The following is a 72089-nucleotide window of genomic DNA, read 5'->3' as shown; positions in this document are numbered from 1 at the left end:
ATACGCCATGCCTGCCTGCTTCCCCTTTGTCTTCCTGGGGGAGTTTGTGGTACATGCTTAGGGCTCCTATGTCTCGAAATAAAACGAAATGCTCTAGTCCAGGGGCCCCGAATTCAAATAGTCACATGATATGAGAGCAGCAGGCTGGGGTGGGACTCTCAGCCCCGGAAGTTAGGTTTCTTGCAGAGGCTGCAGCTATCACCCATCTGCCAACATCTGACATCTGGGGCTGCGGAGACCCAGCATGGCTGCCTTTCCCAGTTTTTGCAAAGGATTCCTCAAATGTAGGAATTATCATCAAATCGCTTCATTTTTAAAAGTTGGAAATCATTTACTATTATTTTGTTTTATTTTTACGTTCATGTGGGCCGAACCAAACATATTGATGAGTCTGAAGTGGCCCATGGGTTGCCAGTTGATCATCTTGGGGCTGCTCCTCTGGTCTTCTCACTTGTCAGATGAAGAAAATGGGGAACAGAGACGGAAGGGGAGACGCCAAAGGCCATGCAGCTTGGGGGCTCTGGGAGCCAGGACCGGACTCTGCTTCTATAGCATGATTGGGGTGATGAGCGCTTTTTTTCCCAGGAGCAGGGATGCAGGGCCACAGCCCAGAGTGTCCACGGGCTTCCTCCCTGCTCTGGCTCCAGCACCGGCTGGGAGGCCAGGAGCAGGCAAACGGAGCCGAGCTTCCTAATCCCTCCGCTGCCACCTTCTGCTTCGATATCTTGATGTTCTGGTTCCAGCAGCCCGAGAGGCAGCGGCAGCAGACTGCCGGCCCCAGCAGCCGCCTCACACCAAAACAGCTCTTGGCAGGGCTGGCTGGGGACTTCAAAGGTGGAAAATTGCCCTGGGATAGCTTCTCGAAGGCGCCTTCCCAGTGTGAACAGCACGAGCAGAGAAGCAGATCAAAGTGGGTCCAACCTTTGGTTACACGGAAAGGGACGTGCAGGGTCTGCTCTGTGCTGAGTGGACCTTGGGTTGAGCCTGTCCTTGAGGGCTGTCCAAAGTCCAGAATCAGAGGGCGGTCTTCCTCTTCTCACCTGTCCCCGTCTCGGTGGAACCGGGAACCTCTGTGTCTTACTGGCAGGGATGCTGCTGAGTCAGTGTTTCTCACTGTGTCTCCTGAGCTCTTGGCCTTTTCTTTGGTTTTTCTTGGGCCTCATCAGGCACAGCCCTGCGTCTGAGGAAGAGGAACCACTCGGTTTGATCTGCCCGGAGACTGAGATTGCATGAGGGCAGGGCAGCCAGCCAAGCGCTGATAAATCTCTTCCTCTTGGGAAGCGCCAGGCAGCACCCCAAAAGGAGAAGTGATCTGTGGCCCGATCTGCTCATGATTTATTGCTGGGTTCTTTGGCCTGGCACCCGTGGCACCAGCTGCAGCTGGGCTGTCTGGAGAATCTTCCCAGCAGGCACCAGGGAGCACAAGGTAGGAAATCAAACTCCCAGCTGCCAGCTGCCAGCCACTGCCACAGCCAGCCCCTGCCCTCCCTGCCCAGAAAGGGCTGCTTTTGTTTGTTTGTTTTGTTTTTCAAAGCAGCCACAGGCTGTGAAGCAGTGGCCTGGTGAAGGTGCGGGGAATGGACCGGGACTGGGATGTGTGTGTTGAGTGATGTGTTGGCACTAGACTCTGGGCCTATGCATTGCTGTCAGTGTGACCTGAAGGCTCAGCCCTGAGCATCTAGACCGAGAGGAGCCCTGCGCTGCCTCTGCTCACTGACTGCTCGCCACCAGGTTTCCAGCATTAAAGAAATAACTACTTACTAAAGGAATAAGTGCCCATGGTAAACATTTCAAACAGGCTTAAGAAAAAAACTAAATCTCTCTTTATTTCCAATCTCATCCCCAAGAAATAAACAACCTCAAAAGTTTCCTATTCTAGAAAGCAGGTATTTTTTTTTTAAATGAGCGCTTACTAGGTATACTCTTCTTCAACTTCATTTCCCTTTAATGTCTCTTTCCCTCATGAGGAGCTACATTATTTAAAGCAACTTCATAGTACTCTAGTGTATGGGTGTGCTGCGATTCACTAATCAGTTCTCTGTGGATGATTTTTTGACTGTTTCTAATTTTTCACTTTTACAGTCGAGAGACAATAGGCCTTTGTGTACTCTACAGGGGTGTACTTTTGTGAGTATGTCTCTGGATGTCTGTTAAAACTTGAACTGAGTATATGCATTACAGTTTTCTCACTGACACTCTGAGGGAGGCATGATGGTACCCATTTTACAGATGAGGAAAATAAAAGCTCAAACAAGTAACGCTTTACTTTTGCTCTGGATCACATTTCTGGCATTTAGAACAATCATTCATTCAACAGATGTTTATTAAATATTACCACTGTCCTTTCCAGGCATAGCGCTACACACTGGAGAAGCAAACGGATACAGTCCTGCCCTCTTGGTGCTTACAATCTAGTGGGGGAGTTATATATATGTGTGTATATATATATATATATATATATATGAATTCGGGGGGGGGGAATTCTGGCACATAGCATTCACTCTATGACAACATCTCAGATTAAATGTCTTCTCTGACTGCACAATCCATATTCAGTCCACTAGTCATTCTCTTTTTTTTTTTTTTGCAGTACGCGGGCCTCTCACTGTTGCGGCCTCTCCCATTGCGGAGCACAGGCTCCGGACGCGCAGGCTCAGCGGCCACGGCTCACGGGCCCAGTCGCTCCGCGGCATGTGGGATCTTCCCGGACCGGGGCACGAACCCGTGTCCCCTGCATCGGCAGGCGGACTCACAACCACTGTGCCACCAGGGAAGCCCTCTTCTACTTCTTTACCCCCTCTTTGGGCTTCCTTCCTTCCTCTCCACCACACAAGGGACTGGAGTATCATGTCCCCAAATGGGAATCGCCTGAAGGAAGTCCAGAGGGAGCTTAGATCTTGTTTCTTTCTATGCCTGGTTATCTTTGATGGCATGTTGTTCATTGCTTTTTCTTTTTTTTTTTTGGTGGTACGCGGGCCTCTCACTGTTGTGGCCTCTCCCGTGCGGAGCACAGGCTCCGGACGTGCAGGCTCAGCGGCCACGGCTCACAGACCTAGCCGCTCCGCGGCATGTGGGATCTTCCCGGACCGGGGCACGAACCCGTGTCCCCTGCATCGGCAGGCGGACTCTCAACCACTGCGCCACCAGGGAAGCCCGTCATTCTCTTTTATAACATCATAGTTTGTGTTTCAAAGCAGTTAGCACAATTTGTATACATATATTTGTATATTGTGTCAATTGCTTTGAAACACAAACCGTGATGTTATTAAAGAGAATGACTAGTGGACTGAATATGGATTGTGCAGTCAGAGAAGACCACATTTAACCTGAGATGTTGTCATAGAGTGAACGCTATGTGCCCAAATTCCCCTCTCCCCCATATGTTGAAACCTAGTGCCCAATGTGATGGTATTTGGACGTGAGGGCTTTGGGAGGTGATTAGGTCATGAAGGTGGAGCACACATGAATGGGATTAGTGTCCTTTTAAAAGATCCCCCAGAGAGCTCCCTTGTCCCTTTTGCCATTTGAGGATGCCATGTGAACACGGCCATCTATGGGTCAGGAAGTGGGCCCTCATCAGACATCAAATCTGCCAGTGCTTTGATCTTGGCCGTCCAGCCTCCAGAACTGTATGAAATAAATTGCTGCTGTTTATAAGCCCCTCGGTCTATGGTATCTTGTTATAGCAGCCCAAGTGGACTAAGACAGATGTGAAGGAGGAGCAGGAGTTGGCAATAAGAATGTGAGAGTGAGAAGGTCCCAGGTAGAGGGAGCAGCATGTGCAAAGGCCTAGAGTGGGAACGTTTCTGCTTATGGCGTTCAAGGCCTCCATAGAAGATCAATATGGCTGGTGAGTGGTGAGCATGCGGGGGAGTGGAGGAGAGGCTGTCAGTGAGACAGGGAGAAGCAGGAGCGCAGAGACTCATGGAGAGGGATTCTGCATTTGTTCAGATGCAGTGGGAAGACACTGGGGCCAGAGGAGCTATTTTACTGGGGAACCCGAAGGACACCCTGGCAGAGCCCAGAATAAAACCAAACCAGCCTTTGGTAGGGTTTTGATCTTTTGAATAAGAACAGTAATATTAGTAATGCGTTAATGTCGAGTGTGCTCTATATGCCAGCCACTGTGCTTAGTACTTTTCATATATTACCTATTTTAACTCTCATAACAACCATTTGAGGTAAACACTATTGTTATCATCCCATTTTTATAGATGAGGAAACTGAGGCCAGAGAGATTAAGTAATCATCCAGCTAGTTAAGTACCCATGGTACATTTGTCAAGATTGACCATATCCTGGGCCATAAAACAAGTCTCAATAAATTTAAGAATTGAAATCATAAAAAGTGCGTTTTCTGACCACAATATAATTAAATGAGAAACCAATAAGAAGAAGATGTCTGGGAAAACCCCAAATATCTGAAAATTAAATGATACATTCCTAAGTAATTCATGGTCTGAAGACAAAATCACAAGGGAGATTAGAAAATATTTTTAACTAAAAAACAACAAAAATGTGACATGTCAAAATTTGTGGATGAAGCTAAAGCAGTGTTTAGAGGGAAAGGTATAGCTTTAAATGCTTATCTTAGACAAGAGGAAATATCTAAAGTCAATGACTAAAGTTTTCTCCTTAAGAATATAGGAAAGAAGAGCAAGTAGACAAAAAGTAAATATAAAGAAAGCGCTAATGATAATAAGAGCAGAAACTGATGAAATACAAGACATAGAGACAATACAGAAAATTAGTGAAGTCCAAATTTGATTCTTTAAAAATAATCAGCAAAACTGACAAATTTTTAACTAGATTAATCCAAGGGGAAAAAAAGAATATCAATTAGCAAAATCAGAAATGAAAAAGGGATTGTCACCACAGATCCCTTAGATATTAAGAGGATAATAAGAAAATATTATGAATACCTTTATGCCAGCAAACTTGATAAATTAGATGAAATGGATGAACATTTTGAAAAATAGAACTAACCAAAATTGACACAAGAAATATAAAATCTAAATAGTCCTATACCTATTAAAGAAATTAAATTTGTTATTAAATTTTTTTAAAACTTTAAAAAGGTAAACGTCAGGCCCAAATGGTTTCACTGGTGAATTCTATCAAACATTCGAGAAAGAAATAACACCAATATTACATAAATATTTTCAAAATATAGAGAAGAAAGAATTACTTCCCAACTGTTTTCTGAGTGCAATACATCTTTAATAACAAAACCTGACATAGGCATTATTAAAAATATAATAAAATTACAGACCAATATTCTCCATAAATACAGGCACAAAAATCCTTGACAAAATAGCAAATTGAATCCAACAATATGTAAAAATGATAATACACCATGACCAAGTGGGGGTAACCCCCAAATGAAAGTTAGTTTAATATTTGAAAATCAATCTTTAAATATAATTCAACAAAGTAAATGAAAAATCAATTCATTGCATTGAATGAAATCGATTATTTCAACAGCTGCAGGAAAAGCATTTGAAAAACAAAAAATTCTACTCATTCAAAGTAAAAACTCATAGCAAACGAGAAATAGTAGAGAAATTTTTTCAAAATGTTAAAAAGCATCTGTAAAAATAATCTGTAGATAACATCATACTTAATGACAAAAGATTGAATTATTTTCCCTTGAGATCTATTACAAGGCAAGGATGCTTGGTTCACCACTTCTATTCAACCTTCTTGTATCTTACTGCTGCATAAGGCAAGAAAAAGAAATAAAAGGCATAAAACTTAAAAAGAAAGTAACAACTCTTTATCTGCCTGCAGGTACAATAATAATTTGTGTAGAAATCCAAAGAAGATTAAAAAACAACTATTAGAACAAATAAGTGAATTTAGCAGTGTTGTAAGATACAAGGTTAAAATACAAAAACTCATTGTATCCTTATATACTAACAACAAACAATTGATGAAATTAAGGAAACAATCCCATGTATGGTAGCACCAAATAACACTGGATACCTAGGAAGAAATCTAACATAAGACATTCCAACAGCACATTAAAAGGATCATACAGGACTTCCCTGGTGGCGCAGTGGTTGAGAGTCCGCCTGCCGATGCAGGGGATGCAGGTTCGTGCCCTGGTTCGGGAAGATCCCACATGCTGCGGAGCGACTGGGCTCGTGAGCCGTGGCCACTGAACCTGTGCTCCGCAATGGGAGAGGCCACAACAGTGAGAGGCCCACGTACCGCAAAAAAAAAAAAAAAAAAAAAAGGATCATACACCATGATCAAGTGGGGTTTATTCCAGGAATGCAAGGATTCTTCAATATACGCAAATCAATCAACGTGATACACCATATTAACAAACTGAAGGAGAAAAAACATACGATCATCTCAATAGATGCAGAGAAAGCTTTCGACAAAATTCAACACCCATTCATGATAAAAACCCTGCAGAAAGTAGGCATAGAGGGAACTTTCCTCAACATAGTAAAGGCCATATATGACAAACCCACAGCCAACATCATCCTCAATGGTGAAAAACTGAAAGCATTTCCACTAAGATCAGGAACAAGACAAGGCTGCCCACTCTCACCACTATTATTCAACATAGTTTTGGAAGTTTTAGCCACAGCAGTCAGAGAAGAAAAAGAAATAAAAGGAATCTAAATTGGAAAAGAAGAAGTAAAGCTGTCACTGTTTGCAGATAACATGATACTATACATAGAGAATCCTGAAGATGTTACCAGAAAACTACTAGAGCTAATCAATGAATTTCGTAGAGTAGCAGGATACAAAATTAATGCACAGAAATCTCTGGCATTCCTATACACTAATGATGAAAAATCTGAAAGTGAAATTAAGAAAACACTCCCATTTACCATTGCAACAAAAAGCATAAAATATCTAGGAATAAACCTACCTAAGGAGACAAAAGACCTGTATGCAGAAAATTATAAGACACTGATGAAAGAAATTAAAGATGATACTAATAGATAGAGAGATATACCATGTTCTTGGATTGGAAGAATCAACATTGTGAAAATGACTCTACTACCCAAAGCAATCTACAGATTCAATGCAATCCCTATCAAACTACCACTGGCATTTTTCACGGAACTAGAACAAAAAATTTCACAATTTGTATGGAAACACAAAAGACCCCGAATAGCCAAAGCAATCTTGAGAACGAAAATTGGAGCTAGAGGAATTACGCTCCCAGGCCTCAGACTATATTACAAAGGTACAGTAACCAAGACAGTATGGTACTGGCACAAAAACAGAAATATAGATCAATGGAACAGGATAGAAAGCCCAGAGATAAACCCATGCACGTATGGTCACCTTATCTTTGATAAAGGAGGCAATAATATATAGTGGAGAAAAGACAGCCTCTTCAATAAGTGGTGCTGGGAAAATTGGACAGGTACATATAAAAGTATGAGATTAGAACACTCCCTAACACCATACACAAAAATAAGCTCAAAGTGGATTAAAGACCTAAATGTAAGGCCAGACACTATCAAACTCTTAGAGGAAAACATAGGCAGAACACTCTATGACATAAATCACAGCAAGATCCTTTTTGATCCACCTCCTAGAGAAATGGAAATAAAAACAAAAATAAAGAAATGGGACCTAATGAAACTTTAAAGCTTTTGCACAGCAAAGGAAATCATAAACAAGACCAAAAGACTAACCCTCAGAATGGGAGAAAATATTTGCAAATGAAGCAACAGACAAAGGATTAATCTCCAAAATATACAAGCAGCTCATGCAGCTCAATAACAAAAAAACAAACAACCCAATCCAAAAATGGGCAGAAGACCTAAATAGACATTTCTCCAAAGAAGATATACAGACTGCCAACAAACACCTGAAAGAATGCTCAACATCATTAATCATTAGAGAAATGCAAATTAAAACTACAGTGAGATATCATCTCACACAGGTCAGAATGGCCATCATCAAAAAATCTAGAAGCAATAAATGCTGGAGAGGGTGCAGAGAAAAGGGAACACTCTTCTACTGCTGGTGGGAATGTAAATTGATACAGCCACTATGGAGAACAGTATGGAGGTTCCTTAAAAAACTACAAATAGAACTACCATACAACCCAGCAATCCCACTACTGGGCATATACCCTGAAAAAACCATAATTCAAAAAGATACATGCACCACAATGTTCATTGCAGCTCTATTTACAATAGCCAGGAGATGGAAGCAACCTAAGTGTCTACTGACAGATGAATGGATAAAGAAGATGTGGCACAGATATACAATGGAATATTACTCAGCCATAAAAAGAAACGAAATTGAGTTATTTGTATTGAGGTGGATGGACCTAGAGTCTGTCATACAGAGTGAAGTAAGTCAGAAAGAGAAAAACAAATACCATATGCTAACACATATACATAGAATCTAAGAAAACAAACAAACAAACAAACAAAAATGGTCATGAAGAACCTAGGGGTAAGATGGGAATAAAGACACAGACCTACTAGAGAATGGACTTGAGGATATGGGGAGGGGGAAGGGTAAGCTAGGACGAAGTGAGAGTGTGGCATGGACATATATACACTACCAAACGTAAAATAGATAGCTAGTGGGAAGCAGCCGCATAGCACAGGGAGATCAGCTCGGTGCTTTGTGACCCCCTGGAGCGGGGGGATAGGGAGGGTGGGAGGGAGGGAGACGCAAGAGGGAAGAGTTTTAGGAACATATGTATATGTATAACTGATTCACTTTGTTATAAAGCAGAAGCTAACACACCATTGTAAAGCAATTATACTCCAATAAAGATGTTACAAAAAAAATAAATAAAAGACATTCAGGATTTCTACAGTGAAAACTACAAAGTATTGATGAGAGAAATTAAGAAAGACTTAAACAAATGGAAAAATGTCATGTTTATGGTTTCCAAGACACAGTATGATTAATATGACTCTTTTCCCTAAATTGAACTACGTTCAATGCAATCCTAATAAAATTCTGAAATTTTTTAGTGGAAACTGACAACTGGATTCTAATATTTATGTGGAAATACAAAGAGTGTAGAATAACAAAAGCAATTTTTAAAAGGGAGTTGGAGAACTTAACCAGCTTGTGTTCAAGACTTACTATAAAGTTACAGTGATCAAGATAGTTTGGGTATTAGTGAAAATATAAACATATAGATCAGTGGAACAGATTAGAGAGTCCATAAATAGACCCACATGTATTTGGTCAATTGTTTTGACACAGGTGCCAAGGCAATTTTGTGAGAAAAGAAGAGTCTTTTCAACAAATGGTACAAGATGTTCATGTGAGGAAAAAGTGAATATTGATGGTTAACCCATACCATACACAAAAAATTGATTCTAAATGGATTATAGACCCAAATGTAAAACTTAAAAGAACTGTAAAACTTCTAAAAGAAACCATAAGAGAATATTTTTGCAAATCTGGGGTAGGCAAAGTTTTATTAGATAACACACAGAAAGCACAAACCATAAAAGAAGAAAATAATAAATTAGACTTCAATTAAAATAAGAGCCTTTTGTTCTTTGAAGGACATCATTAAGAAAGTACAAAGGCAAGCCACAGATTGGGAGGAAATGTTTGCAACATATATGTCAGAAAAAGGCTCTGTATTCAGGATAAAAAGAACACTGACAGCCCAATAATAAAAAGACAGTGAGAAAATGGGCAAAAGATTTGAAGAGATACTTCTCAAAAGAAGATATGAGAAAGGTGCTCAACACCATTAGTCATCAATGAAATGCAAATTGAATGACAATGAGATACCACTACATGCTGGCTAGAATGGCTAAAATCAGTGGTGTTCTGGTAAATGTTTAAGAGCTAGGTCTGGGTGGGGTAGGAGTAGAGGAAGCCTGACTAGCAGTGTTTGCTGATTTCTATGGTGTAAATACTCTCACTATGATCAATTTCAAGCTACCAACAAGATGTCAATGAACCCAGAGTTGGGAAGAGATGCATACAATTGGCTCCCACAAACTGGTGCAAGCTAGCTCCAGCACACTACTAAAATGTTTAAAACTGACTGGCCCTCTTCTACTGGTAGAGATATGGGGCAGCTGGAACTCTCTTACACTGCTGTTGAGGATGTAAGATGATAAAACCACTGGGCAAGAAGAGTTTTGCCGTTAAACATCATATGCTATATAACTCAGTCATTGAACATCTGGGCATACTCAAGTTCACAGCAGCTTCATTTGTAATAGCCCCAAATTGGAAACAACCCAAATGTTCACCAGCAGACGACATACTGTGGCATATTCATACAATGGAATATTAATCAGCAATAGAAAGGAATGAGCTGTTGGTACACAAACCATATGGACGAATCTCAAAATTATTATGCTGAGTGAAAGAAGACAGAAAAGAAAAAGAATACATGATGTCTGCTTCAATATACAAGGTTTGGGCTTTCCTGGTGGTACAGTGGTTTAAAAATCTGCCTGCCAATGCCTGGGACACGGTTTCGAGCCCTGGTCCGGGAAGATCTCACGTGCCACGGAGCAACTAAGCCCGTGCACCTCAAGTACTGAGCCTGCGTTCTAGAGCCTGCGAGCCACGACTACTGAGCCCACATGTTACAACTACTGAAGCCCACGCGCCTAGAGCCCATGCTCTGCAACAAGAGAAGCCACTGCAATGAGAAGCCCACACACTGCAACAAAGAGTAGCCCCCACTCGCTGCAACTAGAGAAAGCCCGTGCGCAGCAATGAAGACCCAATGCAGCCAAAAATAAATAAATAAATTAAAAATATATATATATATATATATATACACACAAGGTTTTTTTTTTTTTTAATGGAATCTATAGTGACAAAAACATCGGTGTTTGCCTAGTGAGGGGGTGGAAGGATGGATTACAATGGGCACAAGGTAATCTTTGATGGTCGGGAAATGTTTGTAATCCTGATTATGGAGATGGACTCATGGGTGTATACATATGTCAAAACTGATCAAGCCATACATTTTAAATATGTGCCGCTTCATGTACTTCAATTATATCTCGATGAAAGTGAAAAAATATTTTAAAAAGTGCAAACTCCTGGGCTTGACCCCAAGCTCGGAGATGGGAGAACTGAGAGAGGAGCTGGACTTGAAGTTTAATAAACTCCTCAGATGATTCTTAGAAACTGGGAGACCTACTGAAGAGGAACACCCCAAATTTAATCAGGTGTGACAAGTTTGATTTTCAAGGTGGATAAAGGAAGGTGTGTTTATACTTCAAAGTAGAGCCTGTGTTTTGATAGCCCAGCAGTAGCATTTGCATGGTCTAACTGTCGTAGCTTGTGCTAGGTGCTCCCCCATGCATGTAGGTTTGTCTGACTTTGCCCCCACTAGGTGGCAAAGATGGAAGAGTTGACTGTCGGGGCAGCTGAGAATTACAAGGGTAGGTTCAAGTCTCCTTTCTACCACTTCCTAGCTGAGTGACCTCTTGGCCACACCTCTCTGTCTCAATTACCTACTGCTGTGGAACCAAGCCAGTCCAAGACATTGCAGCTTAAAACAAATGCTCATCACCCAGTGATCTGGGTAGGGCTTAGTGGGGCCAGTTAGTCTCTACTTCATGTAGGGAGGGTCAGCTGGGGTGCTTCTCCGAGGCTGAAGGATCCACTTCCAATCCACCTGGGTGCTGACTACCTCCTGGGCGCTCTGGCACAATTGTAGACTGAGCCTCTGTCCCTCTCCAGATAGATCTTTCCATGAGCTGCTCTTTATAGTTTCCTTTATAGCATCACGGCTGGGCTCTAAGAGAGAGTGTTAAAGAGGATGAGGCAGAAGTTGTATCCCCTTGTACGATCTAGCCTCAGAAGTCACACAGTGTCACCTTGCCCGGCTGATCATCCTTTAACACCTTCCCTCTTGTTCATCCTCTTGCAGCCACGCCGGTCTTTCTGTTCCTCTAAAGCTCTAAGTCTGTTCCTGTTCCAGTGTGTTGGCACCTGCTCTTCCCTCGGCCTGAAGCACTTCCCCTTGCCCCGCAGATCTGCACAAGACAGACCCCTTCTCATGGTTTAGGTCTCAGACAAATGTCATCACCTCAGAGAAACTTTCCCTTCTGATCTTCCCTTCCCACCCCCACAAATCTTGCCAGCACTATTCAATAGAACTTTCTGGCATCATGGAAATATGCTTTACCTGCGCTGTTGCATATGATAGCCACTATCCACAAAATTTTCAGAACTGGAGTTCAACTTTTCCTTGATTTTAATAAGCTTCCAATTAAATTTAAATAGCTGCATAGAGCTAGTTGCTACCACATTGGTGAGCTCAGCTCTATTCCATCATTTCATCCTATTTTCTTCATAGCCGCTATCACCATTCAAAATTATTTACTATTTCTTTTTATGTTTTCAACTTTTTTATTATGACAAATTCAACTCTATAGAAAATTGCAAGAATACTAGAATGAACCCTTCACCTAGATTAATGGAGTGACTGTCTTCCCAAGTGTGCTTTATCTTCTATTGGGTGATATATAATTTTTGGCAGGAGGTGGCTGAACTCTTTGACAGTTAGTTGCAGATATCATAGCATTTCACCCCTAAACACCCCTAAGAACAAGGACATTCATGCTATCATCATGCTGAAGGAATTTAACACGAACACAATACTATTATCTAATATTGATATCATACCATTGTCTGATATGTCACCTGTATTCAGCTTCACAAATTGTCCCTCAAATGTCTTCTGTGGCATTTTTTTCTTCTGATCTGGGATGCAATACAGAATCACGTGTGGTGTTTGTCTTATCTTCTTATTCTCCTTTAATCTGAAACAGTTCTTAGCCTTTCCTGGTCTTTCATGACCTTGGCATTTTTGAAGAGCAGAAGCCAGTTGTATTGAGAAATGCCCTTGGACTTGTTTCCTTGTTTCCTCATAATTGCATCCAGGTTATGCACTTTGGCTGGAGAGCCACTTAGGGACGTGTTCTCAGTGCATCAAATCAGGAGGCACCTGACGTTAATTTGTTCTATTACTGGGGACACTTATTTTGATCACTTGGTAAAGGTGGTATTCACCAGAGCTCTCCATTGTCAAGGAACTGTTTTATTTTTTTCCCTTGGCAGTTTATAACTAGTCTATAGGGAGATCCTTTGGGACTATGTGACTATCCTGTTTCTCGTCAAATTTTCATTCAATGGTTTTGACATTCATTGATAATTAAGCCTGAATCAATTATTGCTATGGAGTTGCAAAATGGTTCTTTTCCTCTTTATTTCCTCCTCTATCTATGAGGTGGCCTTCTACTGTAAAGAAGATCTTTCCTTTCCCCTTTTATATTTATGTATTTATATGTTTGTCTGAATCAGAATAAACTCATGGATTTCATTTGATGTACTATAATCCATTACTGTCATTATTCATTTTGATATTAAAATTGATCCAGTCTAGGCCAGTGGGAGCTCCTGTAAGCTGGTGTCTATGTTCTTCTGACATACCCCCTTCAATCCTTGAGATTTCCTTTCTGGCATAATAAGATATTCCAGGTTTACCTTAATTAATTAATTAACTAATTAAAATGTGTATTATGTTTCTCTCCCATCAGAAGATAAGCTCTTCTCTCTCCTAAGATTCTTCACACTTAAATGCTTAGGTATAAATTGGACAAGAGCAGTCTTAGAAATCTATTTCTGGAACTAACAAGGGCCATTCTGCATGAAAAGGAAAGAAGGTTCAAATTCCATGCAGTTCTTAACTGTTTGATCATAACAGCAGCATGTAGAGTCAGTGAGGCTGCATAAGTGATGAACACCATGGCCCATAGGGCTAGGCCTTCCCAGGTTCCTCTCTGCACTTCATTACTTCTAAACTGTTAACTTTGGATAAGTCACATTGCTCTAAGCCTCAGTTTCACTATCTCATTATCATCAAAATGGGACACCACTAACAGTACCTCGTCACACGGTTGTTATAAGGACTAACGAAGACAATATACATAAAGTGGTTAGCACAGTGCCTGGCACATGTAGACGGCTGATAAACAGTAGGTATTATTATTGTTTACATTTTCTCATCTAGTGTTTCCAGGAGCTCTGTGAAATATCTTCATTTGTAGATGAGGAAACTGAGGTTCAGAGTAGTTAACTAAATTACCCAAGGTCACACAGCTAGATGGTGAGGAAGTCCAGGTAGGAACCTGTGGAGAGGCTTTTCCAATTACCCTGGAGGGTGAGAACAGACCTAGGTGAAGCAGAGCCCTTTATACCTGGCCTGGCCATGCACACCTCCCCGCAACGCCCTGAAGAGTGTAGGCAGAGGGGGTCACTGCTCGTGGCGAAGTGACCAGGGCCTGCAAAGGAGTGACAGTCCTTTTTACTACCAGAGGTTTATCAGTGATACTGCAGACCATATGTGGCAGCAGAATAGTGGGTAAGATCATGAACTTGAGTTAGACCTGGGTTTTCATCCTGAATGGGAGATCTCGAGTAGGTTACCTAGCCTCTCTGGGTCTTAGTTTCCTTACCTGTAGAAGGGTGGGAAGGGGGTGAGGAGGGATAAATTAGGAGATTGGGATTGACATATACACACTACATATATAAAATAGATATCCAATAAGGACCTACTGTATAGCACAGGGAACTCTACTCAATACTCTGTAATGGCCTATATGGGAATAGAATCTAAAAAAAAGTGTATACATGTATATGTATAACTGATTTACTTTGCTGTACACCTGAAACTAACACAACATTGTAAATCAACTATACGCCAATAAAATTTTTTTTAAAAAATTAAAAAAAACTTCAGGGCTTTTGCACTGGCTGTTCTCTCTGCCTACAATGCTCTTCCCCCTACACTCACATAGTTAACCCCTTTATATCCCTTATATCTTTATTAAAATCACTGAGCCCTACCTCGATCACCTTACTTAAAAATAACATTCACCCTCTCCACTCCATCGCCTTCTCCTGGCTCTATTCCTACCCTCCTCCCCACCCCTCCCCTCCACCCCATGCACTTCTTACCACTAACGATACATCATTCACTTATTTATTATTTTCTTTGCTCATTGTATTTCTCACCACAGTAGAATGTCATCTCCACCAGAGCAAGGACTTTGGTCTCTCTGGGTCTCTGAGAAAAGTGCCTGGACATAATAATAGTTCAATAAATATTCCTGGTTGTTGTCACCATAAACAAACCACACCACAGTGCTAAATTTTTAGGAAATGCTCAAAACAAGCAACGTTATCAAATCATGTTGATGTTTCAGTCCCTCTGGAATGTGATCGTGGTTTTAATGCCAAATTCCTGTCATTTTTAGTTATGGCCTAAGGCCTCCAAATAAGTCTGGGACTTCCTCTTTCTCTACCTTACATCCCCCTTTCCACTGTGACCTGCAGTGTATCCTTACCTGGAGCTTGCAGAAATGCAGACTCTTGGGCCCCACCTCAGCCTGACGCAGTCAGAACATGCATTGGAACAAGACCGCCGGGTGACTTGTGTCAGGTCAAGTTGCTAGCGTCCATCACTTTCTTCTTTCCTGGAATCTCTCTTTTCCTGCTCCCCAAATCTTTCATCCATGCTGCCGTAGTTTTCTAATTTGACTTAAAGCTTCTTTCCTATGCACATTAGCTCTCTGGTGCTCCAAGGGGACTTTTCATGTTCCTCTGCCTACACATCTTGTCTCCTCGAGGTGCCCCTTCATCAGATGGGGAGCTGTTTGAAGCCAGAGGCTCTCCCTACCTACCTCCACCTCCCACTGCCTCCGCCTGCCTTAACTTACTAGGATCTGTCCCGAGAGCAGATGAATCATTTCACATCTTTGTTTCCTTTGTTTACTCCAAGGATCTAAAGATGTTTAACACAGCATTGCTTTCATGGATTCTTAGGTCTCCATGCTTCCTAAAAAGGCGGGACCACTCTGTCTTCCCTGGTATGCAAATTCACTTTTGTTTTAGCCAGTGAACATTGGGAACAGCCTGAGTGCCAGTCCCTAGATAAAGTGGCTGCCAGGGAAATAAATATGCTTGAGACACAATTCCTGGAAATAAGCTCACAGCCTTGTGGATGCCCCACGTGGACACCCCATGTGGACACACTAACAGGAGTCTTCATTGTCATATCATCCGATTCAGTGGCAAACATCTAAATGCACACCTGCAGGAATAAAAAAAAAAATCTATGGCACAATCATACTGTAAAATTCTATGTAGCAGTGTATTTATTTATTTATACTTATTTTTGGCTGCATTGGGTCTTCGTTGCTGCACGCAGGCTTTCTCTAGTTGCGGCGAGCGGGGGCTACTCTTCATTGCAGTGTGCAGGCTTCTCATTGCAGTGGCTTCTCTTGTGGCAGAGCATGAGCTCTAGGCACACAGGCTTCAGCAGTTGTGGCTCACGGGCTCTAGAGCACAGGCTCAGTAGTTGTGGCACACGGGTTTAGTTGCTCCGCGGCATGTGGGATCCTCCCGGTCCACGGCTCGAACCCACGTCCCCTGCATTGGCAGGCGATTCTTAACCGCTGTGCCACCAGGGGAGTTCCTATGTAGCAGTTTTTAAAGAAAGGGAGATAAATATAGAATTACTGCCAGAGAAAGATCTCCAGGACAGGATGAGTGAAAGAAAACATCTTGCAGAATATGTGCCTTTTGATGCTGATTAGAGCTTAAATATAAACATTTATATTTAATGTGTACAGAAAGGATTGAATGGACACACAAACTAATGACAGTGATCAAGGGAGACTTTAGCCTTATCTGTCATTTTTTTTTTTAACATGGAGAACATTTGTGTATTATTTGGGCAATTATAGAATTCATGATAATTTTAAAACATAACACTATTCAATTCAAATTAAAGATATAGGGCAAGAGCAACCAATGTGACCAGAACTGGGGGGTGGAGAGATATCATAGGCTTTGGAAACAACTTTATGTGGCCAAGGTACAATCGTTCCGATTATATGGATGACTTGACTGAGACCAGCAGTGGTTAAGTGACTTGCTTAGAGTCCCATAGCTACTAGATAAGATAGGTCGAATGGAGAACAGGTACTTTGTGCTAAATGCAGAGTGGTCCCTGAGTGAAGGATGAGAAAAGCAAGCACCCTCCTCCACCACTAGGTTAGATGTGGCCATCCCCACCTATCCCAATAGGCCTGAGTCTGATCTGCATTTATCCATTTTTTGGCCTCCATCCCAAGACTCCCTTCCTTAAGATGATGGAGACATGACAGTTTCCTCTTTCCCTGAGGGCATCCACCTCCCCCTCTCCCTTTTATCTGCTTCCTACAAACTTAGATCTTTGGTCCTGACATCTGCTACAACTTTGCAAGAGGAACTTGACAAATTACTGCTCCTCTTGCAATATTCTGAGCTATAGGCCAGAAATCTGGATTCCCAGCTTCTTCTCCCAAGTTCTCAGCTTCACCATCAACCCTAGCCCAGGCACCACACAGGTAGGCAAGACCAATTTCCTGGACACAGGTCTGATCGGGCATTACCTCTGGGGAGCAAGGGTCTTCTATTTTTATGATTCTTGCACACTCTAAAAATAAGTTGCAGAGGCAAGCAGAGCACATAAAATCAAACAACATTAACAATAAAAGACTTGACTTCAAAAGTGTCTATACTCATTTCAGAAAACCATAGAGCTGAAAATTATTTCCCAGGCAAAAAACATCCAGCAGTAATCAAGCTAGAACAAGATCATGAGTAAGACACACCTTGCTAAGTGTTCGGTACACAGTGAATGTTAGGAAGGGGGGTTTGAAACAACTGAAGCATTGTTCTCAAAGGTGCCCTGTATATATGCTGAAATGAACAAAAGGAGGTTTTAGTGTTTCTCAAAACAAAGACAGCTAGCTCTGGAACCAATAGTAAAACACCAGAACATCATAAAAGGCTGAACATGGGAATCAACTCTACCAAGAGTGAGAGCAGTAGGCCTGAAAGAACCAGATTTGGAAACAACATCTCCAATTTTGTTTGCCCAAATTTGCCAAGCACAATAGATTAGGAGCCCTTATGGCTGTACCCAACTAATTGCACTTAATTATTTGTACACTTCAGATGACCTTTCAGCAATGAGCCCAATTAATTAAATGCAGACACACAAGTCAGATTTGGAAGGAAGGGGGAGGGCTGGGTTCATTTCAAAATCAAACCTGTGTTATTTTTTTTATTTTGAAAAGTCACCGAGAGGACACATGTAAAAACAGTAGTTCATATGGAACACTCCTTCAGGATATGGTAGAGAATATTTACTAGGACTTCCTGGGACCTGTCAAAGCCCTGAGGTTCATAATGCCAGAGAAGGAGGGAAAGGGGAGAAGATTGTCTTAGCAGGAGTAGGGCTGATCTTCATAGCCTAGGAGAGGGAAGGCAGGTAGAAAATAGGCCTAGGGTGATTTGAAAATCAGGTTCAATGCATTGCTAGAGTCTTCATCTAGTCTTTATCAAGGAAACCTCAAATCCAATTAGGCAGGACAGAAGGAATGGATAATTTCTAGAGACAATGTTTCTCACATTTCCATCACTCATGAACACCTTCACAATTTTTACAATATTCAAGTGATTTGTCCTACTGTTTCCATTTTTCTTATAAATCGGTAAAATGATTTCCCAAAGGGTTGCGCCATCTGTCACTGCCACCACTGTGTCTTATCTAGTCTTTTCACCACACCAGCATCATCTACCAGATCCACCTGCCCACTCAGTGAGGCCCCTTGGGGACGGGTTCCCTTTATTTTGAACAAACCACAGAAAATGCCCCAATTTCTCATTTGCCAGTTTTAAAACATCCCCTTCCCTCTTCAGCCCATGCAGCCTGACTCCCTTAATGATATTCCAGAATGACTGCTCACGAAGTCCTTCATTCTACAAACATTTCTCTTTTAGAGTCCTCTTCATTCATAGCTGAAATTCAGCTAGCTCTCCCATCAGAGGCAGAGGGGAGATTGCTAACAAGGAAGGGGCCAGAGGTATGTGCTTCAAAATACATACATTTTGGTTGCCCCAGCAGGTTTCCAGGTAGATTGATTCAAGCTTTCTTGGTTAAGTCAGGTCAACCATCCTTTGCTGTGAAGGCTTAGCCCTGGAATTTTTTTAGAGGCCACGCTGATTCCCTCTGATCTTTCACTCAGACTGCAGAAGGTCCCTACCCCAGTCCAGCCTCAGAAGTGGTTCTAAAGCTGCTTGACTCAGAGGTCTACCTGTGCATTAGCGATGGGTATGCATGGAGAGCTCGAGAGCTGATGGGGATTTTGATAGCCAATGAGAGCCATGGAGATTTCTGAGATACGGACCCAATGTCTCTACTGACAGAAAAAAAGGCAGCCCCCTCAGAGCGGATGGAGGTGAGAAGAAGCTGAAAGGAATGGGAGCAGGGGGTGAAATATTGTCAAGGACCACACAGGGGGGAAAGACCCCTCTTGACACCCATTTCCTCTGCTCCCTCTACACCCAACCCTACAACTTCTCCCCTAGGTCTACAAAGAGTCTAGCCCTAGAGCCTTCTGTCTCAGGCACCAAAGGAAGGGATGGTGAAGCTATGACCAAAATAAAAGGGATTAATTAAGTCTCAGCGCCAGGTACAAAAGGCAGTTTTGCGACTCAAGCCCAAATGATGACACAACAGTATCTGAGAGTTCTTGAAACCTTAATTGCTGCTTAATTGTTTGAACAAGAGTTTCTTTTCAAAACCAGTGTCTCTTGTTTATCCGGGCTGGAATCTGCCTGAGGCAGGGCAGAAGGGCAGCTACTGCTACTTCCCACTCAAGATGGGGGCCAATTATTGAGCACCTGGAATGAGCCAGGCTGTGTATCCATGCCCTCAGATGGCTCTGAATTTAACCTTGCCCAGTCTTTTGGGGGGCTGGTACTACACCCACCATCTTCAGCGTTATGGAGACCCGAAGGTGATCAGCGTTTCCTTTACAAGTTTGTTCCTTTCAAGACCTAGAGGTTAGGTCTATTTGCTCATGGGCAAAGATGACAGTAGCCATGCGCTGCTTCTAACCACAGGGCATCTCTCGACAAACCACTGTTCTTAGAAGATCTTGGCCATTCAATTCAGTGCATAAGTATGCGTAGTGCATAATGCATAAACACGTGTAACGTAAAAGGAGAATAAATAGAAGACTTGGAGAAAGTTCTCATTCCGAAACTTTACTTCTGCCACTAACCAGTTTATGGCTTTGAACACATACTACTAATAATAACTATTAAATGTTTTGAGCATTTGCTTTTTTTTTTTTTAGGCCTTTTTTTTTTTTTTTTTTTTTTGCAGTACGCGGGCCTCTCACTGTTGTGCCCTCTCCCGTTGCAGAGCACAGGCTCCGGACGCGCAGGCTCCGGACGCGCAAGCTCAGCCACTCCGCGGCATGTGGGATCTTCCCGGACCGGGGCACGAACCCGTGTCCCCTGCATCGGCAGGCGGACTCTCAACCACTGCGCCACCAGGGAAGCCCTGAGCATTTGCTTTATACGAGATACTTTCCGGGCATTATCTCAGTTTATCCTCACAAGAACCTATGAAGTGGGAACAATTATAAGCCCCAATCAATAAGAAACCTAAGGCAAGAGCCCAAGGTGATATAGCTATAAGTAGTAGAGCCAAAATTACTTTCAACAAGGTCAATTATTTTTAGGATAACCAATCATCCTGGTTTGCCTGGGACTGAGGGGTTTCCTTGGACACAGGACTTTTAGTGCTAAAGCCAGGAATGTTCCAAGCAAACTGGGATGAATTGGTCACTTTAATTATTTTCTGAGTATATTTTACAATAAACACTTGGTTCATCTATAGGTATTTTGTTTCTATCATTTCATTAACCATAGCTTTGAGTTTTCTTTTTTGAATCCAATTCGTTTCCTTATACAGGCATACCTCAGAGATACGTTCCATCCCAGACCACTGCAGAAAAGCGAAAATTGCAATAAAGTGAGATGTATGGATTTTTTTGTTTCCCAGTGCATATGAAAGTTATGTTTACACTATACTGTGGTCTGTTAAGTGTGCAATAGCATTATGTTTTAAAAAAATGTACATACCTTAATTAAAAAATACTTTATTGTGAAAAAATGTCAAAACAATTGCAATAGTAACAGAAAAGATTACCGATCACGGATCACCACAATAGATATAATACTAATGAAAAAGTTGGAAATATTGCAAGAATTACCAAAATGTGATACAGAGACATGAAGTGAGCAAAGGCTGTTAGAAAAATGGTGTCGATAGACTTACTGGATGTGGAATTGCCACACATCTTTAATTTGTATAAAACGTAGTATCTGAGAAGCACAATAAAGCAAAGCACAGTAAAATGAGGAATGCCTATATTTTGTAAGTCTCACCTTTGCTGAGTGTAGATTGTGTTAGCTTTAATTTGCATAGATATTTTTCTACTGGTAATATTCATCATAAATTAGATGAAAAAAACGGTTTATAATTACTCCTTGGCTAACGCATGATACAACCATGTGCAATTCTCACCAGTGACTCCGGGATTTTATGGCTCATCACATTACTAACCTGATTGTTCTATAAACTTGTTGTGACTTTGCCTACTAACTGGTCACATACTTGACAGTGCAAAGAGCACGTAGCACAGTCAAAACACTATACACTAGTGAAAAAAATAGTGGGAATAAAGAGTCTGGCTTTGTGGAGAGAAAACTTTCACATATTTAAAATGTTTTATTTTTATTCGACAAATTGTATGAATTTCCTACTCTGTGCCTTGTACTCTCCAAGAGGCTGGGATCCAGTGGTTATCAAGAACTGGTCCTTGCTCTCATAGTCCAAGCAGAGTAGATTTTAACAACTAATTATATAATTAATTATCTGATTTTAGTGATGATCCAGACTACACAGGAGAAGCATGGGGACCACAAGAGCATGTGGATGGGAGCGCTCGGCATAGCCAGGTGACAACTCCAGAAAACTGCAAAGATGAAATCAGAGCTCAGAAATGCCCGAGTCAGGGGTGGGGTCTTCAACTACAATATTCTGGGGGCCACTGGTCTTGGTCGGGGTGAGGACAGAAGGGGGCACTTCCGGCCTGCATGTATTTCCTCTAAGGATTGTGATAAGGGTGGGAGTAAATCTAGATAGAGTTGGCAGGAAGGGAGTTGTGGCGCCGGGGAGGACTCAGGCACAGCATGGCTGAGAACCCATTGCCACCTGATATTATCACTAATTGGGACAGTGCAGCTTCTCCGGAGGCCCCTGGGAAATGATTCATACGCTACCATCTCTGGGGCAGTAAACCCTCACCCAAGTGAAGATATGTATTTGTGTATATCTAGGCACTGAGCATTCTGATTTTATCTTCACTACTTCCAGGTAGCATGATTACCACCATTTTGCATATGAAGAAACTGAGGTTCAGGGAGCGGAAGCAAGAAAGTCACCCTGCTAGAAAATAATAAAGCCACGTACTAGAAAAGAGCATGGATGTTGGATCATTCATCCTGGACCGCCTCCAACAGTGTGAGCTTCAATCTTTTTAAAATGTGAATAATAATCCCGTTACATTGGGGTCGTTCCAATGGAAACAGAACGGTGTCACATATGTTCATTACCTAATCAGTAGTAAAGCTCATAGTAGGTGGCTCAAGATGGAGCAGTTTCCTGTCTCTCCTAACCTCAGTTGCCTCACTAACATACTCTAATCTTGCAAGTGGCTTGTCTTGGAGTCGCAGATGGATACAAAATAGAAGGGAGACTCTGGATCTTTGATGGAGTGGAAGAAATTGTAACCTGGCTGGGTCACCCAGGGAGCCATAGAAAATGAGTATCTCCCAGAAGCTCTTTCTCAGTGCTCACCGATGGACTAAGCCTTAAAGGACTCAGGAATCAGGAGGGAACATCTACTGGGGCTGTGGGATCAGGAAAGGTTTCCCAAGGAGGTGAGAGAGCTCAGGACAATAACATCATTTCCTGATCAACATGCTCTAACAGGAGCTAACAAGGGTTTTAAAGCATGCCAGAAAAACATACACCTATGACATCTTGGATGGGAGAAAAATCTGTCCTTCCTTGGTTCATTTTTTCAGAGCTGAACAGCAACAATGTGAGAAAATAGTTCTTAATATTAAAGCATTGTATACACACACACACACACAGAGAGAGAGAGAGAGAGAGAGTCACATACCTAAAACCCAATTCAAAACAAAAACTAGCCTTTGGAGTTAGACCAGTCCAGATTTGGATCCTGTCTTCTTCATTTCCAAAGCGTGGGACTTGAAACAAGTCTCCTAGCCTCAGTTTCCTTCTTCATAGAATGAAAATAATAATACCTACTTTGCAGGGCTCCTAGGACTGAGTTAGCTGACACACGTAAAGCACGCAGTTCAGAATGTGGCACGTGGTAAACATTCATTATCTGGGCTTATTGTCCCTGGCACAAGAACACTAGTTCAGGATTCTCTGGGTGAAAGCCCTTCCCAAACCCAAAAGTTATTTTTTCAGCTTTATTATGGAAATTTTTACACTGTAAAGAATGAGAGAAAATAGTGTAATGAATTCCCCTGTGACCACCTCCCAGCTCCAACATGTATCAACTCATTGGCTAATCTTGCTTCATTTTTATCCCTTCCCTACTCCCTATCCTTGGTACATATATTTTTAATTAATTAAAAAAATTGAGATCAAATTGATATATAACATTATATTAGTTTTAGGAGTACAACATAATGATTTGATACATGTACATATTGCAAAATGATCATCACAATAAGTGTAGTTAACATCCACCACAAACTTGGGATATTCTGAAGCATATTTCAGATGTTTTATCTACAGCTTATTGGAAGTTATTCCAATAAGATGAATAGATGAATAAGTAAACAAAGTTTTTTTTTTTTTTTTGCAGTACGCGGGCCTCTCACTGTTGTGGCCTCTCCTGTTGCGGAGCACAGGCTCTGGACACGCAGGCCCAGCGGCCATGGCTCACGGGCCCAGCCGCTCCGCGGCATGTGGGATCTTCCCGGACCGGGGCACGAACCCGCGTCCCCTGCATCGGCAGGCGGACTCTCGACCACTGCGCCACCCGGGAAGCCTCACAAAGTTTTTTACTGTCTATATTGACCTTAACATAGAAGAAGAGGAAATAGCCTCTTTCAGTGGTCTCCTTAATCATAGTTTATTATGCCTTGGAAACCTAACATGGTTGATTGGTTAGAATATAACCCAGGAATAGATTTATTAGCATCAAGTATTGTTTAGAGCAACTGAGTTTATATTGATGCATTCGTTCCAAATGGCCATAATAAAAGGTTTCTAAGAAGCTCGATTACATTAATAACAAACCTTCAGCATGCCCCTATTGGGACTGTGTTCAAGCCAAATAAAAATAACTTTGTTAATTAAAAAGAGATGTTCCTTTGGTAGCTGCTATACGTTCAACAACACAGAAACAAAGGACCAAACGAAAAACAAGTGTAGACGCCAGGAATAATACTACTTCCTTCTTCCTGGATCCTAGCAGACAGTCTGAGACTACATACCAGCAAGGCTGCCATCTGTTGTTTCCCAGTTACTTTGCATTCTCTTAGTCTCCAGTTTTGCAAGATGGTACAGTTCCCGGGTCACTAGAACCTCTGTGGGCCACTTCATAGTTTGGGTGAGTATAGGAGTAGTTAAAAGGACAACCTTGTGCTTACAGCAGCATTTGCCTGTAGGAGCGGTCAAAACTGAACGCTGTGTTTCATTACAACTAGCTGTCAACAGCTGAAACTGTTAAAGAACCATGAACTTGGAGTAAGCCAGTACCCTAGACAATTACATGACCTAACCAGAAACTCTTTCCTAACCACTCAACAGAATTTATCTAACCATGTATAGACCTAGGTTCTAGCCTATCTAGAGGGCTACTTTTCAATGCTTAATTAGCACAGCAATGAATAGCTCCCCTCTTTCAGTGCTTAAAAGACACTGACTTTTTCCTCTTTGGAGAACTACTTAGAAAATTTCTTCCACGGCATGGGTTCCCTTGTCTGGCAAGTTAACAGACCCATTTTTGTTTGTTTGTTCATTAGTTATTGTTTTGTTTCATGTTAGTTTGCATCTCTGGTGGTCTTTGTTCTACTCTTAGGCATAAAGAATGGAGGTTTCACCAAGATTGCCTCCACCAGCCTCTCTCCTGTATGTCCCTGATTTCTGAACTTGAACATACAGGCCCTTTTGTGCTTCGGTTTGGTCTTGCAGTGGGTGGCTCCTTCGGTCCTGCAGCAGTGATCGATCTCTGATGCGTGATTTGCTTGCTACATCCTGGCAGAGTTTACTTTGTTTAACTCGGTTGTCATACTCTTGACGCCTTTTATATTTCCGGCTAGCAATCTCCTGCAAGACCTGTTTTTTTATTTTTATTTTTTGCGGTACACGGGCCTCTCACTGTTGTGGCCTCTCCCGTTGCAGAGCACTGGCTCCGGATGCCCAGGCTCAGCGGCCATGGCTCACGGGCCCAGCCGCTCCGCGGCATGTGGGATCTTCCCGGACCAGGGCACGAACCCGTGTCCCCTGCATCGGCAGGCGGACTCTCAACCACTGCGCCACCAGGGAAGCCCAAGGCCTGGTTTTAACTTGAGGGTTTTTTCAGCAGCACTTCAGTCTTGGTTTGTTGTGTTTATTTGTTTATGGTTTGTCTGAAGAAGGGAAGCAAATACTGTCTTTCCTTGAGCTTACTTAAGTCTGTCTCTTGGCTAAGGAAGGAATCCCTTCTGTGTCTGTTTTTTGTTTGTTTGTTTGTTTTGTTAAACATAGCGACTGCCAAGTTCAAAAACAGCTAATAACACCCTTCTTCACCCCAGTGTAAATGATTTCACTTCTACAATAGTCAGTCTTTTAATTGGCTGTAAACTCTGTTCTTATGCCATGCTCTAGGATATCTGGTCCAGATAGGAGAAAACTAATGAATCAGATTATAAATTCTCAAATTTGATATTATGTATAAAATAGATAACTAATGAGAACCTACTGTATAGCATAGGGAACTCTACTCAATGCTCTGTGGTGACCTAAATGGGAAGGAAATCCAGGAAAGAGGGGATATATGTATACGTATAGCTGATTCACTTTGCGGTACAGAAGAAACTAACACAACATTGTTAAGCAACTATACTCCAATAAAAATTAAAAAAAAAAAGAAATACAAAAAAAAAGTCTCAAATTCTATGGGAGCCCTTAAGTTAACTGGTTTATAGAGACTTAAAAGCAGTTATATAAATTTAAAATAAAAGAACTCAAGAACTTCCGAATGGCAAAACCACTTAACTACTAATGCTTTAAATATTTAAATTCTTTCAGAAGATATTTTCCTGTTGAGGCTGCAGCTCTGAAAAAGAAAGGTTTAGCTGTGAGCTGGTGGTGTTGGTTACTAGGTTACACACTGAGATGGAATGTAGTTCATCTAGTGCTTTTAAACAATTTAAAGTGTTCATTGCTGTTACATAATATAAAATAAGAGAAATGTTTATAATCAAGGTGAATCTTTAAAAATTAGCCTATTTTGATAATGGCTTCTCTCTGATTTTACCACAGTATGAAGATGTTAGCGTAACATTCTAGATTAGGCTAGAAAGATTATTTAATCTGAATTTTCTAAATTTTCTATACTTGTCTTAAGCTAACATTACTTTCATAAATGTTTAAAATTACAAACTTGTAAGTATATGTGTTCAATTAGATTGAATTTTAATAGCCGATGTCTTCATAAAAAGGGTTGGTATTTGTAACTTCAGTCATGTCATAAATTCCATGAGTCTACAGTGCCTCTTGACTATAATTGTCAATGTAAATTCTAACATAGTGTTTTCTATGTCTAATATCATTAGTGATTGAGTTATTTTTGAAGGATGACTTAAAGTTAATTTCTAAGATCTCCAATGCACTTTGAAACTTTGAGAGTCAGCAGTGAATAATTTTTATTTCAAATTCCTAAAGGAGAGAGGAAAATATGTGCAAAGTTATAATTTGTATTAGTTTCATATTGTTGCTGTAACAAATTACCACAGACTTAGTGGCTTGAGAAAACAAATTTATTCTCTTACAGTTCTGGAAGTCCGAAGTCTACAATCAAGGTGTTGGCAAGTCTTCATTCGTTCTGAAGTCTTTAGGGGAGAATATGTTTTGTTGCCTTTTCCAGCTCCCAGAGGCCACCTGCATTTTCAGGCTTCTTCCTTCAATCTTCAAAGCTAGCATCTTTTCTTCCCTCTGACCTCTTACCTCCCTGTGATTACATCAGATCCACCCAAATAATACAGGATCATCTCAAGATCCTCATCTTCATTACATTTGTAAAATCCCTATTGCCAAGTAAAGTAACATAGTCACAGGCTCTGGGGGGGTCATCAATCAACCCATCACACATGAAATCATTTCAACTTTAATTCTTGCCTATACATAAACTCATTTGCTCTTTTACAACGTCTGAATCCAAATGGTAAAATCAATGTGACATGTACATTGTTTTATGTTAATAAGACTAATGACGTAAAAGACTGTATACTGTGCTTATTTATGTATGTTTTAATATATAAACCAATGACTCAATAAGCAAAAATCTTAAATCAGATAGAAATGAGAGGTCCGATAAAGGAAGTACCCTTTACAAGGAAGTATTCTTGTCTGATGTAGAGTCAGTTCTTAAGAGTTTCAGTTTTTAATTTTTACTCCCTCTTACCATGCTTCTAGGTTATTTTAAATGATCAGTAAGAATTCTTCGTTGACATCCTGAATGATTATTACATTAACTTCTGTTCATTTGTTGCTCTGTTTAATGAGGCAGCCAAGACTTTCCTTTGTTCTCATGACCAGCCTATTCTGATGACTTTTTTTTGATATTGCTTTCCCCAAAATGAAACCACAAATTTAGAATCATAAAATTCTAAGGATTTTTTTTTTTTTTTTTTTTTTTGTGATACGCGGGCCTCTCACTCTTGTGGCCTCTTCCGTTGCGGAGCACAGGCTCCGGACGCGCAGGCTCAGCGGCCATGGCTCACGGGCCCAGCCGCTCCGCGGCATGTGGGATCCTCCCGGACCGGGGCACGAACCCGTGTCCCCCGCATCGGCAGGCAGACTCTCAACCACTGCGCCACCAGGGAAACCCTAAGGATATTTTTTAAACGTAACATATCTTTGGGTTTTCCTGGATAGCCAGTGAGTAAACACAAAGCTTTTCTCTCTCACCTTATAAAAAGAAATTAAAAATACTTAGATTTGTCTGGCATTCTCCAGATTTTAAGTAACTCAAAACCAACAGTGAATTAAAGTTAGAGTTTGAGTTTGTTATCCTTCTCATGGAATTTCATGGCAGCCCCTTCTATTAAAGTGCTATGCTGAAAAGGTTATTAGCTGCAATGATAATACATCCATGGCAATTAATTTGTTTCTATTTGGTCTACAATTGATACCTTTACCTGAAAGAACGACATCTTCCCAGTTAGCATTCCGCAACGAACTTTTGGGAACAACAATACTAGTTAAAAATTTTTCTGAGTGGCACACTGTAAACTTTTGCTGATGGTAAATTATTATTTCATAGGAAGTAATTAACGAAGCTCTTTTTACATACTTCTTTTTGAGACATCAAAGAAAATGGCCTGTGCTTGCTGAACTCGCTACACTAATTTTGGTTAAACTTTAGGTATATTTGGTTAAAACGGCACTTTGGTGCCTAAGAGAGGTCTACTTACAATACTTAGCAAAATGTCAGCCCCCTGTGGTTTTGTGTATTTCTACCAAGATAATATCACCACCCAACATGGGCCGTGGAGAGGGAAAGCAGTTTACCATCTTGATAGGCTCGGTTGTACCCATGTACAACATGTACCCATTTTGGGGTTCTACCAAAGGACCTGCCTCGCAAAAGCAGATGTCCCAGAGGAGGGAGAGGTGGTGTTCCATCACTTTGTGCATGGACTTCTCCCTCAGCTTGGGGTTCCTGATCAGAACACTGCTTTAGAAACCGTCCTTAGCAATGGCAATCATACCAATGAAATTGTCTAGAAGATGTCTGCTGGTCAAGCTCAACGGTGAGAGTCTCACTCACTTGCTCGCTTGCAATGACGTTGGGCAATCGCATCACTTTAGGTTATTTACTGCCCAAACAAGGTAGCTTTTGTGCACTGGCTAACACCTCCTGTGGCATTTGGAGTAATGTTTCAGAATAAGTCAAGAGGTTCCTATATCAAATTCAAGAACAAGGAATTCCTTGTCCAAGGTGGGACGAACTGACCAATGGAATCTCTCCTCATGACTTGTCTACATAAGGGCCTGATTAAGGGGCATTTTAATGTTAGTTATACTGTTGTGTTAATTGTAGCTGTTGTCAAGTATATTGTTAACAAGGTCTTAAATGCTGTTGCACTGCTACCCTCTTGTCGGTTCATACGTCAGGTGATTCTATTTCCAAGGAGACTTAACTAAGCACAATGGGATCTGTGAAAAGGACACTGAAACAAGATGGTGGTGTGGCCCTGAACATCTGATAATTTACTTATGCTTTATGCGCTCGTCCGTCGTCTTGAGAAGAAGGAGAACTGATTTGTGGGAAATTTCCACTTACAGCACCATTTGCCTAGGCGATAGCAAACTGAATGTTTTGTGTCATTACAATTGGTTCTAAACGGTTAAAGTGGATGAATTTACAATGGCCTTGGGTCTCAGATTCTCAGTGGACATCACTGAAGACGTTCCTGACCAATAACAATAGGACTTGCTTTAAACAACTGTGTTCAGAGCTGTGGCCTAAGTCTGTCCTATCCAGAGGACCTGTCTTCAGTGCTAAATTAGACCAACCACCAGGAACTTGCCCCTGCCAGAGCTTTCAAAGCCCTGAGTTTTTCCTGCGCTCAGGACTACTCAGTGAGTTTCTCCACTGGTGCGTGCTCCCTTGACTGGTGAGTTTATATACCTAGTTTTGTAACTTTCTTTATACCTCTGTTATTCTTGCTTTGTTTTGGACCCAATAATAGCACATATAGTTTGTGAATCCAAAAAGATCAATCTGGATGCAGATCTGCTTCCTTACGAAAAAAAAATATATACTTTTTAAAAGCAAGTTAACCTCTGGAAAACTAAGTTTAAAATTCTCCAGAACTTACATACTTGGGTAACTGAGGTTGAATCGGGAAAGTTTCGTTTTCATTTATGCACACTTAACTCAAGCTTTTTGCTTAGCTTTGTCCTTAGAGGTCAGGTCCCATTAACTGTATGATGAAGTAATATAACAGTGCTATGCAGTGGCTCAAGCATCCCTTATTTTTTATGTCATATTTATGTTTTTGCCATATTTATTTCAGATTTTTTTCTTTAAATTGACTCATTTGTCCTTATAAATAGATAGTAGTATCACAGCATAAATGTAAGTGAAATATAAAAATAAAAACCAAAGTATTTTTTGAATAAAGATTTGCCTTTTTACCACCAGTGGCATGCTTATCATAATTTGTGGAAATTTGTTGTGATCTAATAGGCAAGGCCTTGGGAGTGCTTTAAACCATGCCAACCCATTACAACACCACAAGATCAGCCGTCAATAAAAACCAAGCATCCAGCAGTCCAGCCTGCTTCCTCCATTGCCCTAAAGCCTCTTTCTCCACTAGCACTTGCCTTTTATACCTTCACAAATTCAAACCCTCTGCCTTGTCCCTCTCACCCTGCCCGCCATCCCCCTTGGTCTTGACTTTAGAATTTGGTTTCTCAGTTTTGATCTTTCATACTCAGTATATTCACTGTAACAGTTAGGAGTCTGTGACTGCAAGCAACAGAAATCCAATTCTGGCTACTTAAACCACAACAAAAAAGAGATTTAGTGGAAGGATTGGGGAAGCTTGCAGAATTGAATGAGAAGCTGAAAAACCAAATTCTGTATGGGGAGAGAACAGGGTACCTCTAAGGATCAAGGGCACAGCAATTAGGAGGCGATCTCTTTAGGAGATGCTAACTCTCCTCACCTTTTGACTCTTCCTCTGGTTGTTTGGGGTCAACATCAAGGCAGATTCATCTTTGGCTTCTGGAACACCATGCCCAGCCCTTTTGGTGGGAATATTGCAGAATTCCAGCCTCAGCATTCAAGGGCTTGAGTCCCTTTGGGCAACTCTCTTTACTTCCTTTAGTCTCAGTTTCCTCATATGTTAAATGGGAAACCTCATGGCATTTGGGGAAAATAGCTATGAAATGCAAAACTACTGTACTGGAGCGAATACAAGCAAAGCCATTAGAGCGACATAAATCTGGATTCAAATCCTGATTAAAATGTACACTGGCTCTGTGTCTTTGTGAAATTTATTATATTTCCGTCTCCTTATCCGTGAAGTGGGGATAATAATAATATTTACCTTATTGTAATTAACCTTGTACCTAGCACATAATAAATGCACAGTAATGTTAAACCATACAAGGAAAAGAGGTAATAGATGTGATAATAACTTTGCGAGGTTATTGTTATCAGTCATTCCTTCTCGAGGGTAAAGAGTGAAGCCACACCTCCTCCCACATATAATTAATAGGACAGTTATGAGAAATTTCTATCTTACAGTAAGCTTTTCACATAGCAGAAAGGAAGCCCTTGGAATGAAGGGTGGTATTAGAGCTGGCCTCTGTGCAATCAACAAGGCTTTGCCTGCTCTAGTCTCCTGGCTCTTCTGGAGCCTGAGGTGTTCTTGACACATCTTTTATAAAAGTCAGCCTTACTTTCTTCCTGTTGCAAATTGCATGCACATTTCTGCTCCCTGCGACCAGCCTCCATTTCTCAACCAGCCTTCTCCAGCCTCCCCCTTCCCCTCTCCTAATGAGAACGAGTTGATTTATAATTAAGGTCATATTTTATCTGCCGGGAAAGGCAGTGGCTGGCGTGGCTAGGGCTCTAGAGCTCCACTCAGCGTTCCTCTGGCAGATTACCAGTGTCTTGATGACCATTGGTTGTTGTTTCAGGCAAGATACAGAAGAATGGTTTTGATGGCTTGAAACTACCAACCGGATTTATAGCTTGTAAATAGTCCTTGTGGCGAGATTTTCCTTCTCTGCTCTAATCCCCTCTTCCCGTTCGGGCCTCATTTAGGGATCCTTTGCCAGGAGCATGATTCTCAGAATGGAAAAAGAAGAATCTTTATAGCATTCCAAGTTGCTTCTGCTGAGAAGTCCATAAGGGGCCTCCATGGCTCTTCTCACCAAACCTCCCCTTCTGGGATGGGAACAGTTCCACTGGTCCACTGCAGCCTGGCTGCCCAGGTCCTCCTAGGATTGTGATCACTCCCCACTCATTCTTTCTCTTCTTGGTTCAGAGCAAGAGAATGTCTGACACTTTCCTATTATTTTTAACTCATCTCTTAACATAATGGTCTGTGCAGAAAGACAGGTGGTTTTCCCAGACACCCTAGCTGTTACGGTGATGGAGGAGCTGGTTTGGAAAAATGTGAAAACCTCCAAACCGCTAAAGTCAATCTAGCGCTGTTTGAGGGATACTGAGAAGCCTGGCTGGCTTTGCCTGTTTGCAAGTTGCACTTGCTTCTCTGGCTCAGACAACTCTGCAATGAGAACTAAGTAGAAGTCGCCAGAGAGATCCCCTCTGGGAAAGGAAGTTTCCCATTAGAAGCAAAAGAAAGAACAATCCACATCCAAACAGCTTTCTGGTCCGTTGGCTCCGAGACTGGCGGATGGGCCAGTGCTCACAAGCAAACTGGACCAACTTGGAGAGGAGGGACCCTGAGTTGGCTTTGTCTGAGTCACACAGCCGCTGTGCAGTTGGCAGAGTGACTCACCCCTAAACGTCTGCCCTAAGAGTCGAGCATGGGAGACATTCAGTCTCTGCCTACTTGTTATCAACGGGAACATAAGAATCCCCCACCTCCTGCCCTCCCCCCAACCCCAATGTCAAACCGAAATGTTTTAGATTAACATCAGGGTTTTAAATGCGAACAGCATGTCAGCAAGCCCCCTAGACAACATTATTTAGTCTCCCGATGTCAGACGTTTGTAGTGACTGTACATTGTACCAGCACCTTCTTCAGAGTGACATTGACATCACTCTGCTCGAATAAGTTAATTTTCCCATCATGGACTGATTCATTGGGCAGAAACCACGAGTTCACGTGCCGATGCGTGGACTGAACTCTGTGACCCTCTACTGCAAAGCTGAAAGTATATCTTTGGGTTTTCATGCACACAGCACTGGGAAGCAGTTTGCTTTCATTTAGTTAGATTTTTATTTTTCCTTTTCGTGGCAACATGACCTTTCACGACACCAGCTGAAAGCTGCCTCTTTTTGTAGCATTCTCATGTTGGAATTTGTCAATTACAGCCAATACTTATTGAGCTCATTAACGTGTTGGACTGTGCCGGGCTTCCGTATGCTATTTTATGTCGTTAGAGCGACTTGTCGGAATTGGTGGCATGGTCCTCGTTGAACCAAAGAAGAAATGGACGTTCAGAGAGATTAGGGAACAGTCCGACTCACAGATGAGCTCAAAAACTATTGGGTATAAAAGACAAATTCTAACAAATCATTTTATCCATGTAAGCGAATAAAATGTTATTTCTACACTTCTACTTCTGCTGTTTTTTGCTGCACCAAGTTCCCTCCTCATCTCCTTTCTGGAGAAAAATCTCTGAGCAGGTTGCTCAGGAGAAAGTGCCCCAAGGCTTGAGATATTTGGACAGAACAGAGGCCACACTGATTCTTCAGGGTGGATTCTGCCAGCTGCGACTCAGGCTTCAACCCAGCAGGCTTGCCACTAGCCCTTTATCTTCTGACTTTTGTTCAAAAGACAGAGATGGTTAATTTGAAATAAAAAAGAAAAAGAAAAAATAGGAAGAGATGGTTACGCATACCCAACACCAGGGAAGGCAAATGTGAACCCACCCACCAGGCCCTCCCCTGATCATTTAAGCCCAGCCCAAACCCAATGCTGCTCTTTGAAGCCTGCAAACTTTTTCTCATTACTCATCTCTTCTGATTTCCAGCCAACTTTCCACCATGGAAGTGCCTAAGGCCCAGAAGAAAAGCGCCTTCTTATCCTCGGGGAGGAAGTATCCTGGAGAGCTGTGAAAGCGCCTCTTAGGAGATCCCCCTGCTGGCTTTTCAGATCCACCAGCTTGAATCCTTGGGGAAACATCCAAAAATTCTAGGCTCTCCTCCAAATGGAAACTGAATCCCGAATCTTTGCAACTGTGTCCGTAAGCATTTCAGACCACTCACTGTGAACTGCTGTACCGTGGTGTGAAGTTTTGGTCTGATGGCCCATCATAATACTTTGGTAAAATATGAAATTTCATGCTTTCAGATTACAGTTTCCACATAGCTTCTACTCCCAGATGCCCCTGTCTTTTGACAAGTGTTTGTAAAAATTGTTCTGCAGAATCAGCAACATTAGATCACTGGTTCAACCGCCTGAATCAATTAAGTACCTCTGTGTCCAAATCCCAACTCAAAAATGGCTTTAAAAACAAAGAGGGATTATTGGCTCAGGAAGCTGAAAGGTCCAGAAGTAGTTGGCATCAGGTGAAGCTTGATCCAGGTGCTCACAGATATCATCAAGGCTCAGTTTAGCTTGTCTTTCAAGATGTCAGCTTCATCTTTAAGTCCCACATGCTAGCTTCCAGCATTTGAAGACTCCTCCCCAGCTACAAGTTCTGATGTGGAGGGGAGTTTCATACCAAACTATCCAGGAGAAAAAGGAGAGATTCTAGTAGTTCCCATGGAAGAGAGGACCTTATATCCTGGAAGTTCATAGCCAATGTCTCCTCTCACCTCCTTTGACTGTGTTGGTGACCATCATCAAACCAATTCTCATGGTCAAAGGGAGGATATATATTCATTGGTTTAGGACAGTGAGGGACCTCTAGGAAGTTCCTGTATGATCTCCCCCTCCAGTCATCCCCCGAATCCCTCTTCTCATCCTCAGGGCTCCAGCCATACTGACCTTCTCAGTTCCTTGAATTTGCCAGTCTCCTGCCTGCCATCCGACCTTCCCAAGGGCTGTTTCCTCGGTCTCCTCTCTCCACTTCATTAGCTCTTGCCCAAGTCTCACCCCCAAGGCCACATCCCCAAGGCCTCGTAACCAAGGCAGCCTCCGCGGGCACTTGAGTTCTCAGCCCTCCCTTCCCTTTTACTGCACCAGGTAAGTCTGTGTCTCCCGTAGGTGAGTCCATTCATTCGTTCCTTCTAGTGAACATTAAGTGAGTGCCTCCTGGCTGTCAGGCCCCATCCTGGGTGCTAGAAGTGGAGCCATGAAAAGGAAAGTCTTCACGGAGCTCCGAGGGCATATCCTGTATTACGCTGCTCCAACGGGAAAGCGTGGATAACTAGTACACCTTACATCGCAGACGCCAAACAGTGACTGACGGAAGATCACATTTGCTATTCAACCCTCTGATAGGGATTCTGGGCGCTGTTACCAGCCCTAGAAGCTGGCTTGTATTAAAAATGCATGATTCTGAGGTCAGGCCTTTTGTGTAGTAGAAAAATTAAACTCCTGAATTCATTCCTGTGGGTCTAGCCTGTGCCACCACACTAGCTGAAGCCTCCCCAGCTCTCGCCTGTGAATTTGAAATGGTCTTTGAGATCTGGGAGAGCAAAAATTCAGTCGCATTTATCTCGGAATTTCCAGCACTCTGCACGGAGTCTGCATGTAGGTGCCCCATAAACACAAGTTCAATGAATAGTGGTTTCCTTGCCTCCATCTCCTTCTGCATCTGGTCCAGTCTCCACCTGGACTTGGAGTGATTTTCCTACCCAATGAGGCCACCCGGCCAAGGAGATATTAGTGCCCATTTTACAGCAAAGGAAGCTCAGACTCCAGGAAGTGAGGTTAAGGTCACGGATGTAAGGTCACGTCGTGGAAGAGCCAGGACACGACTGGGTCTGTCTGGGGTCACAGTCAGCCTCTTTTTACAACATACATTGGCCTATAGCAGAGGTCCTTAATCCGGGCAGGGGGCGCCTCCGTGGAGTGTCAGGAAGCCAGTGAACATTTGGGATTCTGTGCAAAATGTAGGGAGGTGTGCACACGTCTGCAGAAGGGAGATCACAGCTTTCATCAGATTTTCAAAGCTATCCGGAACCCAAAACCATTAAGAGTAACTAGCCTGGGGATATTTTCTTTCTTTCTTTTTCTTTTGACTGACACAGATGCTGACACACCACTGCCCCGCACCAAATCGTCTTAATAGTGGGTTTCACGCGGAGCTGGGGCCCCTCTCTTCCTGGGGCACCACCCGGCCGACCACCATGGGCATCTCTGCCAGTCCAAACAGTATCTGCTGCCTCCGTCCCATTCCTGAAGAATCTGAATATTAGAAGGAATGGAGGATACAACGAGGTAAATTTCCAGACAAGATAAATACAGACAGTAATATAATCCTTACTTGAAGAATAAGGCTACTGTTGGAATCTCCACGCTACAAAAATGTACTGAATTACAGGGGCACACCCAGTTGGAATTCTGGTTTTCACAGTCTCTTTGCTTGTCAAACTTAATATCAAGGAAAATAAGCTAATTTGATTTGGCAAAGGCTCATGCAATATGGAATTGATATCTGTGGCAGCGACCTTTGATGTTTTGTATAAACAGTGTTTTCCCTGCTGGGGAAGCAAGAGTCGAATAATAAACAGCGCCTTCCCTTCCCCACTCACAGCCTTCCCCCCATCAACAGTACCAAAGGGGGGAAAAAAAAAAAAGAAAGAAAGAAAAAAAAGTAAGAAAGTAAGTCTTTTCTGTGGCTCACAGAATTTATGGAGGCATTGAATAGCCATTATCAAGTAGCCGACCTTGTTGGCCAATTTCTCAACCTGACATTTGGGGCCAGGTAGGTCTTCCTTGTGAGGGTAGGGGTGCTATCCTCTACTTTGTAGGATGCTCAGTGCACACCTGGCTCCTACCCAGTGGATGCCAGTAGCACCACCGCCTCCTCCAGTTTCTTGTTTATAAATTTATCTATTTATTTTTGGCTGCATTGGGTCTTCGCTGTGGTGCGCAGGCTTCTCATTGTGGTGGCTTCTTTTGTTGCCGAGCGCGGGCTCTAGGTGTATGGGCTTTGGTAGTTGTGGCACGCAGGCTCGGTAGTTGTGACGCACGGGCTTGGTTGCTCCGTGGCATGTGGGATCTTCCCAGACCAGGGCTCGAACCCATGTCCCCTGCATTGGCAGGCGGAGTCTTAACCACTGTGCCACGAGGGAAGCCCCCTTTCTCCAGTTTTGACAACCAGAAATGTCTCCAGACATTGCCAAATGTCCCTGGGAAGCAGGATGGCCCCCAGTTTAGAACCACTGGCATAGAGGTAGGAAAGAAGATTATAAAAGAAAACTTTTTTCTTTTCTCTCAGTTTCAGGCACTAGTTGCCTTAATCAGGGCCTTCTGCCTCAAGGCCCTGAGTCATCACCCAACAGTTCCTTAAGATTCCCCGGGGAAGAACCTTTGGTGTGTCACCTCTTCACCTCCCCTACACTCCCAGGGGCTTCAGGCCTGGCTGCCACACTTCTGCCTGGAAAGGGGCAGCTCTCACTATCTCTGCTTAAAACACTTTGTGCATCTGACCTTGTGAGAGCTTGTCTGCCTCAACAGATTTCCAAAGTTCAAGAATTGTGTAGTTGCTGGGCGCACACTTGATGCTCCCTTCTCTGTGTCCCATGGCATTTGGTAAAGTATTGTGGTAAAGATTGCTTACCTGGAGTTGGGTAGAGGTTCAAGTCCATGATGTTCTGGAGCTGGCTAGCCCCAGCTCATGAGAGCTGATTGTTAAATGCTCAGGAAATCTGTGAACAATGTGCCATCACGTTTGTAGCTTGACATGACCCGTGACGAGAGAATTTACACCACAGACATGGGCAAACACCACAGAGCTCTCCTGTCCCCTCACCTACACCCCCAACTGGTTCAATGTTTCCTAGTACACCACTAGTTTGAGTTCAGGCTTGAAAGTGGGGTAGCAGACACGGCCTGCTGCTGACCCAATATCCCTTCTCTCCGTTGCTTCCTACTCAAGGAATTCTAGTTTTGTTTAGCCTGGCAGTGAGTCCATTTATATAACTGCATTTCCTGCCTCTCTTGCAGTTAAGAGTACTCAAATGACAAGACTCTGACCAATGGCATGTGGATGGAGTTTAACGGTAGGTCTTCCCAGAAATGCTTTAAAAGGGAGCAGACTAACTGGCCTGTGCCTTTTATTCTCTGTCCTTTCCCTACTCCCTGTTTAGATTGTAGATGCTAGAACAAATGTGGATCCAACATCTCGCAACCACAAGGTGGCAAACCAGAGGATGAAGGTCACACACTAAGAATGGCTGAGCAGAAAGACAGGAGGTGCCTGGTCTCTGATGGCATCAAGGTGTCAGTGCACCAGCCCTGGACTCCCTGCCACAGGCTGCTTATCGGTGGGCTTCAGTAATATACCACTGAATGCAATCCCCAACTAGGACCTTAGACAAGTCAACATAGCTCCCTTATCTATAAAACAGAAATAGGAAGAACTGAATTCATGGGATTTCTCTGAGGGTTGAATGAGGTAATGCATGTGAAGAGCCCAGCGCAGTGGGAAGCACCTTGTGGGTGGCGGACTGCTGTTACTACTAGTCTTCAGCTGCACTTAGCACCCTGGCAGGCATTACGTGCTTGGGTGTTTGCCTCTCCACCTAGCCTTTGTCTCTTTAAGCACAAGACCTTGTCTCATTCACTCTCCATTCTTAGTTTCCACCCCTGGTTCTATAGGCACAAATTGAATTCAGTTGTTGCTGGAGGACAGGCTAGAGATTTGAGTTATACTCAAACAAAGGATAATTCATTTATGTTTTATTGTTTGAGTATAACCCATATCTCTAGGCCACCCTTCAGCAGCAACTGAATTCAAGTAGTGCTTATTGAACACAGGTTGTATTATTAATACAATGAACAACACAAAAGTCGAATAAAACATTGATATCTCCGCTCTACTCTAAGGAACTTGTACTCAGGTTGGAAACATAAGAAGGGTCCCTACATAGTTGTGATGCACAGGGGGCTTCCCTGGTGGCGCAGTGGTTGAGAGTCCTCCTGCCGATGCAGGGGACATGGGTTCGTGTCCCGGTCCGGGAGGATCCCACATGCCGCGGAGCAGCTGGGCCCGTGAGCCATGGCCGCTGAGCCTGCGCGTCTGGAGCCTGTGCTGCGCAACGGGAGAGGCCACAACAGTGAGAGGCCCACGTACTGCAAAAAAAACACAAAAACATAGCTGTGATGCACAGAAGCATGTGGGTTCTCAGACAAGGATGAAGCAAAGTGCTGCAGGTGGCTGATGGAAGTGATGCAGGATAAAGAGAAGGCTTCATGGAGGAGGAGGCATTGGCACAGGCTTTGGGGAATGGTGGGTTGGCGCTTCCATTAAGAAGGCATCATGGGTATCACAGATCATCACAGATAAAGGCAGTGTGGTGGGAAAGCCTGGCTCTTGCCCCCGGGGAATGGGGCCAAGTGACAGGTTGGAGGCACCTCAGGGAAGAAAGCTTGCCAGGCTGAGGCATTTACATCATTTACATTTGAAATCCGGGAGGGACGTCAGAATTGGGATTTAGGTGGATTAATCCAGCAGCCATGCGGCGATTGTTTGGAAAGGGAGACAGGGAGGTAGGAAACTAATGAGTAGGCTGTTAAATAGATGAAAGAGGCATACGCTCTACCAGCCCTGTGAGCTGTTCCTTCACAGTACATGAAACCGTTGTAAACGTATATTTCTTTGGGCAGTCCTTTGATTAATGTCTGTCTTCCCTTCTAGACCAGAAATCCGTGATAGCGGGGCCTGGGTCTGTGAATCTCAGCACCTAGATAGCAGGTGCTCCATGAATAGCTGTTGAATGATGAAATCAGAGGGGACTGGGGTCAGACTCGTGTCTTCCAGAGCACTGAGAGTGGTCTGTGAGCCTTGGGACACCTAGCCAGACACCAAGAAGCGTAGTGGGTACCCTGTTCTGGAGGAATGGTGGAGAACTTCTGGTTGGAGCCGGGCACCCAAGCAAAAGTGCCAACTTCACTGCAACTTGCTGTGAGACCCTGGGAAGTCCCTTAACCCTCTCCAGGCCCCTCGATAAAATGCAGAAGTTGAGGCCATGACTTTGAAAGTCTTCTAAAGTCCTGCACATCTCAGTGCAAAGGAAGGAGAGAATTGATTGAATGCATGCTACACGCCAAGGCACCGAGCCGTGGTCTTTCCCTGCTTTCTCTCATTCAATCTTCAGAAGATCTCCGAGATTGATAAACATATTCCAGTGACTCAGAAGGCAGCCATGTTATCCTACCTCGTTTTTCTTTTTTTTTTTTAATAATGTGTTTTTTGTTGTTGGTGGTTTTTTAAAATTTTATTTATTTATTTATTTTTTTGCTGCCTTGGGTCTTCATTGCTGCGCGCGGGCTTTCTCTAGTTGTGCCAAGCAGGGGCTACTCTTCGTTGTGGTGCGTGGGCTTCTCATTGCGGTGGCTTCTCTTGTTGCGGAGCATGGGCTCTAGGCCCACGGGCTTCAGTAGTTGTGCACAGGGGCTTAGTTGCTCCGCGGCTTGTGGGATCTTCCTGGACCAGGGCTCGAACCTGTGTCCCCTGCATTGGCAGACTGATTCTTAACAACTGTGCCACCAGGGAAGCCCTACCCTACCTCCTATGTTCTGAGTCACTCAGGCCTAGGGAACCATCTAGGCTCTACCTTTTCATGTCTGAGTATCCTTGGGCAAATTAGTTAGCTTTTTGTGCCTCAGTTTCCTCATTTGTAAAAAGGGGCTGCCAAAGTATTATTATGTCACAAAGGAATGGGAAGAACTTAATGAAATAATGCATTTAATTCCCATACGGTTCCTCTGCTTGGTCCTTGGAGGTCAATGATGTTAGCCCTTAATATAATGATAGACCCAGTGGAAATCCAAAGGTATTTCCAAGAGTTGCATGAGCTGGTAGGGGCCTCAGCACTTCATGATCACTTCCCCGTAACTAGGTGCTATGATTTCCCGACTATAATTTTTAAAATCACCTCACTTTTAAAAACGTAACTAAATTTATTTCAAAAAACTGTGGACGGCTACTCAATGGGAATGCCACTTGGGATATGAAGAAGGTAACTAGAAAAATAAATACCATAAAGACAAAACGAAAGCCTGGCATTCTAACTGGCTCCGGCTGCCCGCAGGAGACTGTGAGCCTGTGTCCCCTTGTTGCTAAAGAGCAACGTCTGCAGGGTTAGGGAGGTTTTAGAGGGTAGTAGCACGAGATTGCGATAGAATTGAGAAGAGAATACGTCTTCATTTGGTGGTCCAGGGTTACTGAATCAGTCCCACCTAAAATCACCCAGCATCACCCCATCCCTGCAGCTTGGGCAATACTAAACCATGCTTTCCGGCTTGTGGCAGCTTCTCCGACGGAAGGCCATTTCCCCAGGTGATATATCAGGACGCTCGCAGCCAGGCGAAGATACTGAGGGCAACGCGTCTTTACTCTTCCTCTCTCCTTCTCTTTTACTTGATCTGGTACATTATCGTGGCTGCAAGCAAAGCAGCCTATTCCTTTAATCTGCTGCATCGTGGAGGAATTTTTTTTTTAACCCTATAGTTTTCTTTTCATCTCTATTACCCGTGTTAACTGCTTAATTTATCGGGTTCCTGCGAGCCACCTATTGATAATTGATAGATTGTTCCTTCCTTCCCAATTTCCTCTATTAGTCAGCCCAGGAAGTTTATTTGTGCTTTGCATGTAACCCGATAGGGTGGAGAGTGCCCGGCTTGTTTGTAGGGCCTGTGTAAGTTAATACTGTCCAGCCCTCCAACCAGGAAGCTATCGGGTTGCACCCTGGCAGGCTCCTCTTCATTGAAACGACCTGTAGCGGAGACATAAGGACCTCCCTTGCTCTAATTGCTTTGAGTTGACCATCTGGGGAGATCACTGATGCCAGGCCTGGCTCCTCCCCCCATGCCTCCAACCCCATGCCTCTAACCTGGGGCTTTTACAAGACGGGGGTGGGGATGTCTTGCTAAGAACATCCTGTTCAAAAGAACTCAGTTTCTCAGCCTTGTCCAGTTCCTCCTGGGATTTTTTTTTTTCTGTTAATTTTTTTTTTTCTCCCCCTTTGAGTTTATTCAGGCAAGAAGCATTAACTACAAAGAAGTCTCTTTAGGTGGGATTTTGACTGGGGGCTAGATTAGTACCCGAAGATGCAAGTGAGTTTTTTACAGACTATTTTTATTTGTCTAGCTGTTTAAAACAACTGTGTAGTGAAAATCTGGAGATTGAATGGAGCCGAAAATTCAGAAAATTTTTGCAAATTTTTGACTTCTTTTGAGAAATTGGAAAAGACTTAGTTCACATTCCTATAGGAAAAATAAAATAGCTGAGAAGGGGAGCTTCATGTCGCCAGCGTCCACTCTCCTGTTGACCACAGCCTCCGAAACGGGCAGTATAGGACAATGATCTTGTACCTGAAACAAGCCACGTGTACATATGACCTTGTGGGCCCCTGTAAATGACTGAGTTGTAGACCCCTAGTCTATGCAGCCCAAACTGAAGGGGCACCACTCTTCCAGGGAATTTTGGATTTGGTCGGACAATTGTCAGATTTCTACTAGAGTTCATTTCATTCTCTATGGACATAATCGTAGCCCCTCAATGCCTTGCCCGAGAGAAAGGAAATCCCTGGCCCTCTCATTCATTCACTTTATAGATTTCACGAGGAACCACTGTCCATCAGGGCCTCTGCTAAAGTATGGGAATCTGAAGATGACTTACTTTCCCCTGCCTCCCCCAGTGGAACGAGTGCCGTGAGGACATGACGGGAGTTTGTCTGTAAGGAGCCACTGCAAACCTCAGCATCTAGCGCATGCCTGGCTCTTCAAAGAATGAAGAGAGGGAGGAAAGAGTAAATGAATGAAGGGCATGATCTCTGCCCTCAAGGAGCTCACCATCTGCAAACGCATCACTCTAATGCCCTGCGTGCAATAAGGGCTGTGAAAAGGGAAGAACAGGGGACTCTAGACATTAAGGGAAGGGGTGCCAGCTGGTGGGGGAAAGGTCAGAAGATTCTTTGAGGAGGAAGCAGTGATGTATGAGCAGGTACTTGAAGGGTGACTATAGTTCAGCGAAAAACAAGGGGTCCAGTACCGGGAGGTGGAGGGAACCATACGTACAGATGGGAGAGCGAGAACTTCATGCAGCTACAATGTGGGTGTGGCTCCCTCACCTGACGGTGGGCTCCAGCTTGATCATCCTGTATCCTCAGAATCTAGAGTGGTGATTGGCACAGGTGAGACATTGAATTTTGTTTGTTGAATGAATTCATGAAGGAATGACGCTTTATCTATGACTGAGACATGGCGTTGAATCAAGCTTGAACGCGTTTGCACACGGAGGCTGAAGGTGGGGAAGAGGGATGCTTCCGAGGGTGGTTTGGAATCAGCAGTGATAGTAAAGAGGGGCTGGCTGGATGAGCATGTGAGGACACGTTCCAGCATTATCTGGTCTTGAGGATCACATAGACTCTTCATGAGAATCCCAAAGTACCCCAAACCCAGAACCTGGGATCTTCCAGATCCATCGCAGAAATACCCCACCTCCTCAGGCATTTTGTACTTGGGCAATCGGTTCTGGGCCATTTGTAGTCAAAAGATGATCTCGGGGCTTCCCTGGTGGTGCACTGTTGAGAGTCCTAACCGATGCAGGGGACACAGGTTCGTGCCCCGGTCCGGGAAGATCCCACATGCCGCGGAGCGGCTGGGCCCGTGAGCCATGGCCGCTGAGCCTGCGCGTCCGGAGCCTGTGCTCCGCAACGGGAGAGGCCGCAACAGTGAGAGGCCCGCGTACCGCAAAAAAAAAAAAAAAAAAAAAAAAAAAAAAAAAAGGTGATCTCAGACTTTCCCTGATTTGAACACATCAGACCAACTTCAGATGTTGGCGGCAAAAGAGGTCAGTTGGTATCTACCATGTTGTTTTGTCCAACTTAGGGGTAATGTTTTAATGATTCTGCTCAGTGCTTGAGGTTGGGGTAGGAAGAGGAGGGGCAGGAAATACTCTTTCCCTTCCTGAAATCCCTGAATATACCTCCCATTTAAGCAGTGAGTCCTAAGGGGCAGTGTTCATCCATTATCACATTTACCCCGTCTCTGTGAGGTGAATGTCATGCACAGCAACCTCTCTTTACGCTGAGAGCTGAGATCTGAGCCTGGAGCCTGCCTCTAACCCTGGTGACGGTCCTACTGGACTGCACCCTGTAAACCAACCCTGTGACCACCCATAGGACCCCTACTGCTTCTGAGGCCCCAACGGGGGCAGAGAGAAGAGGTTCTTCAGGAAAAGTGACCTTCCCATTGCCCTTCACTGTAAACTCGCCACTCCCTGAGAAACTTTGTCTTGGGTCAGTGCCTTAGAAGCAGAGCTGGAGATGGGGCTTCTTGTGCAAGTGATGGATTGAGGAAGCGATCTCTCCTGAAACCTAGGCAGGAGCAAGGGAAGCAGGAGGGGGCGGGAGAGATCAGCAAAGTTGTGATTTCCAGAGAAGTCTAGCTGGGTCCTATGAAAAAGTCTGCTGTAGTGAATTGCACTACAGCAGTTACCCTGCTCCAGGGTTGTAAAGTCTCCCTCATCAGTCACGGCAAAAGGCAGAAACAGGACCATGGGGGAGAGGGAGGGTGTGTGTGTGATGAGACTCTGAGGCAGCTCTGATCGGCACAGGGTGCATCTGGGTGGGACACTGACGGTATCTGCCACACACCTGTTTCAATCAACGGGAGCAAATATCTTCAAGGTTACATGTCAGCAAATAGACCCGGCTTTAAAATCCAGCTCCTGCATGCACAGCAGGGGGACATCAGACAAGTCACTTCACCTCACAGAACCTTGCTTTCCTCTTCTGTAAAATGGGGATAATATTCGTTTTCATCTTCTAGGATAATTGTAAGGATTTAACAAGACAATGCAAGTGAAAGGGCTCTGCAGAACCCCTGGTCCTGAGTAGGTCCTAATGTTGACTACTGTTATGGTTGTTGCCGCTGCCACTGCTGTACTAACAGGCCCAAACTTAGAAAAGGTTCTGCCTGACTGGTGCTCTGATCTTCTGGCGAGGAATTGCTTATTCCTCTGAAGCACAAAGGAATGTTTCCTTACAGGTAACACTGAGAAATACATAGGTGTACGCACAGTGTATATTTTATTAAAAGGACTCTAGTTACAAATCCAGTGGGCACATGGCAGATCGTAACTCATCTTTGGGGTCTGAAGGCTCCTGAGAACTGCTTGGAAAGGGAGAGTTTAAACAGCCTTCTCCGAGGGAGCATGTCAACAGTCAACACCTTATTTTTTCCCTGTGAACACCGTGCAGATACATGGCCCTAAATTGCCTGCAAATTACTCTGCTGCCAGTTGCAAGAGTAATTTTAGGATAAGCCTCCCTCCCTAAATTCTTAGTGAGCTTTTGAAGTTAAATGTAAAGGTAATTATTGTTAAATTAAAAATTATTAGATTAAAAACAGGCCTAGGAAAGGCCCATTCTAGAAGTGTCCATTCCACCTCATCTTTATTGGTTATTCTTCTAAATGGAGAATCTTCTTTCATTCCTTCAAATCAACCCAGGGTCTGAAAATGGGTTAACTTCAGAATTTTCTAAGTAACCTGTGGAGCTGTTTTGGGAAAAGGAGAGTTTAGTAAATCCACTGTCTGGCTTAACTTCTTGGGTCCCTATTTTCCTAGGGATTATTTGCTCACAGACACCAGCACAGTTCCCTTGGTTGGCCGTCCCTGCCCCCCCTTCCCCCAGTGATGCTTACTGGGCGTCAGTACCATTAGGAGAAGCCAATGGGTTACCTTATTGCTGCCCAAAGAAGGAAGACTTCAGGCTACTCTTGCTGCTTTCTATCACATTCTTTGCAATTGCAGAACAGAAAAAGAAGTTCTAGAAAATACTAAAAAAAATTTGCAATTAAAAAAATGCAAACTGATATATGGAAGCAGAAAGCAGAGTTGTGATTGCATGTGGAGGAAGAAGCGGAAGGATGGATTATAAAAGAACATGAGGGGCTTCCCTGGTGGTGCAGTGGTTAAGAATCCGCCTGCCAATGCAGGGGACACGGGTCTGAGCCCTGGTCCGGGAAGATCCCACATGCCGCGGAGCAACTAAGCCCACGCGCCACAACTATTGAGGCTGCGCTCTAGAGCCCGCGAGCCACAAGTACTGAGCCCGCACGCCTAGAGCCTGTGCTCCGCAACAAGGAAAGCCAGCCCAATGAGAAGCCTGTGCACCGCAACGAAGAGTAGCCCCCGCTCACCACAACTAGAGAAAACCTGCGTGCAGCAACAAAGACCCAGTGCAGTCAAAATAAATTAAATTATTTAATTAACTAATTTAAAAAAAAAGAACTTGAAGAAACTTTGGGGGGTGGTGGGTGCATTCATTATCTTGATATTGGCGTTTTCACAGGTGTATACCCATGTCAAAACTTGTCAAATTGTACTCTTTAAATATGTAGTTTATTAGCTATCAGTTAAGCCTCAATAAAATTGTAAAACCAAATGGATTACTTCCTCTGTTTTTTAATAGTATATTTTTATTTATTTATTTAATTTTTGTGTGTGTGTGTGGTATGCAAGCTTCTCACTGTTGCGGCCTCTCCCGTTGTGGAGCACAGGCTCTGGACGCGCAGGCTCAGCGGCCATGGCTCAGGGGCCCAGCCGCTCCAGTGGCATGTGGGACCTTCCCGGACCGGGGCACGAACCCGTGTCCCCTGCATCGGCAGGCGGACTCTCAACCACTGCGCCACCAGGGAAGCCCGATAGTATCTTTTAAAAAGTAAAATGGTTTTAGTGTGCCCAGTTTGAAGGAATGAAGTATGAGATAGGTCTTCAGCCAAGAATAAAAGACAGTTAAACATAATGGTTAAAACCTATGCACTTCTGGAAACAACCAAGATGTCCTTGAGCAGGTGAGTGGAGAAATAAGCTGTGGCACATCCCGACAACAGAATATTTTTCAGCGCTAAAACCAGATGAGCTATCAAATCATGCAAAGGTATGGAGGAAACTTAGATGCAAATTACTAAGTGAAAAAAAGCCAATCTGAAAAGGCTACCTACATAGGATTCCAACTATGCGACATTCTGGAAAAGGCAAAACTATGGAGGCAGTAAAAAAGATCAGGGACTGCCAGGGGTTGATGGGCTGGAGGGAGGGATGAATAGGTGAAGCACAGAGGAATTCTAGGGCAGTGAAGCTACTCTGTATGACACTGTAATGATGGATACATGTCTTTGTACATTTGTCAAAATCCCATAGAATGTACAACACCAAGAGTGAACCCTAAGGTAAACTATAGACTCTGGGTGATAACAACGTGTCAATGTAGGTTTATTGATTTTAACAAGGGTGTCACCCTGATGGAGATATTGATGACAGAGAGGCATGTGCAGGAGGCGTATAGGACTTCTCTGTACTTTCCTCTCAGTTTTCCTGTGAAACTAAAACTTCTCTAAAAAATAAAGTCTTAGTACAAAACCAACCAATTGACCAAACAAAAAATCCTTATGTGCCTCAACATAAACCCAGGGGCTCTTACCTGTCTGCACACCCCTGGACGCTGGGTATGTGAGCAGTGTTCTGGGAAGCTGGTAATTTTCCAGCTTAGCCTGAGTTGAAGGGAAGCACGATGAGGTTCTCCCAAAACCCGTTCAACTCTCACTAGGTGGTTGGTTGGAGGGACTGGGTTAGATGTGGAGTGTCTCAATGCAGATAGGTTCCAGAGCCATAGCCAGAGACTGAGCTATCCTCTAGAATCCCACCTTCTTCCTGCTGCCACTGGCGTCACCATTCCCACATCCTGGCCCATGTCTCCTGTTCTAGCTTTATGTTACAAACACGGGAGACACACATACACACACATACTCACTGGTACATATGCACAGCCGTGAGGTATTATTAAAAGCAAGATCTTGCTACCATCCATCCATCCATCCATCCATCCATCCATCCATCCATTCATTTATCCAAGAACTATTTGCTGAGCACCTATTCAAGGTAAAGTGCAAGGAACTGGGTGGGTGATCAAAACAGACACAGTGCCTACCCCCCCAGGGACCTTACATTCTAAAGGGTAAACTAAACAACAACAGGGTAAGTGCTATACAGCACAGATAAGTGGCTGTAAGAGCAAATAACAGGGACATCTAGCTTATTCACAGAGATAGGGAAGGAAGGCTTCCCTGGAGAAATGACAAGTGAGGTGATTTGAAAGAAGTATAGGAGTTAACCAGGTAAAGAAGGTCAGTGGGAATATTTAAGACAGAAGGAATGATCTGTGCAAAGCCCCTGTGGTCAGAAGAAGCATGGTATGATCAAAGAACTGACCAAGGGCCTCAGTGGCTGGAGCTCAGAGAGCAATGGGGAGAGAAGCCAGCTAGAGGCTAGAAGGCACACGACTTTACATACCCCCAGAAAACCACCTCAAAATCCCCAAAGAAAACAGCACTATTTACAAGAGCCAGGACATGGAAGCAACCTAAATGTCCATCGACAGATGAATGGGTAAAGAAGATGTGGTACATGTATACAATGGAATATTACTCAGCCATGAAAAGGAATGAAATTGAGTCATTTGTAGTGATACGGATGAACTTAGAGTCTGTCATGCAGAGTGAAGTAAGTCAGAAAGAGAAAAACAAATACCATATATTAACGCATATATATGGAATCTAGAAAAATGGTACTGATGAACCTAGTGGCAGGGCAGGAATAGAGACACAGACATAGAGAACGGACTTGTGGACACAGCGGGGGAAGGGGAGGGTGGGACGAATTGAGAGAGTAGTATTGACATATATACACTACCATGTGTAAAATAGATAGCCAGTGGGATATGGGGATATATGTATACGTATAGCTGATTCACTTTGTTGTACAGCAGAAACTAACACAACATTGTAAAGCAATTATAATCCAATAAAGATGTAAAAAATAAAAAAGGAAAAGGAAAATAAGAAAATAATAAATTGCATAAAGTAATAAAAGATATTATACATTAAAAAAAGAAAACAAAAAGCACATTGATCAAGCAAAGCTGTTTACTAGATCTACTGCAATAAACGAGAACACAACCTTGACAGAGTTTTAGTGATGTCTCAGAAGGTGAAGGTCAGGGGAGGCTATTTATAGAGTTTTAGGGCCTGGGCTTGCTGATTTTAAGGCTGATTTTACCAGGCAGAGAATTAGTTGGGATTAAGCAGAGTCTAGGACATGAACTTGTTTATGCCTCAGATCTGTGAACACAGTAAAGAGAGGGTCCTAATGTGAGTCTTGTGTTCATCTTCATACCTAGTCTATTTCAATTGCTTCACAGACTTCTATTCCAGTACTGGGTCTTTTTTAGATCATGTAGCTAAGTTATCTTTGCTGATGCTCAGTATTGCTTAAACATGGACAGGAAAGTCTGCTCAGACTTAGTATTTTTTACTACAGGGACAGGGAATTATGTAGCTTTCAATTCTGAGGTCTGATTTTACCCTACATGCAATGGGAACCCATGAGCGGGTTTCACACTTCCTCTGACCTGCTGACCTTGTTGTGGGGTGATGGAAATAGTGGGGGATGAACCACCATCACTATACCACCTGGCCAAGTCACTCTCTAGTTGTGGAATTCAGTGTTCTTATCTGTCCAGTGGGAACACAGGGAAAGATGACTCAGAAGGCTGTTGCCAAGGTTGATGTTTTCATGGGCACATGTCCTCTGTGTTAGGAATGGTTGAGAGGAGGCACTTTAGTGCAAACCAGATATGTCTTCTTTGCCCAGCTCAGCCACTTACCATTTCCGACCCTCTGCCCATTCTATAACCTCTAAGCAGTTTCCTCATCTGCAAAGTGACGATAATCACTTTATTAGGGTAATTCTTGGGATTAAACAAGCTGTGTAAGAACATTCTTAGTACTGCCTGGCACGTGACCGGTGCTCGAGGGTGAATTACTATCGTTCCTTTCACGTTTAACCACAGAGGCGAGAAGGTCTCCAGAAGCCCCTGTGTTCATTCTGTGACCCTCTAAAGGGTCAATAATGTGCCGAGGGCTCTTGTCATCCAAGTCACTGCTATCAGTTTGCTTTTGTATCTCTCTTATTATGTTTGGCCCATAGCATTGTCTCCTGTTCCCCATAACTAGGACCTGAACTAACTTCATTTTCCATCTGGGGTGTGTGTCTTAACTGTCCACTTGTGTTAGTTTTTCCTCTAGGTCAAGGCTGCAAGCAACCCAAGTGCAGGAAACACGTTTCCGTGATTTCTTTCTCCACCCAGTAAGAGCTTAAGGTCCTAAATCATTCCAATGGCAAGCACTGAGACCCACTCCGGGCCCAAGCTGGCTGCCGCATGTACAGGAATGAGGCAGACACAGAATTCTGGGGGACCCTGGGATTGTAGGGAAAGAACCCAAATAATAGTCTGCCGGAGGGATAAAGCACCACATACGGATGTATAAGGGATTCATTCTAGCCTAGGACATTAAAGCAAGCTTCTCAGAGAAGCTGATGCCTGTACAAGGTTTATCAGAACATACTTATGCATTATTTTTTTTAATAAGTAAAACATGCAAATAGAAGAAAACGGAAACAGTTCCAAAATAGTTTAGAGTGAAAGTAATTCTTCCTCCCAATCCCTGTGTTTCCCTCTCAGAGATCCCCACGTTTTGTAGTGTCTACCTGCAAATATAAGCACAGATACCACATAATAAACATCCCCACAGCACACTATACTCAGTTTTATTAATTATATATCTTGAGGATTGTGTTATATCAGTATGTGTCTGTCTCCTTTATTATTATTGTTGTGAAAATTGTACACAATCAGTTCCCTATTGATAGAATGGCTATTCTCCCCCCCTTTTTTGCTGCTATAACAAATAATTCAATGAATATCTTTGAGTGCTTGTGTGAGGGGTGCATAGTAAATATAAAACAAATTCCAGTTGCAGAATTGCTGGGTCAAAGTATATATGCATGGCCAATTTTGATAGATACTTCCAAGTTGCCTTTCAAAGAGGGTATATTCACAAGCGAGTCTCACCAATGGGCAAGTGGGAGTTGAACAAGGCTTGGGGCGGTGAAGGGGGCACGGCAGTGGGCTTGCCTAGCAGGTTTTCAGGTAGTGCAGGTTGTTTTTTACTTTTTACTGAAGTATAGTTGATTTACAATATTGTTTTAGTTTCAGGTGTACAGCAAAGTGATTCAGTTACATATATACATTCTTTTTCAGATTCTTTTCCATTATAGATTATTACAAGATATTTAATATAGTTCCCTATTCTATAGAGTAGGACCTGTTTTTTTTACCTATTTTATATATAGCAGTGTGTATCTGTTAATCCCATACTCTTAATTTGTCCCTCCCCTGTTTTCCCCTTTGGTAACGATAAGTTTGTTTTCTATGTCTGAGTCTGTTTCTGTTTTGTAAATAAGTTCGTTTGTATCATTTTTTACATTCCACATATAAGTGATATCATATGATATTTGTCTTTCTCTGCCTGACTTACTTCACTTAGTATGATAATCTCTAGGTCCACCCATGTTGCTGCAAATGGCAATATTTCACTTATTTTTATGGCTGAATAATATTCCATTGTATATATGTACCACATTTTCTTTATCCATTCATCTGTCAGTGGACACTTAGGTTGTTTCCATGTCTTGGCTATTGTAAATAGTGCTGCTATGAACGTTGGGGTGCATGTATCTTTTCTAATTAGAGTTTTCCTCTTTTCCAGATATATGCCCAGGGATGGCAGGATGGGAGGGTAGAGGAGTCCAGGTGTGGATACAGCCTATGCCTGGGGCTGGAGGCTGGGGGTACTGGATAGGTGGAGGGAACAGAGAAGAATGTGATGAGTTTTCAGTGCAAAAAGGCAGGGGCAAGACAAGAGGACTGAGGAAACTGGGCCAGGTCAGAAGAACACTGAACGTGGTGCTGCACTGTTGGAATGTTCCTTGGAGACAATTGGGAGCTGGAGGGAGATTTTAAGAAAAGTAATGTGATCAAATTTACTGCTAAGAAGGATGATTCTAGCGGAGTGGAGAAAGTCTTGGACTGCCAATCTTTTGTGGGTGAGGAGATGTCATCACGGTGCTGAAAGAAAATGGTGAGACTTGAACTGAAGAAGAGACTGAGAGTCCAGAAGAGGCAATGCTCTTGAGAGCTGTTTAGGAGGTAGATTGGATAGTCTTTAATTTGTCTTAAACTTTGAGATTCATGATCTCATCTGATTTTATTCTTTTTAAATCTTGAAATATCAAAAAGTTATCTTCATGTTTTATATAAGTCTGGTAACTTATTTTGTTCATAGTTAATTTGCATAATTGGCCCAGAGTACTATGGGAGCAGACCAAGATGGAGTCAGGTTGGTGTGGTGGTCTCTGGAGTCCTGGGTGTGGCAATTTAGAAAGAACATCCAGTCCTCTTGGAATGTGCAAAGGCTGGAAGGATGCCGGGATTGGGCTGAAGCGTAAGCCACCACAACTCTCTTAAGGGTTCATCAAAATTCCCTTCCCTCAGTCAGAGGCAGAAGTCATCAAGTAATTTTTCGACAAGCCTTTGAAAACTTCCCCATTGTTTTAAGGTAATGGTGTGAACTGCTTAGAGATCACAAAGAACAACTTGTAATTACATGTAGGCTTCTAGAGTTACTTTATAAGAAGAGGTTTAAAGAGACAAAATGACTACAGACTCTGCAAGATTACCTAGTTCAATAAACCATAAACAAGCACTGGGGAGATCTTGGAGGCTTGGGAGATGAAGTGGGGTCTCTCTCCAAGAAGTTCCTCAGCTAAGATGTTTTGGAGTCAGTTGAAAGAGTTCTCATGAATCTGTTCCCAAAAGTCTCTTGGCAATAACAAGAATGTTTTGGGAAAAGCCATCAACCCCCAGAGGATCTAATCAGGAGGTTCTGCTTTCAAAAATCACTATCCTACAGGCATGTTCTCAGAAAATACTGGGCTCTTAGGGCTGTGTTGAGTGGTGTCTCATTATTGTACAACAGTCACTGGATATTAATTCTGGAACCATTCTTAGAGTCAAGGCAAGAGAAATGAACAAGGAGGCCACCTTATAGCTGGGATTTATGGCATCAAATTTTGGAAGTCAAACAGTCAGCTAATGAGGTCAGCTAATGACTTAGACACATGCAAGAGTTGGATAGGTTTTTCCTGGGAAAACGTTGACTTGGTCTGGGGAGGGGAGTGACACGTTGGGAAGAATGGCCACCAATGATGGAGGCCAACCAGGTCTTCATTTTCATTTCATTTCAAACAGAATACCTAGTCTTTGCTCCAGTTAGTTCTGGATGCTGGGGACACAGGATGAATCTACTGTCACCTCCAGGAGTTGAAAGAAGCAAGGGAGAGGATGGGGGAGGAGAGAATGAGAGGAAGAGGTGAAGGGAGAGCAGAAAGGAATACGGAAGGAGCAAACATATTGAGTACTTTCTCAGGAAGGTTCTAACCCATGAATCCCAGTTCCCCAGAGTGAAGCAGCAGACAAAGGATGCTCCAGCCTGTTTTAAATTTCGAGGGAGATGGTGATACTTGTTATCTGTAGGACACCATGCAAACGAATTGCTTGAGGTAGTTCCAAGTTCCAGCCTTAGATTGTGCTATATCCCTTTTGAGGATGTCAGTTTGGGTTTTCAGCAGTTACTGTAATAAAAGACAAGGGCAGCATGAAAATCAACGCGGAATAGGATATGAAGGTGGCAGTGTCCCACGTACTTTCCGAGGTTTGAGATGATGTGCAGTACTGAAGCATATCCCTTTGGAAGTGATTTTAGCTCTTTAAGAATAAATCGAAAAATATTAGTTTTCTTTTGATTTATGTGTACTATTTTTTTTTCCAGATGAATGCTAAGTTGTTAGGACATAGATACTTTGGAGCTAACTGCTTAATAAATGGAACTGTTAGGTGTTTCTTTTTGTTGGGGCACCATGAAACAATTACTGAGATGCTTGGACACTGTGAACAGAGTAAGTTTGGGAACTTTCGGAGACTCTGTTCTTGCAGTATTTCGTTCTTTTTCATCTAATTCTTGCAATGACATATATGTTAGGTACTATTACTCATTCCCATTTACTTTAGAGAAAACTGAAGATCAGTGAAGAACAACATCTCACAGCTAGTTAGTGCTAGAGGAGGAAAGAAATCTGAATCAGTCTGACAGAATGTCTCTGTTCTTTGCCAACACGCTGAGCGCTCGGACACTTAGGATGTCCAATTAGCCAGTGCACCCTAAACATTAGGAAAGTTTAGTTTTACTGTATTACTAACAAGGCCACATTATTCTTTCATCCTATTAAATCACAGCAGTGTCTCACCCTCCAATTTGAAATCCCTTAATGTCTGGGTGGTACAGCCCCATGAGTCAGACTACTGGCTCCAGTGCTGTGATCATGGACAGGAACAGGGCCCTCGGGACCCATGGGGGTAATATGCCCTTTAAATGTGGTCCTGACCAGGCCCTCTTCCAGGCACCAGGAGGTATTCTTCCTGAGGCATGAGGAAAACTTGGAGAGAGTTCAGAAAGAAGCAGCCTCTATGATCACAGGGTGGGAATCATAGAATATTACAATGTTCAGAAATAGCTCATCATTCCCCTTGTGACACCAAGGAGAAGACAGGCCTGAGAGGGTTAAGACACTTACCAAAGGCCACACAGTGAGTTGGTGGCAGATACAACACTCTTGACATAAGCCATCACTCTTTTTAAAAAATCTATTGAAGTATAGTTGATTTACAATGTTGTGTTAATTTCTGCTGTATAGCAAAGTGACTCAGTTATACATATTCTTTTTCATATTCTTTTCCATTATCATTTATCACAGGATATTGAATATAGGTCCCTGTGCTGTACAGTAGGACCTTGTTCTTTATCCATCCTATATGTAATAGTTTGCATCTGCTAATCCCAAAATCTCAATCTCTTCCTCCCCTAAACCCCTCCCCCTTGACAAGCACAAGTCTGTTCTCTATGTCTGTGAGTCTGTTTCTGTTTTGTAAATAAGTTCATTTGTATCATATTTTAGATTCCATGTATAAGTGATATCATATGGTATTTGTCTTTCTGTCTGACTTAAGGCACTCAGTATGATAATCTCTAGGTCCATCCAGGTTGCTGCAAATGGCATTATTTCATTCTTTTTTATGGCTGAGTAATATTCCATTGTATATATGTACCACATCTTCTTTATCCATTCATCTGTTGCTGGACATTTAGGTTGCTTCCATGTCTTGGCTATTGTGAATAGTGATAAGCCATCACTCTTGATATAAGCCATTGGGAGAGAATAAAGGCCAAGAAGAAAACCTCAAAAGCTTCAACTGATCACTGAGGCTTGGTATGCCCACCTCCAGTGTGGCCCCAAAGGCTGCCCTTTAGGAGCTAACATGGATTGTTAGCACAGACCCTCTGTGCTGTGTCTCACATCTATTACCCTGTACAGTCTCACATAGTAGCCACTTTTTAAAGACCAGGCAACTGAGATTCAAAACAAAGAACGTTTGCAAATTAAGGAGTAATTGAGGTGGGACTCAACACCAGGTCAGACTAACTTTCCATGGCCCATGGTGCTTCTCATGCAGCTCTCTCAAAGTTCTCGGTGGATGGGAGAGTGTTGTAGAAAACCATTAGCTGCCGTCACCAACACCACCATCTTGGGACTTTCCATTCCCCATTGGACTTCAACACAACACACAGATTCCAGATGGGAGAGCACCTCAGGTTCTCAGGTGGAAGAAGCTAGCCCTCACCTATCTAGTTCAGGATCTAGCAAATTTTTTCTGGAAATGGCTATATGTAAACATTCTAGGCTTTGCAGGTACCTGTTGTTGTCACCATTCAACTCTTCCGTTGCAGTAGGAAGGCCGCCATAGATAATATGTAAATAAACAGATGTAGCTGTACTCCAATACAAGTTTATTTGCAAAAACAGGTGACACACATGGTTTGCCGCCTCCTGGCATAGTTAGTCCTATATCTAGCAAACAGCCTTTTTCTGATTTAGCTTTGATATATTCTTCCTATTTACCTGACACTCATCTTAACACTTTGTATTAGTGGTTCTTCCACTTTGTTGAGAGTGAGGGAGGCTGTCCCAGAGCTCACTGAGAACCCCTAAACCCTCTTCTAAGGAAAATGCATGTGTGTGCAGTTTTGCACATGATTCTAGCTGGGTTGTAGATACAGACTCACTTTATCCTTGAGAGATCAATGCATGCATCTTGGCTGTCTAGAAACTGCAGAGATGGGGACAGCTGGTTGGCGTGAGAACATCAGTCTGAGAATGCCATAGCCTGAGGAAGATTTGGTGGTGTGCCAATGTGCTGGTTATTGTGGAGTTTATCTCAGCACAAAGACCCCCGGATAACAAGTATATGTCCCAGCTCTCCTGGTGGCCCATGTGATCTTGTTCTGACCATTGGGATGGGAGAAGTGATAGGTACCACCTCCAGCCCCTGCCATTTAAGACTGGATGTGTGCTTCCCAGACTACTCTCTCCTTCCCACTGACTAAAGAGAGGTAAGAATGACACAATCTCTTTGGACCCAAAGATGGAAGCCACACGTTGAAGATGGAAAAGCCATCCTACTGTCTGAATGGCCTACCTCTGGGCTGCTATGAAGAGAGAATTAAATTTCAGTCTTATTTAAGTCACTGTCTTTCTGGATCTCTTTGTTACGGCAGCTAAACTGTTCCTAGTACTGGCTACATAATTTGCGGGACCCACTGCAGAATGAAAATGTGGGGTCCTTGTTCAAAAATTGTGAAGAATTTCAAGACAGTGACATCAGAATATTAAATCACATGCAGGGCCCTTCTAAGCATGGGGACCTGTGTGACGGCCCAGGTTGTATGCCCATGAAGCCCATGCCTGAATATACGTGGGAGCTCATGAAGCCCAGGGGGTTGGGTCATCAAAACTGGGTCATGTCTAGTGCCTGGATGACACCATGATTCTGATCATCTTCTGACATACCACATGGTCAGGAAGGAACCAGACCAGGGACCTAGATTGAGGCTCCCTTTCACGATAGGGGCCCTGGGGCCTATGCCCTCTTGGGAAATTTTCAGAGTTCATTCCTTTCCACACTTGGGGCACAGCAAGAGAATGCAACTCCTGGAGAGCAAATCTGAGGTGACAAATGCCACAGGTCTCAGCGGTTGCCATGGACAGACCTTGGGCCAATCCTTGGTGTGGTTGGATCGTCAGATGTGGCTACAACAAGATTTGGACAAGCATATTGATTTGGTGGCCCCCTGAAACCTTCCTTCACAACCCAGCAGCTACTCTTTCTTTCTTCTGAGGAAGGTACTATTATTACTGCATTTTGCAAACTGGGAAACTGAGGCCCTACTGGATTAGTAGTGACCCTGGATTCAAGCCCTGACAGTATCCTTTAGGAGTTTAGGCTCTTAACCACTACCCTAAGTTTGACCCGAAAGAAGCTACTTATTTTGCAGGAATGACTGCCCATCTTCCACCAGGGAGGTGGCTTATTCCTCCCATTGTCCAACATCTGTAATGGGAGGGCCTTCGAGTCAAGAGGTTACCAGGGCAGGTTCAGGAAGGCAGCCACCAAGTTTCAACTTTCGGCTCCATTACCTAGTTTCCAGCTCTGTGACCTTGGGCCAACCTCAGTTTCCTCATCTGTAAAATGGCAATAATCATAAAAGCCCCTGCTTCATTAATTTAGTATGAGGATGAAATAAGATAACGCAGGCAAATGACTTGCTATGTAGGGAGCCCTTAATAGATGTTCACTCTGATTACTGATGTGAAACATGCAATACGTTACTTTCCGATCTTCTTCAGACATTGATCTGCATTTGCTCTGCTCTTTCCAGCCCCTCCTGCTTCTGCCCCGGTCTTCGAATCTTCCCTTCTGCCCCCTTCTCTTCTTTTGCTGCCATGTTAAACTAGGCAGGTGTTTTCCGTTTTGTTCTGAAATCAGGACAGAATGGTTACATTTAACTGAATCTAATTTATTAAAATAATTGTCTTAATGAATACTAATTATTAAATGTCCACTTAGTTACGTGCTTCCCTTTGCTGCTCCATGTACTTCATATGAGTCATTATGAAACAACACAGGCAGCAAACTGTGTAATTACAGACAAAGCATTTAAGACACAAACCAATAAAAGTCAAAGGTAAGAGAAAAATGCTTTGAAGAGAGCTGGCAACAAGTTGGGACTTCCTGTGTCCTGCCAAGAACCTGGGGCAGGAGGCGGGGTGGGGGGGGGGTGTTGGGTGATGGACCCGGGATCCAGTGCCAGGCTTCTCCATCCAAATGGAGAAGTTGTTTATAGCGAAGACCAAAGAGTCGCCCTGTCACTGTCACATCTTTTAGCAAGTCGAACGAGATGAAACTCCAGTCCAATACAGCCCTTCTCTCAGGAAAGCATCCGAGAAAGCAGGTGGTGTGAAGAGGCAGTATGAGAAGTCAGGTTTGGGATGGGTTCTTGCCTTCTCCACAATAACAATTTGCTGGGTGACTGTCATGGGTTGAACTTTATCCACCAGATTCACATGTTGAAGTCTTAACCTCACCACCGCCTCAGAGGGTGACCTTATTTGAAGATGGGGTGTTTGTAGAGGTAATGACATAACTGAGGACATTAGGGTGGGCCCTAATCCAATAGGACTACTGTCCTTACAAGAAGTACCACAAACTAACACAACATTGTAAATCAACTATACTTCAATGAAAAAAAAAATGAAAAAGAAAAAAAAAGTACAACTAGGTGTTTTAAACAAGAGAAATGTATTGTCTCACAGTCCTGGAGGGCAGTTGTCCAAGATCAAGGTGTCGGCAGGGTGGGTTCCTTGTGAGTGTTGTGAGAGAGATCTGTTGCAGGCATCGCCCCTGGCTTCTGGTGGTTTTCTGCCAATTTTTGACATTCTTTGGTACTTAGAAGCATCACTTCAATCTCTGCCTCCATCTTCACATGGTGTTGTCCCTGTGGGCCTGTCTGTGTCCAAATTTCCCCTTTTTATAAGGACACCAGTCCTGTTGGATTAGACCCCACCTTGATATCCTCATTTTATTTTATTACTTTATTTGATATCCTCATTTTAACTTGATTACCCTATCTTCAACTAAGGTCACATCCTGAGGTCCTGGAACTTAGAACTCCAACATAGGAATTGGAATGGTGGGATGTAGGAGTGCGGGGAACCACAACTCAGCACATCACAGTGACCTTGGGCAAGTATCTTCCTGCCTCTGAGCTCAGTTTACCTATCTGCAAGGTGATGTGTAATCATATAACCTCCAAGGGCTTTTCAGCCCTCACGTCCTATGCAGGTCAAATAAATCTCGGCCCTCAGATCCAGCCTTGCCCCAAAGTCTGCAGACATAGAGGCAGAGACGTCAATTTTTTAGAATTATTTATTTATTTATTTATTTTGGGGTGCTTTGGGTCTTTGTTGCTGCGTGCGGGCTTTCTCTAATTGCGGCGAGCAGGGGCTACTCTTCATTGTGGTGCACGGGCTTCTCATTGCAGTGGCTTCCCCTGTCGCAGAGCACAGGCTCTAGGCATGCAGGCCTCAGCACTTGTGGTGCACGGGCTCAGCAGTTTTGGCACATGGGCTTAGTTGCTCCGCGGCATGTGGGATCCTCCCAGACCAGGGCTCGAGCCTGTGTCCTCTGCACTAGCAGGCAGATTCCCAATCACTGCGCCACCAGGGAAGTCCCAGAGATGTCAACTTATAGCCAGGAAAATGGGATTGGAAACTGTCTTCCAGAGAGAACTAGGCAAGGGCGCACCTCCCCAGGGGTGTATCCATGATTTGCTTGGAGTGGAGGTGAGAAACTACTCCCCAAGTCTCTGTGACCAAGCTCTGGGTTGAGTTGGGCAGAGGGGACCCAGGCCCGGACCTGGTCACTTGGGACCAATTACCAGTATGACCCAAGGCTGGGCAAGAGTCTCAGGGGAAGCAGAATTAGGTCACTAACCCTTTCCACTTAGGTCAGCAGAAAGCAATGGGCCGGGCAATAGCTGTAATAACCTGCCCTCAGCTGTACCTATTTCAAGCCAGAGGCCACGGGGGAATAAAAGCCTCCTATCTCACAATCCTCTGACGCATTCAGTTTAGACGCTGCTGATTCCCATCATATTGTCCTAGAAACGACCCGATTTTATCTCAGGCCCCCTGAATACCGACCATTACAATGGGAGAGAGTGTTCCAGGACCACTGGTGCTGGCGGGTGTTTGCACCCCAAGCTCGCATTTGCACATGAAAAATGGATCAGCTCTGATGGATAGAGATAAGATTTGCTGTTTTGTGTAAGCCTGAGAGATAGGATATGCAGGTAAACGGAGGGTGCATTTTCAAATCTGAGGAATCTGGGATCTTTCGTTTTGAAGATGGGGATGCCTGGGGGGAACAGAGGCTGTGACTTCATGAGGCCACCAGACTCAGTCAAGCCCAGTCAAGGTCCCTCCCCCAGACCATTTCCACTGAAATCCACCTGCCCTGCCTCTTTTTCCTGCCTCATCTATACCAGCTGCACCTACCCTAGGGAAACCAACTTTCCCAGTTTTATCCCTGAAATTCCCTCATCCCAGAACCCCCTCAGTCCCCAGCAAAGTGGGACAGACGGTCTCACTATCTCTCCAGCCGGCTCCCCCGCTCCACACACATGCACACACGGCGAGCCTGAAAACACCTGCAGTTTCTGAAACAGCCTGATCCCCTCCCTGAACACCTCCCCATCTTTAAGCCAATGCTTTGCTCTTTCCTCCAAACTGTCACCAGATCCCGTGCTCTGGGGAGCCTGCCCTGGCACAGAAGCTGTTCAGCCCACCTCCCTGTAATTGTGTCCTGCTTGCTTTGTCTATCTCACCTGCCAAATTAGAAGCTCCTCCCAAGAAGGGGTCTGGAGAAGACAGCACCAACGATTGCCTCATGGAAGAAAGAAGGAAGATGGTTGGATGCCAGGACTAAACAGCCCACTCCCGCAGCTGTCTGCAGAAGTGACTCTGCCACCTGCCTAGACATGGCAGGCAGTAACACCAAGAGCGGCATTGTCCTAAAATGAATAAAGTGTGTATCAAAGATACATAAGCTAAAGTCGTTTCCTGTCCACTTATTACTCCCATGCCTCTTTCCTAGACACAGTCACAATGAACCACTTTCTTGTGTACTCTTCTATCGATACATTGTACAAAGGCCAACATGTCTTTAAAACACACACGGGGAAACAAACTCACAGACGTAGAAAACAAATTTGTGGTTACCAAAGGGGAAAGGTAGGGGGAGGGATAAATTAGGAAATTGGGATTAGGGCTAGGGTTAGGGTTGGGATTAACATATACACACTACTGTATATAAAATAGATAATTAACAAGGACCTACTGTACAGCACCAGGAACTCTATTCAATACTCTGTAAAAACCTATATGGGAAAAGAATCTGAAAAAGAATAGATACATGTATATGCATAAATGAATCACTTTGCTATATACCTCAAACTAACACAACATTGTAAATCAACTATACTCCAATATAAAATTAAAATTAAGAAAAATACACACACAAAAACAGGAACATAGCGTTGTGTCCTGCACCTTGCTTTTTTTCCCCATTGTCGACCATATATTTGGTATCAGAACATTCAGAGCTGCGTCTTTATCTGTAATGACTTTCATTTCCTAAGGGGAATCTGTGAGGAAACTCCAGACCAGTTACCATCCTCAATGACTTGTACTTTCTCAGCACCCTTATTCTTCACATCAGTCCCGATCGGTGTTTTAATAAATTAATCCAACTGCTGTGCTATTTAATTAGGTACATAATGTCTGAATCCCACACTAGACCAATGGAGTGGGCCTCAGAATGATCTGGAAGACTTATTAAAATACAGATCACGGGGGCTTCCCTGGTGGCGCAGTGGTTGAGAGTCCGCCTGCCGATGCAGGGGACACGGGTTCGTGCCCCGGTCCGGGAAGATCCCACATGCCGTGGAGCGGCTGGACCTGTGAGCCATGGCCGCTGAGCCTGTGCGTCCGGAGCCTGTGCTCCGCAACGGGAGAGGCCCGCGTACCGCAAAAAAAAAAAAAAAAAAAAGGAAATACAGATCACGGGACCGACCTCAGAGTTCCTGATTCAGTAGGTCTCAGGTGAGGCTAGTGAATTTGCCCTTGTGACAAGTTCTCAGGTAATGCAGATGTTGCTGGCCCAGGAGCCCCACTTTGAGAACTACTCACTAGACTGTGTGCTCCCTTAGATTGTAAGGGAAGCAAAGGGGAGGTTTTATTCACTAAACTATCTTCCGTGCCTGGCACATAAAAGATAGGCAGTTGATAAATACCGGTTAAGTGAAAAATAAATTAATGAGGCCTCTCACCCTGGCTGTGAACACTTCTGTGAACCAATGCTGTGTGCATTGGTCTGGGGTGGAGCTCAGGCTGTCTTGCTGAAGGACATTTGACAAAGCTTCAGAGCAGATCAGAGATGGGCCTCTGGTTCAGCTGGTCAGACAGGTTGACCTACCCCAAACTCTCCTTTCCCCAAGGGTCTAATCTTTGATGCCAAGAACTCGTCTTTTCTTCATACCCGGATCCTGATCACTTTCTTCCAGACAGAAGGAGCTTCCAACATACCCCCTTCTCTTTCCCCCATTATCCTGGGGAGGAAACCGGGGAGCCTGGGAAGTGAAGTGGTTTGTCAGACTCACAGGGCAGTTCTGATGACAAGGCAGAACTTGCCCAGCTAGCCAGAGGATTGGCAGCACGGAGAAAATCCATACCACAGATAAAGCCAGAATGACTTCTTTCTCTGATGAAACTTTTCAGTCTTGCATGAAATTCATGTTCATCGTTCATTCATTCATTCAAGGAAGATTTATTGAACACCTACATGCCATGCCAGTGACTTGGAGATGCAGTAATGAACAAAACAAAGTTCCTGCCTCCATAGTACTTGCATTTGGGGAGGGGGTGCAAGTGAAAACAAGTAAATAATTTCAGATAATGATGATTGAATGCAAAGAAGAAAGGAAAACAGTGCAAAGTCTGAGGACTCATGCACTATCGTCAACTTGGTGTGGGCAGAGCTGAAGGGTTTTTGCTGTGGTGAGTAGCTTTGCTGGCTTCTGGAAAGTTCCTAAGTAGAGGTGCTTTAGCCGTGGAGTCTGACTAATAGGGCAGAAGACCAACTAGGCAAGGCCATGAGGAAGGAGCTTCCGCTTCACCAGGCACCTTCCATCAGGTGTTGTATAAAGAGCAATGCCTTCATACCCTAAATGTCCACTGACAGATGAATGGATGAAGATGTGGTATATATATATACAGAGTGGAATACTACTCAGTCACAAAAAATGAAATATTGGCATTTGCAGCAACATGGATGGACCTAGAGAGTATCATACTAAGTGAAGCATGTCAGAGAAAGACAAATATTACATGATATCACTTATATGTGGAATTTAAAAAAATGATACAAAAATCTTATTTACAAAACGGAAATAGACTCACAGACATAGAAAACAAACTTATGGCTACCAAATGGGAAGAGGTGATTGGGATAAATTGAGAATTTGGGATTAACAGATACACACTCCTATATATAAAATAGATAAACAACAAGGTCCTATTATATAGTACAGGGAACTAAATTCAATACCTTGTAATAACCTATAGTGGAAAGGAATCTGAAAAAGAATATGTGTGTGTGTGTGTGTGTGTATGTGTAACTGAATAACGTTACTGTACACCCGAAACATTGTAAATCAACTATACCTCAATTTAAAAAATAAAATAAATAAAAATTAAATGCAGGAAAAAAAATATCAATGCCTTCAGAGCCAGAGAGTTCTGAGCTTAAATCCTGTCTCTATCACCTTGCAGCTGCATGACCAGGAACCAGTCATATGGCCTTTGGAGACTCAGTTTTTCCATCTGTGAAATGGGACACGATGACAAGAACTACTGCATAGAGTCAGAGGAGAAGAGTTTGAGTCCCAGTTCTGCTAGATTCAAATAGTGAGACTTTGGGCAAATGACTTGACTTGTCTGAGCCTCAGAAAATGTATTCATTCATCCACTCATTCAAACAGAAAAATAGATGCATTTTTTTCTGAGCCTCAGCCAATTTATTCATTCATTCAAACAAGACAAAATGATATTAAAAATAGGCATGATTGACACTACCAAATGTAAAACCGATAGCTAGTGGGAAGCAACTGCATAGCAAAGGGAGATCAGCTCAGTGCTTTGTGACCACCTAAAGGGGTGGAATAGGGAGGGTGGGAGGGAGGGAGACGCAAGAGGGAAGAGATATGGGGATATATGTATACGTATAGCTGATTCACTTTGTTATAAAGCAGAAACTAACACACCATTGTAAAGCAATTATACTCCAATAAAGATGTCAAAAAAAAAAAGTCTGCCAACTCAAGCTTTGGTTGAAATAAAATTTTTTAAATAAACTTTTACATTTAAATAAATAAATAAAATAAAATTCAAAAATACATTAAAGATATATATATATATATATATATATATATATATATATATATATATATATATATAGTGTCACTGAAGAAAAAATAGGCATGATCAAAGGACCTTCAAGATGGTGTAGGAGTAAGACCTGGAGATCACCTTCCTCCCCACAAATACATCAAAAATACATCTACATGTGGAACAACTCCTACAGAACACCTACTGAATGCTGGCAGAAGACCTCAGACTTCCCAAAAGGCAAGAAACTCCCCACGTACCTGGCGGTGTGGCTGACAGGGTCTTGGTGCTCCAGCAGAGTGTCAGGCCTGAGCCTCTGAGGTGGGAGAGCCAAGTTCAGGACACTTGTCCACCAGAGACCTCCCAGCCCCTCGTAATATCAATTGGCGAGAGCTCTCCCAGAGATCTCCATCTCAACGCTAAGACCCAGCTCCACTAAATGACCCGCAAGCTCCAGTGCTGGACACTCCATGCCAAACAACTAGTAAGACAGGAACACAACCTGACCCCTTAGCAGAGAGGCTACTAAGGGGTGCCCCAAATCACACAACCGGACGTGGCCCTATCCACCAGAAAGAGAAGATCTAGCCCCACCCACCAGAACACAGGCACCAGTCCCTTCCACCAGGAAGCCTACACAAGCCACCGAACCAACCTCACCCACTGGGGACAGACATCAAAAACAATGGGAACTATGAACCTGCAGCCTGTGAAAAGGAGACCCCCAAAACAGTAAGATAAGCAAAATGAGAAGACAGAGAAATACACAGCAGATGAAGGAGCAAGGTAAAAACTCACCAGACCTAACAAATGAAGAGGAAATAGGCAGTCTACCTGAAAAAGAATTCAGAGTAATGATAGTCAAGATGATCCAAAATCTTGGAAATAGAATGGAGAAAATACAAGAAATGTTTAACGAGGAGCTAGAAGAACGAAAGAGCAAACAAGCAATGATGAAGACACAATATATGAAATTAAAAATTCTCTAGAAGGAATCAGTAGCAGAATAACCGAGGCAGAAGAATGGATAAGAGACCTGGAAGATAAAGTAGTGGAGATAAACTGCCACAGAGCAGAATAAAGAAAAAAGAATGAAAAGAATTGAGGATAGTCTCAGAGACTTCTGGGACAACATTAAATGCACCCAGAAGAAGAGAAAAAGAAAGGGACTCAGAAAATATTTGAAGAGATTATAGTTGAAAACTTCCCTAATATGGGAAAGGAAATAGTCAATCAAGTCCAGGAAGGGCCCAGAGATAAACCCACGCACATATGGTCACCTTATCTTTGATAAAGGAGGCAAGAATATACAATGGAGAAAAGACAGCCTCTTCAATAAGTGGTGCTGGGAAAACTGGACAGCTACATGTAAAAGGATGAAATCAGAACACTCCCTAACACCATATACAAAAATAAACTCAAAATGGATTAAAGACCAGACACTATCAAACTCTTAGAGGAAAACATAGGCAGAACGCTCTATGACATAAATCACAGCAAGATCCTTTTTGATCCACATCCTAGAGAAATGGAAATAAAAACAAAAATAAACAAATGGGACCTAATGAAACTTAAAAGCATTTGCACAGCAAAGGAAACCATAAACAAGATGAAAAGACAACCCTCAGAATGGGAGAAAATATTTGCAAATGAAGCAACTGACAAAGAATTATTCTCCAAAATATACAAGCAGCTCAATATCAAAAAACAAACAACCCAATACAAAAATGGGCAGAAGACCTAAATAGACATTTCTCCAAAAAAGATATACAGATGGCCAACAAACATATGAAAGGATGCTCAACATCACTAATCATTAGAGAAATGCAAATCAAAACTACAATGAGATATCACCTCACACCAGTCAGAATGGGCATCATCAAAAAATCTACAGGGCTTCCCTGGTGGCACAGTGGTTGAGAATCTGCCTGCTAATGCAGGGGACCTGGGTTCGAGCCCTGGTCTGGAAGGATCCCACATGCCACGGAGCAACTAGGCCCATGAGCCACAACTACTGAGCCTGTGCGTCTGGAGCCTGTGCTCCGCAGCAAGAGAGGCCGCGATAGTGAGAGGCCTGTGCACCGCTATGAAGAATGGCCCCCGCTTGTCACAACTAGAGAAAGCCCTCGCACAGAAACGAAGACTCAACACAGAAAAAAAAAAAAATCTACAAACAATAAATGCTGGAGAGGGTGTGGAGAAAAGAGAACCCTCTTGCACAGTATGGAGGTTCCTTAAAAAATAACTAAAAATAGAACTACCATACAACCCAGCAATCCCACTACTAGGCATATACCCTGAGAAAACCATAATTCAGAAAGAGGCATGTACCACAATGTTCCTTTCAGCGCTATTTCCAATAGCCAGGACATGGAAGCAACCTAAGTGTTCATCGACAGATGAATGGATAAAGAAGATGTGGCACATATATACAATGGAATATTACTCAGCCATAAAAAGAAACGAAATTGAGTTATTTGTAGTGAGGTGGATGGACCTAGAGTCTGTCATACAGAGTGAAGTAAGTCAGAAAGAGAAAAACAAATACCGTATGCTAACACATATATATGGAATCCAAAAAATAAAAAATGTTCTGAAGAACCTAGGGACAGGACAGGAATAAAGACGCTGACATAGAGAATGGAGTTGAGGACACGGGGAGGGGGAAGGGTAAGATATGAGAGAGTGGCATGGACATATATACACTACCAAATGTAAAATAGATAGCTAGTGGGAAGCAGCCGCATAGCACAGGGAGATCAGCTCGGTGCTTTGTGACCACCTAGAAGGGTGGGATAGGGAGGGTGGGGGGGAGACGCAAGAGGGAGGGGATATGGGGATATATGCATATGTATAGCTGATCCACTTTGTTATAAAGCAGAAACTAACACACCATTGTAAAGCAATTATACACCAATAGCAATGTTAAAAAAAATAATAAATAAAACACCCAGATGCAAGCTGCCAAAAAAAAAAAAAAAAGGCATGACCATTTACATTTCACTGGGATGTGGTAAAGGTTACACAAATGCATACATGGAAACTTCATTCATGAAACGGCTCTTCCTGTATTACATATTCCCCAAAGGAGGAAGCAGCCTTCTCTTCCATCTCACCCCACAAAGTTTCCCAAGGTCTTTTACTTCTTTCCATGATCCAGTTTTGGCCTCTACTCAAACCACCCAAGCAGCAGGCCTGCAGAATCTATAAATAAGTCAAGTAAGACTTGAAAGCAAGGGGGACGGGCACCCGGTGAATGAGAAGAGAATGGAGTGGATCAGTACCTGAGCCTGGGGTAGTGGAAATATCACCCTGGCCTTGGAGCCGCACACACCTGGAGGTGAGCCCCATGTCATCCCTCAATGGCTCTGTAACCTTGGAAAAGGCATTTCACTCCTCTGAGCCTCCATTTCCTCATCTGGAAAACAGAAAACCCAATTCCTGAATCCGAGCTAGCATTATTGTTGTCCTGATTCTAGGGAATAACGAAGGTGTGTATTAGTCACACGTTTATTGACTGCTTGCTCTGTACCAGGCACTGTTTTGTGTGATGTATGTGCTGTATGCTATTTAATTCTCAAAATTACCTTATGAGATAGTAACAATTATAAGCCCATTTTACAGGCAAGGAAACAGGCAAGGAGGGTCCAAAAAACCTGCCAAAGTCAGCCATCTGGGAGTGGCACAGCCTGGATTCCAGCTCTGGCCATCAGCTCTAGAGCCCATACTTTGTTTTTTTGCGGTACGCGGGCCTCTCACTGTTGTGGCCTCTCCCGTTGTAGACCACAGGCTCCGGACGCGCAGGCTCAGCGGCCATGGCTCACGGGCCCAGCCGCTCCGCGGCATGTGGGATCTTCCCGGACCGGGGCACGAACCCATGTCCCCTGCATCAGCAGACGGACTCTCAACCACTGCACCACCAGGGAAGCCCTAGAGCCCATACTTTGAAGCACTACTCTGTATTATTTCCAAAAGTGCAGTGGACTTGCAGCCCTGGATATCTGAGGTTCTCAGAACTGGGTGGCTATCCTTATCCTTATCCTTATTATCATCAGCTCACAGATGATGCCACCAAGTGCCTTGTTGCCCCTGCTATTGAGAGTAGCCTAGGACTGATGATGGCCCAGTGGCCAGCAGTGCCCTTGGCTCTATTTGTCAGGAATTAGGGGGACGCCCTCATTCTAATTTTGGAACCTAGATTTTTAAGGCCAAGCCTCTGAGTAACAGGATTTTCTTTGGAATGTAGATTACAGTCTTTAACTAGCTTTTTTAAATGTGGAACTTCCTCCTAGGAATCAGGAAGACACTGATTTCTTTTCTACTAATTGTAAACTCTCAGATGTTTCTCATTTCTGGAAGGATGGAGTGAGTTGGTTTAAAGTGAATGTTTCAGATGTCTATGACTGACATTATATTCCCTACAGTGATGGCAGTTTCCAAATTGTTTGAATCAGATAATAAGGTTTTAGCACACACGCACAGAGAATATAACCATATATATATATTGTATTTCTAGTTTTTAAAATATATATTTACCAAGAAAATACTTCAGCTTCCTGCACATCAAGGAACCATTAGTCCTCCCTGGGAGGACTCCCTGCATGCATTGAAAATGTTGAAATATGCTATGGTCTCCCTTAACTGCTTTCTCACCCAGGAAGAGGTTATACGGGGAAGAATTTCAGTGGTGTAGAAAGGGAACTTTGGAGCCAGACATGCTTCAGACATCACTCACTTGTTACATGCTTATTCTCTTTCAATCTCAATGTTCTTGTATTAGCTAGCTATTGCTGTGTAACAAATTACTCCAAAACTTGGTGGCTTAAAATGACAATATGTATTGGCTGGAGGCCATACTCAATACCTTGCCACATGGGCCTCTCCAACATGGCAGCAGGCTTTCTCAGAGCAAGCAAGGCAGTAAGATTGAAGTCACAGTCTTTTATAATCTACACCTCAGAAGTGGCATCCTATCATTTTGTTTTGTTTTTGTTGTTTCTGTGAATCTCTTCTTGTTCTGTTGTCTTTTTTATATTTAAACTTAAAAAATTTAAATTGTTGTAAAATACACAAAACATGAAATTTGCCCTCTTAACCATTTTTAAGAGTACTGTTTAGTAGTGTTAAGTATTATATTTTCACATTGTTGTGTAACCCATCTTTAGAACTCTTTTTATCTTGCAAAACAAAAACTATACCCATCACATAATAACTCCTCATTCCCACTTCCCACAGCCCCTGGCAACCATCATCTTACTTTCTGTCTTTGTGAATTTCTCTATTCTAGGTACTTCAGACAAGTGGAATCATACAGTATATATCTTTTCATAAATGGCTTAATTCACTCACCATAATGACCTCAAGGTTCATCCATGGTTGTAGCATGTAGCAGATTTCCTTCCTTTTTAGGCTAATATTGCATTGCATGTATATAGCACATTTTGTTTATCCATTCATTAATCAGTGGACTCTTGGGTTAATTCTACCTTTTGGTTGTTGTGAATAATGTTACCGTGAACATGGGTGTACAAATATCTCGAGGACCTGCTTTCAATTCTTTTGAGTACATACACAGAAATGGAATGATGGACCATATGATAATTTTATTTTTAATTCTTTTTGAGGAATGGTTTTCCTGTTTCCCACAGTACCTACACTATTTTACATTCTCATCAACAGAGCACAAGAGTTCCAATTTTTCCACATCCTTGCTAAGAACACTTGCTATTTTCTTTTTTTTTTTCCTTCTTCATCTTCTTCTTCTCTTTTTTAATTTAGCAGCCATCCTAATGGGTGTGAAAAAACTATGTTTTTTATTTGCATTTCCCTAATGATTACTGATGTTGAGCATCTTTTCATGTGTTTATTGGCTATTTGTTTATCTTCTGTAAAGAGATGTTTATTCAAGTTTTTTGCCCATGTTTAAAATTGGGTTACTTCTTTTTTGTTGTTGTTGAGTTGTAAGAGTTCTTTATATATTCTGGATATTAACCTCTTACCATATATATAATTTTCAAATATTTTTATCCTATTCCATAGGTTGCCTTTTCACTTTGTTGATTGTGTCTTTTGATGCACCTAAATTTTTAATTTTGACATAGTCCAATTTATCTATTTTTACTTTTGTCATCTGTGATTTTGGTGTCATATCCAAGAAATCATTGCCAAATACAATGCCATGGAGTTTTCCCCTATGTTTTCTTGTAAGAGTTTTATAGTTTTAGGTCTTATGTTTAGTTTTCAATCCATTCTGAGTTAATTTTTGTATGTGATATAAGGAAGGATCCAAATTCATTCTTTTAAAAGTGGTTATCCAATTTTCTCAGCACCATTTGTTTAAAAAAAATGTCCTTTCTCCATTGAATGGTCCTGGCATCCCTGTCAAAATTATTTAACTATATAAGTGAGTTTTTATTTCTGGGCTGCCTATTCTAGTCCATTAGTATATGTGTTTGTTTTATGTCAGTACCACACTGTATTGATTACTGTAGCTTTGTAATAAGTTTTGAAGTCAGGAAGTGTGAGATCTCTTACTTTGTTCTTCTTTTCAAGATAGCTTTGGCTATTCAGCATTCCTTGAGTTTCCATATAAATTTTAGGATAGGTTTTTATATTTCTGCAGTTGGGATTTTGATAGGGATTGCATTTAATCTGTGGGTCACTTTGGGTAGTATTGACATCTTAACAATATTGTCTTCCAATCCATGAACATAGGAGTTCTTTCCATTTATTTTTGTCATCTTTAATTTCCTTCAACAATGCTTTACAGTTTTCAGTGTCTTTGTCAGCCTTTCACCTTTTTTGGTTAAGCTTATTCTGAATTGTTTCATTCTTTTCAATGATATTATGAATGGAACTGTTTTCTTAATTTCCTTTTTGAATTGTTCATCATTAATGTATATAAACACAACTGATTTTGTGTGTTGATGTTGTATCCTGCAACTGTGTGAATTCATGTATTAGATATAACAGGGTTTTTGGGGGGAATCTTTAGGGTTTTCTGTATATTATATCATGTCATCTATGAACAGAGATAATTTTCCTTTTTCCTTTCCAATTTGAATTTTTTTAAAAAATTTCTCTTTCTTGCCTGATTGTTCTGGCTAGGACTTACTGTACTATTTTGAATGGAAGTGGCAAAAGTGATCATCCTTGTCTCAATCCTAATCTCAGAAGAAAAACTTCTAGTTTTTCATCACTGTGTAACATGTTAGCTATGAGGTTATCATCTATGACCTTTATTATGTTGAAGTGATTTCCTTGTATTCCTAGTTTGTTGAACTGGTTTTTTTCATGAAAGAGTGTGGAATATTATTAATATTTTTTTTGCATCATTTGCAATGATCTTGTGTTTTTCTTACCATCATTTTGTTAACATGATTGATTTTTTAAATATTGAACCATCCTTGCATTTCAGGAATAAATTCTACTTAGTCATGGTACATAATCTTTTTAATGTGTGTTGAATTCTATTTGCTAGTATTTCTTGAGGATTTTTGCATTACTGTTCATCAGAGATATTGGACTGTAGTTTTCTTATAGTGTTTTTGTCTGTGATTGATATTATTGCGGGCTTTATAGAATGCATTTGGAAGAGTTCCCTACTCTTCAATTTTTTTTGGAGAGTTTGAGGAGGATTGGCATTAATTCTTTCTTAAATGTTTGGTAGAATTCAC

The sequence above is a fragment of the Globicephala melas genome, chromosome 3 (assembly GCF_963455315.2).
Source record: "Globicephala melas chromosome 3, mGloMel1.2, whole genome shotgun sequence".
NCBI classification, from domain to species: domain Eukaryota; kingdom Metazoa; phylum Chordata; class Mammalia; order Artiodactyla; family Delphinidae; genus Globicephala; species Globicephala melas.
Note: the sequence above shows the minus strand (reverse complement) of the source record.